Raw genomic sequence first — 72089 nt, 5'->3', positions numbered from 1 at the left:
TGGGTTTATAGGATCAAACGTAAAGCTGATGGCAGTCTGGAGCATTATAAGGCCAGGTTGGTTGCAAAGGGCTTTCATCAACAGGAGGGCATCGACTACTCCAAAACTTTCAGCCCTGTTGTGAAGCCCACAGCCATTCGGTCCATTCTTGCTCTTGCCGTATCACAGGGTTGGTCCCTTCGCCAGCTAGATGTACAAAATGCATTCCTACATGGTATGCTATCAGAGGATGTTTGCATGGCTCAACCCCCAGGTTTTGAAGACTCTGCTCACCCAGAATATGTCTTCAAGCTTCACCGTTTACTATATGGTCTCAAGCAAGCTCCCTGGGCATGGTTCCAATGCCTCTCCCAGTATTTGATTCATTTAGGTTTTGTAGCCTCCAAAACCGACCCCTCTCTATTCCTTTATCAGTCAGGTTTGGTGGTTATTTATTTGCTTATTTATGTGAATGATATTATTGCCTCCCAAGTCACAGCTTTGTTACATCAATTGGCAAGTGAGTTCTCTATCAAGGATCTGGGTCCTCTTCATTTTTTTCTTGGGATTGAGGCTATTCAGCATTCAAAGTGTCTTCTTCTCTCTCAATCACATTATGTCTGTGACTTACTTCATCGAGCGGGTATGACTGAGTGCAAACCAATTCTCACTCCTATGGCAGCCTCTTCCTCCTCTTCGGATTCAGGGGGTGCACTCTTTGATGACCCCAAATGCTATCGTTCAATTGTTGGGGCACTACAATACATTACACTCACAAACCTTGATGTGGCATTTGCGGTTAACAGGGTGTGTCAGTTTATGCACTCTCCCACTATGCATAATTGGTCATTGGTCAAACACATATTGTGTTATCTTTAGCACACTAGTACTCACGATTTGTTACTTGAGCGCTCTCCAAATCTCACTCTTTAGGCTTTCTCTGATGTCGATTGGGCAAGTAAAGATTCAGATCGCCGCTCCACTGGTGGTTATACTATTTTCTTGGTTCCAACTTAATATCATGGCAATCTTGCAAACAAAAAACCATTGCTCGCTCCTCTACTGAATCAGAGTACAAGGCTCTCGCAGATGCAACGGTTGAATTGACTTGGTTAGAATCCCTGTTTCGAGAATTGGGTTTCCCTCTCTGTAGTTCCCTTATTTTATGGTGTGATAATATTGGTGCTACCTATCTATCAGCAAATCTTGTGTTCCATGCTCGCACGAAACACATTGAGATTGACTTTCATTTTGTGCGGGAATTCGTTGCCAACCATCAACTTTAGGTTCAGTTTATCTCCACTGCAGATTAGATTGCAGATGTTCTTACCAAGGCCCTATCTACGGCCCGGTTTCAATTCATGCGTGACAAGCTAAAGGTCCACTCTGCTGGCCCTTCATCTTGAGGGGGTGTATTGGATATTATTGAGATCTTCTCAAACTAGGAAACCTTGTTCCATATTTTATGTAATCTTATGTAATCTTCTTCTATTAGGAAACTATATCACATGTGATATACCTTTCCTAATCTATTTGTAACTCTTAGCTAGGGCTGTGCATGTATATATTTACTCTCACATTGAAAGACCAAATTAATGAGAATCAATACTTCTAACAAAACCAAACAGAAAATTAAGATTAGTATCACAACCTGGATGACTATTTTTTTCTCTGTATGGCAGGGGAATAAAGAAAAAGAACCTAAAACCTTTTAAGGCCCAATCTGCAAGCCAAAGGCTATTTCTTCATAATTGTTGATGGATACTCTCCCTGAACATTCATCTCTTTTTAGGCTTTCTTAGTTCCCTCAGATGATTGAGGAACTGATGCTGTCGGTGCTCGCTCTACTAGGCCTCCTGGGCAAATTGCTCCTCCCTCCTGGCAAGCTTCCTTTTCCTGCTAGCCTTGTTCTTAGTCCTCTTTGCCTCAAACTGGTCAAACAGAGTCTTCTCTCTTGCCTTCTCAGCTTTGGACTTGTGAATACTTTCCATCAGCACCCTTTTGTTCTTAAAGACATTACCTATAACCTTCATATACATGTCGTGGTACATGTGCCTGTCAATTTTCTTTGATTCTCGATCTATATTTGTGCAACAAGTGCCTCAATACCCGCATCCTCCTCATCCAGAGAATATTGGTAGGAAGCCTTGCTTCTCTGGTACCCTTACATTTACCATATACAGAGTGGCATCCCTTCCTTAGCGTCCTTCATTCTTCGTGCACGAGATAGAGAGTGGGTCTTTGTTGGCTTCCTTATTATGAACCCATCTTTGACCAACTTTCTAATGTTTTGCCTGAAGTTGGCCATGGAAATCTCATTACCTTCATTGGGGTTGAGCCAAACCTTCCCTCTCTCACACTTGAGGATGCTCGCAGCAAGCCATTACTATAGCTTTAGTGACACCATTTTCCCTCACTCCCTTTCTCTTCCTGATGCCCGTGCCGCAGCGATATCCGAAAGAGGTCTCCGTGCCTGATTATTGTTTGTAGGCAGATCATGAATCTTAGAGGCAACATAATGGCGGATTGGTTAGGATACAAGAGGAGTCTTTGGTTCGAAAAGAACAAGCTAGACGTGCCCCAGAAGAATGGGTTTAGGGTTTAGGGTATCCAAGTCCAGCAATGGTAGACTGAAAAAGAGAGAGAACGAGAAACAATAAGAGTCAAGGCGATGGCTGAGGTTGAAGCTTGAGCCCATGAGGCTAAACCGACAGAAGACCATAACAAGAGAATGGTTGTAGAACGGATTAATGGTGAAAGAGAGAAGTGGCTTGCTGCCATCAATTTGGGGGAAGAAGACGCAAAGAACAGATTAATGGTAAAAGAGAGAAGTGGGGTGAAAGAGATCCCTAGTTCTGCAAGCATCCTCCGCCATCTCTCTCTCTCTCTCTCATTCTTCACATAGGAGTTTTTGCGGGAAGAAGACGCAAAAGGGGTTTTGGGGTTGGAATAAAATTATATTAAGGGTATTATGGGGTTTTAGAAAATTTATAAATGCCACATCATCCCCTAATGGCGCTTTTAACGATTAGGGTACGGTTTATAGAATCTTTCAAAAGTAGGGGAGAGCATTATCATTATTCAAAACTCAAGGGATGTGTTTCCATGGCATTGCGGTTTGATTGCAGCCCACGTCCATGGCGCCCTGGCTAGGGTTCTTGGTAGGACCCTAGAATTTTACCTTTTTGCCCTTGATTTTGGTTGAGCGGTGCCACATAACCCTCACATGTTTGATTTTGGTTGAGCGGTGTCACATCACCCTCACATGTTTTATTTTGGTCGAGCGGTGCCACATCACCCTCATATGTTTGATTTTGGTTGAGTGGTGCCACCCTCACATTTTTTATTTTGGTCGAGCAGTGTCACATCACCCTCACATATTTGAATTTGGTCAAGCGATGCCACATCACCCTCACATGTTTTATTTTGGTCGAGCGGTGCCGCATCACCCTCACATGTTTGATTTTGGTCAAGCAGTGCCACATCACCCTTACATATTTGACTTTGGTACAATAGTACCACAGTGCTCTCATATGGTTTTGACATGATCAGGTATATTGTATCACTTATGATTAATTGGCTTTTACCAAATTTATTTACAGTTTATCGAAAGATTTTCATCACGATTAACCGCTTATGATTTCGCTTTGCAACTATGCCGTTTCTGACAAAGCGTCAACAATACATGCTCTTGGTGACAAAATCAGTTGTTCTTTTGTCTTCTCCCTTCGGCTGGGGCATAGGCCTTAGCCATAGAGGGACAAACTGTAGACACTGAAATTTTGCCACCACCCTTGGTAATGATGACAAATGGGACACGAATGGAAGGAATCGCACCCATGACTCTAGAAAACCCTTAAGGATCCATGAAAACTACTAAAAAGCCCAAAAACTCATAAAAGCCCAAAATCTGGACGTTAGGGGAGCATTGGGAGTGCGACGCCATGTAATTTTTATGGCACCGCAGATGTGGGGTTCACCCCTATAAATAGGAGGGTTTCCCACCCTCCAAAACACGAAAAACTAAGGAGGAAGAGTGACTTTTGAGGGTCCTAGCCCCGTTTTCAAGGTTCCTCTTCCCCCCTTTTAGCCCTTTTCAAGCCATTTTTAAGTTCTTTCGAGCCAAGGGTAGATCTGTCGATTACCACGCTTGAAGAACGATACCCCTCAACCATGATTTGAGCCCTTGCACTAAGCCGTTATTCTGTGGGTATACGGATAATGAAAAATCCCTTTCACAGCCGTCACTCTGCTCAAGGAGTCAGCGACGATTCATCCATCCGTATCCACCTGAGTCCGGGGACTACCAACAGTCAGTAATCTCAGCACAAAGGTATACTCATTGCATTTTACAGCGGCATAATGTAGTCTTTTAAGCTTATTGTGCTCATGTACATAGCATTCTTTTATAAGTATTAATAAAATGCCTATTATGTAAGTGTTTGTCATTCTATGGATATATCATGAAGAGAGATCATTCGATATTTAAGCATCTATCATGGAAAGACCGGTTTAACCGGGCAAGGTAGGGTGCTGATACCTTTCCATGCTTGTAATCTGATCCCTTACTCATTCTCTGACCAGACCATATGGAATCACGTGAGTCTGTTTGATCATTTGAATGAGATCACACTCATTAGGTCCTAGGCCCTAACCCTAGGTGGCGGCTCCATTTTTTTTTTTTATGAAGCATGATCTCAATTTCCTATATTGATGTATCAAAATGATATGTCGTGATAAAACAAAAGACCAGCTGTCGCCATAAGGCCACAAAAACCTGACCCAGATGCCCTGCATTCGAGAAGGATCGCAGTACTTACGCTTAGCTTCATCAGCCTCAGGATTCTTTTTTTTCCTGATGCCTTTTAACCTGGTTCGGTCAGCTGGAGCAACTGCTGAATGTCTTTTGAGACGTTTCAGAGGTTGTTTCTATTTCTTCGTCTTTTCCAATAGGAATATCTTTTGTTTCTTTGCCCAAATTCAATTTTCGACGGGCATTTGAAGGATGTGGGGGCAAAGCCACTACAAAAATACGAAGGGATGAAGATCAGTTGTTTAAAGGTCAGCAGTTTGAGAAGAGTATGATACCTAAATATGGCCGATACTCAACTAAAGAAATGCATCTTTTGGCCAAAGCAAGTTGGTGTTTGAAGTCATGAAAGCCAGTATACGATACATCCTTGGCGTTTTCATAGGCTTCGGGGCGAACCACGTTGGCAATGGCAAATGAAGCATTCGGTCTTGGGGGTTGGTTCTTTAGGAATTCTTCAAATTCCTGTTCAAACAAGTTCATGTCCAGAGAGAGCCCAAAGGAACTTCTAGTAGTATTTTTTGGACAGGCTATAAAGTTAAGCTGGTGCATTTCTTTCAGACGAGCAACGGCTTCGATGTGGTTTTTCTTCGCATGTTTCAAGTCTGGGACATATTTCATTTTAAAGAATTTTTCATACTCTAAGATTGCCCAATATGAGGAGATGTCTTTACCTAAATATGAATCTTTTCACTTCTTCTTTTTCTGCGCCAATTGAGAAACTGTGTCAGAAACAGAACGAAAGTCTTGGCCAGAAGTAGTAGTTTGACAATCATTAGGTGTTGGTGACAGATCGGTCTGTTAATGAAAATAGTATTTCGACCACCAAGATGTGAAGTCTTCAGTGGTTGCTAGCTGAGGTCGAAAGAAATGTGGAACAAATCTTGAGAAAGCTAATTGACCAAGGAGATGTTCTCAATTTCTTTTGATTTTTTGATGATATACCGTTCGGTCAAGCCCTTGGCATGTGAGAAGTAGCAAGGGAAAGGGATTGCCTGGTATAGACCAAATTGTCGAGCCCAGTCCTGAGGATTGTAGGGCTCTACACTACACATTATTCTTGGATGGTTCTAGGTAAACTCCAAAATGTCTGAATGAGCTAGGGGTTCATGTAAAACAGCGGTCAACCAAACTAGAATACTTGAAAGATTATGGAATGGAGTAAAAAGAATATCAGAACGGTCTGCCAAAAGTTGGAAGAAGAGTAGGAAGCATTTAGATAATGGTCAAAAATTTTGGTTTTTAAGGAATTTTAGACCAGCAATGGGATAGTCTCGATTACAAGGAGGAGAGTTGAATTCTGAAAAATAGGCATGAAGCCACAATTGAAGAAGCCAGAAAGGTCCTGCTCCATTGGTGTAACCCAATTTAATGAGGTCATTACAACCTTGGTAAAGGGCTAACAAGACGACTGCAGCCAGGTTAATCAGTTGGTTATGGGCAAGCGCATTAACCAAACCAAGATAAGCCCTTGTGATCTTGTCGGCCTGAGTACAAATTAGGGACATGTAGACCCAAGTTAGCAGAAAGGCAACATACTCTTGGTGGCTAAATTTTTCTTTGGTTTTGCGTACTGCCTCATGTACGGAGAATAACTAGAGTGTTTTGTAAAGTCAAGACCCCATTCTTCTCGGTCTCCGGTAGAAGCCCCGTTAAATTCTTCCCCAACAGGTTTTAGCCCAATGAGGGCGGCCACATCAAGCAGAGTAGGGCTCATAAGCCCATAACTGAAATGGAAAGAATTGGTAGGCCAAGACCAAAAACTTAGAGCTGTTATGAGAAGGTTTTCGTTGCAGGGGATGTGTATAGTGGACATATGGATGGCATTGAAGATCCCTAGTTTGTGTCAGGTCTCTTCTTTAACTTCAGACATCCTACTTACTCAGGCCTCCCATTCATCAAATCGGGAAGGCAAATGGCGGAAGAATGGCTTGGTCTTTCCTTTTGGGGGAAGGGGGATATCCGTCTCGGAAGGGAAGATGTTCTTTCGAGTTGATTGAGAACTCTGGGATTGGTATAGAGGGTTCTCTGAGATTAGGGCTTAATGAAAAGTGAGAAAGATGGGGAATGAGTACCTCGACATTTGACAGAATCTTGGAATGCATCATGCTTCTCCTACACTTGCTCCATTGTCGTTTGTGCTTTATCAGTTGCTGGAATGTGGCTCATGGTTGGAGAAAGAAATTGAATTGCAAAGGAGTTCAAGAGAAAGATAGCGAAAGGGTTTTTCAAAGAGAGTTATAGCTCGATTGGGTTTTTAAAGATGGGGTTTTTGAAGAGATGTTTGATACGACTTCTTCACAATTTTTGGGAAATGCACGAATATATCTGCCAAAATTGAATTTTTGAACAGGCGGCAACATTGCTACGTAGACATCTCAGAAACAAACGTCATTTATTCTAAAAGGGTGATAAGGATTGACCATTTTTCTCGGTTTAAAGTGTCACAAACCTTGTTGAACTCTATACCTTCGATCTCATTCAACAGATTTTTGAGGGGCATTGTTTATACCTTAATTACGACTTAGGAAAAAAAGGAAAATGTATTTGGGCCGAGATGTCTTTAGAACCGGTTCTTTGTTGGAAGGGAAGATATTCTTTCGAGTTGATTGAGAATTTTGGGATTGGTACAGAGGGTTCTCTGAGATTAGGGCCTAATGAAAAGTGAGAAAGATGGGGAACGAGTACCTCGACATTGACAGAATCTTGAAGTGCATCACGCTTCTCCTGCACTTGTTCCATTGTCATTTGTGCTTTATCAGTTGCTGGAACGCGGATCATGGTTGGATAAAGAAATTGAATTGCCGAGGAGTTCAAGAGAAAGATAGCGAAAGGGTTTTTCAAAGAGAGCTATAACTCGATTGGGTTTTTAAAGATGGGTTTTTGAAGAGACATTTGATATGACTTCTTCGCAATTTTTGGGCAATGCACGAAAATATCTGCCGAAATTGAATTTTTGAACAGGCGGCAACATTGCCACGTAGACATCTCAGAAACACATCATTTATTAAAAGGTGATAAGGGTTGACCATTTTTCTCGGTTTAAAGTGTCACAAACCTTGTTGAACTCTAGACCTTCGATCTCATTCAATAGATTTGTGAGGGGCATTCTTTATGCCCTAATTTCGACTAGGAAGAAAAGGAAAATATATTTGGACCGAGATGTCTTTAGAACCAGTTATTTCTTGAAGGGTCCAGTAGAGCCTAGTTAGCAAATTCGGATTCGGAAATTATTTGGATAGAGAATTATTCAGAATAATTCGTTTTGTTAATCTAAGAATTCGGTCAAAAAGAGGACATAATAAAATTCGGATTTGGATTCGAGAATTATTTGTTTACAAAAAAAAAAATCGGACAAAAAATTCAGATGTTATTTTTAATATTTATAGTATCTATTTAGCATCATCTATCAATTAACATACTTGCATAAGATACAAGTAACATAAAAATTGGAATACATGCAATTTTTAGTTCATCTAATTCCATAATCCATAAAAGCATAACAAGAATTACAATGGTCTAACGCATAACAAAAATCAAAATCATAACATTTAGTTGTAGTTTGTCTCGTCTATTTCACAACTTGTCAAAATAATCTCTGTCCATCAATCAATGTTATCCAAGATTCGTATCCATCTTCTGTTTATGTTTCTATTAGACCATGTTTTGACTTTATGTATTTTTTTTCTTAATACCTAAAACCAGGTCTAGTGGAGTACTTGAGTTTCAAACAATGACTAATACTTTATAGGATAAAGTTGTGATGAGAGCTTGGAATAAAATATTCAAGAATCATTTCAGGTGGTCCATGATTACCCATACTTTAAGGGAGAGAGGGAGAAACAAGAAGAAAAAGGAGGGATCCATCTAGGATCGGTAAATGCAAAAAGTAAAAGTGTGAAACCCTACAAGCCCAAACCCCAAATACTTAACTTGATTTTGGATACAGTCTGGTTTTTAACATAGCAGAATTATTCACCAACAGTTGCCTAGCTCAATTGGTGAGCCGAGGTGCGTTTCATGCCCATGCTCAGAGTTCGAGTCCCTATTCTCCCCTCTAAAAAAAAAAACATAGTGTCCCTCGGATTGGACACTACGCTTTGGTGCGAGAGCAGCGCGAATTGGTTCTCAATTCCTAATTACATTGTATGGCCTGCTTGCGTCTCACATCATTGATTTTCGACCAGTAATTTAGAAATTACACTCTTCGGAATGCATCCCCAATTTGGCAGAATTTTAATTCTGTTTCAGGCAGTAAGAGGGCGCCACATGGCATCTAACCACTTAATTCTTTGGGAAAATTACATGATTAGCTACTTTTGGGTTTTCATTTGCAAAACTGTCCACCTTATGTTTGAGTTAACAAAAATAGACAAAAACAAGTTTAGTTTTACAAAACTAGACAAAACAGTGACTCTCCTTCCTTCCTCGGCAGTTCCCCTCTGAAAAAATCCCTTTTTTTTCCCTCTGTTACTTGGGGTAGTAGAGAATAGCGGTGGCTGGGACAAAGGTAGGGTTGCAGGGAACAGAGGATGCTTGGGCGAGAAGGCTATGACAAGGGTAAAAATATCTAAAAAAGTAAGTGTGGGAGGGAGAGACACTATTTTGTCCAGTTTTGTAAACCTTAACTTGTTTTTGTCTATTTTTGTTAACTCAAACATAGGGTGGACAATTTTGTAAATGAAAACCCAAAAATAGCTAATCATGTGATTTTCCCTAGTTTTTTTCTTTTTATATAGAGTAAATTACATGCACCCCCCAGTATTTTGAAATAATATCAAACCACCTCCCCTAGTTTTACTATTTAAAAAAACCCCCTAATGGCTCACGGTGTTAGTAAACTGTTAGTTTTATAAGTAAAAAGACCATTTCCCCCTTTTTCCATCAGTGACTTAATTCAATTACCATTTTACCCTTTTTACACCTTCTCCTCCAAACCAAAAATCCCTAAATCGATTTAAGGTTTTGCTCCACACCACCTCCGACGAAGGTTGCAGAAGACCAAACCATCGCCTGCGGACATCTCCTAGCCCAGACACCCTCCGGCGAAGGTTAGTCTCTCCACCACCGTGTACTCGCCCCTTTCATGGTTTATCAACTTTTCTGCACTGATGCACTCCATGGTTCCGTTAAGCATTTTACTCTCGCTCTCCCTCCCTGTTTGATCTCTTTTATCATCTATGCCCAGTTCTTAAACTCTTATTATCATTAGATTTTGACGTTGGAGAAGAACAAAAACAAAAGAAAGAAAGGGGAAAGTTGTTTGTTCTCTTTCTCTCTCTCCTCTGTTCTCTTCCCCTGCTTAACTCCACCTGTTTGTTCTCTTGCTTTATTCGGTAAGTAGATAGAGGTCAGAGAGACACAGAGAGAGTGATGGCAACTCAGTTCCCAGACGATTTCAAATGCCCGATTTCCTTGGAGATATGTCGGACCCGGTGATTCTATCGTTAGGCCACACCTTCGATCAACCTTCCATACAGTGGTGGTTGCCTGGTTGGATTCCAGCAAGGAATGAGAAATACGCACTCAGACTGCAAAAGGAACTCAAGAAGCATCTGGGTTCTCCGGACGAACCCAGACTCCACACAGTCTTCTACAGTGCAGAGCCTTGGCTTTACCCTATTCGTCTTTTTTTTCCCTTTCAGATTTCTTCCAAATCTATCTAATCTCAAGCTAGATTCCTTACTGATTCTTTCTTTCAATCATTAAATAGATCACGTTTTCGCTCAAGTTCTATCATCCTCTCCCGATTGATTCCAATTTCAGCTCTTAACCTTCCGTAATTCTGATTCTAGGGTTAGGGTTTCGAAAATTTTGGATCTCACTCTGTTCGCAGCCGAACTATCGCTGTCGTTTTTTTTTGTTCCCCTTTCTTACTTTTGTCGTTCGACCGGCTCTAATTTTTCAGATTATTTCAATCTTCTTGAATTTTGAGGGTTTCCCTAGAATCCAAGAAGCCGCTCTCTCGCTCCTTCTCAATCTCAGTCTAGATGACGATAACAAGGTGGGTTTGGTCGCTAAGGGTGCCATTCAGCGTGTGGTTGGAGTTTTGCAGAGTGAGGGTGGGACACCCAACTGCAGGGCTCTTGCAACCACCATGCTGAAGAGTCTGGCCGTGGTGGAAGTGAACAAAGCCACCATTGGTTCCTACCCTTTTCTGCACATTTTCAGTGGTGATTGTGCTCAGATCGCCGGAGAAGAAAGAGATGGGTGGAGGAAGATGACAACGGAAAGCTGGTTTTGGGAGAGATGGGTTTGGGCTATGGTTATCTCTCATAAGGGTAAAATGGTCAATGTCAATTACTGAAAGGTAAAATAGGATTTTAGAAAAGTTTAACTACAACTAACATTTTACACTTGACGGTAGGAGCTCATTTGTAAGTCGTTTAAATTCCAGGTGGGTGCACGTAAAAAGTGAAACTATTTCGGGTGCTTTGATATTGTTTCAAAATACTGGGGGTTGCATGTAATTTACTCTTTTATATAATATAACAAAATAAAACAAAAATATAACAAAACAAAAAAAAAAGGGGGGGGGGGTCCGAGACAATCGGCCGCGACTCCCTGAGCGGGGTAGAACCAGGGAACTGCTGCACCTCTTTCATTTCTTCTTCTTTTTCTTCCATTTTACTATTGTTTTACATTTTCTTTCTCCTTTATTCCAACTATGGCTGCCGACCTACATTTCTTCCCCAAAACCCATCAATTGAATCCCATAAAAAAAATCCAGCCGAGACTTCCACCTTCTCCTTTTCTTCCTTCCAACAACCGAAACCTTCAATAAAAACTCATTTCCATCACCCAAAACCCTCTCCATTTCCTTTCACTTCTAACCTAACCCACATCAAAACCACCACCGATGCCATTTAAACCCTTGCGACCCTGAGTTTCCTTTGCTGTTTTTCGGAATGATAGATTCAGAAGAGAAGATCAATTGTTGCTCAAGAATCATTCATATTGTGAATCGAACTGGGAAAGAATCGTGAATAGGTGAAATACTGAACGCAGGGAGAGCTCGTGAAGGGACCAGATTGCGGGCAGAATTGAGCGAGCTCTACTGTTCGTTGTATTCTTCTCACTGCAACCAAGCTTCGCCGGTGGCTTGGAGCTGGCAGCCATACTCCGTTAACTCCCTCAGGTAATCCTCTCCATCAGAATCCCTTTTCCTTGCTGCACTTATTTTATTTTGTTAATATTAGTTAGTTTAATATGGTAATTCCCTAATCCCCTTCCGTGTGGGCTGGTTTTGTTGGGTTTGATTTAGTACAGTTCTAATTAATCTTGAATGTTTTTGTGAATTAGACTTCAATTAAAGGGTTTTTGTTTTGGGCCCAGTGGGTCCCTGAATTTCAGGCATGGGTCATTGCGGATTCGGCATAAGCTTACCCGAATTTTAAAATTTTCTGGTTTTGGCTTTACGCATTGATCAGGGGGATCCTTTGGGTTCAAATGAAACTAATTGGTAGACATAGGTAAGTTATATTATTTTAATCAATTGAAGAATTGGATTTGACTAAATCATCACAAGGTTACGAACCAAACCATTAGATGCTTGCTGAGACTGAATTCAAATTGCACGGTCTCCTTTGGGTCCAATCAGAATCAAGAATGAGGTTTAATTTGTTATCAATTAGTTTCTTTGGTCTTACAGGCCTGGACTTGGATCAATCTATGATTTAGGCCCAGCCCTTTGGGCTTGGATAATTAGTCAGTGGCTTATTTGAGCTGCAATGGATAGGGTTGAAATTGAATCCTGATTTGGGTATTGGCTTTCGGATCGATACTGGTTTTAGCTATATGGGATCGACGGGGTTTTAACCATATTCTGATTCGGGGAATTGATTCAGTTTTGGATTCGAGTGGCAATGCGATTCGGTCATTAGCCTTTGTCGGTATTGGTTGGAACCATGTCATGTGTGGGGAGGACACACTTGGGCTTTGAGTGCAAAATCTACTAATTAAGTAACCCTGGTGTATGTGCTATTATTGTTCACATCAATTGAACTCCAATGGACTCACTTCCTGTAGATAAGATTCAATTAAATCTAATTCAAATCAGTGGAACTCAGTCCACTTCAAGGAGATCATTCCAAGTCAATTTAATTGGACCAATTTTGGGTTCTGGCTGGCCCACAAGTCAGTCTACACTTCTTATAACATAATTAGGATTTAATTCTAGATTAAAGTAATGTAATTCTTCATCATGTTTGCCATAAATATTTAGTTTGGTTGTCTTTGATTAAACTAGCATATTTTGCCATCTCATAATGTAAAGTTTATATAAATTGACATTATTAGTTTAGTTTTAAATTTATTGCATGCTTAGTGTAATTAGACTAATTTACATGCTTAATCTAGCTTTGTTAAATTCCATACATTCTAGTACGGTATAGAATTTAGATACATATACATACTTAATATATACTATAGATTAGTAAAATGTATCATGTTACTTAGTATATATATACTATAACCTTAAAACTCTTAGCACATTTAATGTAATTAGCACATACTTGGCTATCTAACATAGGATAATTAATTGATATAAGTTAGTTAAAAGCTTCAATAAAACATTAGATCAATTAGCATCTCATAATATGTTTAAACACCTAACCGAGGGCTAGTTTAAAGTAAATGTAATCAGCCTAATTAGGTTCCATAATACATTCAATCCATTAGGTTAGTTCCTAATCAAGGTAGGATTGAAGTTTAAGTAGAATAGTATTCTTTCTGCAAATCCTCTTAGGAGGTGTTTACAATGTTCATCGTTTAATGATAAGAGGAAAGCTTATTTGAATTTGAAATTTGTTTCAATCTTCCATCTTTGTTTCATCAATTTTGACTAAAGTCCTTGGATTACCAAGGCCGGAGTTGAATCTTCTTTGCCTGAAAGATATATACATTCCTGGATTTAGAACGGAAAACAGGGAAACACAAGTACAGTTTTTATTCCTTTTTTGTCCTAATCTATACAAAGATTAAAAAAAAATAAAAAATTAAAAAAAATAAATAAAAATAAAAAGATACAATGCAAAACAACAGGCTGTCAAGAATTCAGACAATGGCTTCTTGAGGGAACTCCAATTTTTTTCTGTGTCTTAAACCCCTCCACTTTTCATTGTTTCCCTAGGCAGTGTTAATGGCAGCCTGAATTTGCTCCAGCGTTCGTCCCTTTGTTTCGGGCACTAACTTGGCCACAAACAGGATAGCTATTACATTAACTGCTGCGAAGATGGAAAAAGTACCTGAAAACCATACAACCACACCAATAGGTAGCCCAAAATAAGGTTATTATGGTTGCTGTAACACATCAATTGAGGTCCTACCATAGAAAACACAAATAGACATGGCAAAAAGAAATATTTTGATATCCACAGGCAAACTTGACTTCCACTTTGAAATTCTCAACTAAAATTCTCTTTTCCTTAAACTGGAATAGATATCACTTCACCTTACCATAAGAGCTCCAACTCATTAGGAAGTTGAAGGAATAAGAAACTGCCCATGCCCCAATCCAGTTCATCAATGTCGCCAAGCTGCCAGCTGTTCCTTTAACATTTATTGGGAAAATCTGCAACCAAAAGCAATGGCATGATCCAATGCACAGAAATGTTGCAGGTAGGAATTATGGGTTTTGCAAATATTGAAGTACCTCAGACATTATAACCCAAGGGGTAACTCCCATTCCTGATGAGAAAGATCCTATATATACCTGCATTTATAAAGCAAGAATAGGCAAAATTGAAACCCAGATAACAAGGGGAAAAAACAAGAAAAATAAGTCTGTGCAACAAATAATCAGTATTTTCTAATAATTTTAATATTTGCACAGACTACTTTCATTACCATCATTCCAATTACAGCAAGTAGAGGGGCTACTGTAGGTGCCAATTCTTGGACCTGATTCACAAAAGCATCTCCAGGCTTTAGATTACTAGAAACCAAGGCCTTGAAAGTGATTAAGGTTGGTAGTTTGGCAATTACCGTCAGATAAAAGGAAGTCCCAACTAGTATGGAGCCTATGACCTGCCCCGAAGCAGAAACCTAAAATGACAAACGTAACAACTTATATCCGTGAAGGAATTCTGCAATAAGAATATCTACCCAGGTCATTTTATATCACGTCATACCAGTAGAAGGAGTCTTCTTCCAGCTTTATCCATCAGGATTGCACACAATATAGTTACTATAACCTGCAAAACAGGGTCATCTAAATCAATTCTATGGACAGAGGTCCAAATTTTAAGGAGCATTAAAGGAGAGAGAGTTGAGCACCTGAAGAATAGCATAAGATACAGTGCCAACATCAGCAGAAAATCCTGAGAGATTACAGATACAATGATAATCAGCATATCTAATTACTTGCAGACACAAAATAAATGAAATAAATACTGGTTACTTCACCCAAATACTGAGGAAAAGAAAAATCTCAAAGTTTGGTTCTTGATACATTCCCAGAAAAATGGGAAACCTTTCCAAGAAAACTTCTACAAATTGATTAGAGCTTCCCAATATAAAATTGGAATAAGTGTTCCAAAAGCTTTGAAGAGCATAAAGGTCTGACTTGAAACTATAGCTCAGCTCTATCGAAAGCAAAGCGGAGTGTCTATATGTGTTAAAATGATGCCAGCCTCTCTCTTCTCCAAGGTTAGTGTATCAGTGCAGATCACCCAATCCATACTGGTATATCAACTGCCACTAGTCCAATCTGAACAGTAGGGTTGGCCGGTCCGTGATCCATTGTACATTTTAATGATATTGTATTATTTTTATAGGCTTCCCTTTACCAGCACAAGCAGTATTTATAGGTGATATTGACTAAATTTAGACAGTACTAGCTGTATCTGAATCTCAGGAAGTGTTGGTTGAGTAGGATTGATCAATCCATGATCCATTTTAGCTGTGAGACCATTCTAGTCCCTAATACCGATACCTTAGTCCATGCTTCTAGAGAAATTATTTTAAGCTAGACCTTCTGTACCTGCAGTTACAAAAACCTCGCTCACGTAAAAGGAGACTCCTGTGATTCCCCCAAGTTGTTGAAAGAGCATTAGTCCAACTGCAATCTGATCATCGAAATTATTTATTTATCAAAATTTAAATTTCAGAAAAAGGAAGACAATTTAACATCAAAAGTTAGGAAATCAATTTATAATTCAACACAGGTTTTTGTAACTAGTATTTGAGTTAGAAATATATTTACAATGAGTGAGCGCAAGTATCTTCTTTGAAACAAATCCACCATTTTGGCTTTAGGGAGCTTTTGAATAGTTTCCACATAATCCTGCATAGAATTGTATAGCCCCTCATCACATTTATTTCTTATAGAAGTCATATTACAGTTCAAAAGTGTATTAGTATCTTAGAGTTGAAAAAAAACCATAATGTCCGCTGCTTCCTCATAGATATCAACATCCTTGCCACGAAGTTGTTGTAGAGCAGCAACAAAATCTTTCTGGCGTCCCATCTTTGCCTGCCACCAAGATATTCTATGCCCTTTTAACTCATTATTGTTTTTCATTGGATGTGTTGAAATAATGTTACTGAAATTGCATACCAGCCATCTGGGGGACTCTGGAATGAAAAAGATGCCCAAAAGCAGGATAAGACATGGGACAATTCCTGCAACAATACTACATGTCAATCCTTTGTCACTATGGCATTCCTTCCATGCTTCTTCAAGTTTATATTTCCGTGCTAAGATTTTGCAATATCTTAGAATCCTTAAGGTAATTGAATAGTGAAAGGATTAATTAGCTAGACTACATGAATATTACCAACTAGAGCCAAGGTCCGCCATGTCAGAACTATCCCTATAATGAAGTAGATGGAGATTCCACAGCAGACCATAACCTGCAAAATCAGGGCAAAGTAAAATTTTCATTGATCAGTGACACATGATATTAAAATAGAAACAGTATGCATGTTCTGATAATTTGAATCTTATCAAAATTTTGAGTGACAGGGTCTCTCAACCATATTGACTGCTGTTAGGCCTCCTCGAAGATCTCTGGGCGCAATTTCAGCAATGAACACTGGTACCTGTTCATCCATTTTACTATCACATTAAGTTTGTAACTGAAAGTACTATGTCATCCACACAAAATATCTATGTCCAAAAGCGAATTACTGAAATGGTTTGTCTAATGCATTAGACTGCTAAAATCTAAAAGAAGAAGTGTACCACATAAGAAAAGATTCCCATTCCATATCCCAAGGACATCCTGCCAATATTCAGTGACAAAGCTCCCTGTGGAAGAGTCAAGAGGTAGATTGCGGTCATGATATTAATAAAAGGCAAGGGGGAAATCCAGGTTTCAAAATTGCAAAAGGAGTGAAGAACTGGGAATTAGATAGACCTTGGCAAAGTAGATGGGAAGCCATCCTACAATGCAAAAAATGGCTGAAATTCTCATTGCCTGCTAACATGACATGAAACAAGCTCTCTTTAGAAAAGATGGGTTATACAGGCTAATGCTTGACACCACTAGATCTCATTAGAAATTCCTTTTGATTACCCCTTTCCGACCGATGAAATCTGCAATTAGGCCACTCATGATTGCACCAAACATTGCACCAAATGTCAAGATAGAGCCATACATTGAGTACTGCATTACCAACATTCCCAAAAAAAAAAAAAAACAGGAATTGGAGTCAATAAGTTGAACAGTTGATGTATTTAATTTCTTGTCTTGAAGTGCTTTTACAATCCACTTGCTTAGAATATAATTGATCAATTAAATTCAATCAAATGAAAAGAACCTCTGCCACTGATAGATTAAGCTCCTTCGTAATAGCAGACTGTGTTGGTGATGAATATCCCATCTGAACAATAAGGAAGATAATCAGAAATGCAACAAAATTCTACCAAAACTGGTCAGGTCCGGGATATAATACAGGGAACAAGTCTTGTTTTTGCCAAGTCTGTAACATATTTCAGAACTCTGTGAATGAAACTTTGATAGTTACCAACTCTTAAAGTTTGAAAGTTAATATACAAAGATTAACCTCCTCTGGTCACTGTTTTTATCACTACTAGTTCAGCCAATTTGAAACTCGGCTTGATTTCCAAATGGATTGTTATTCAGGGTTTCTTTTTTCGCCCAAATTCACAAGCAAGTTGTTATCAAAACCAAAGAAAGAGGTAAGGCTCAGCACTTACACATGCCCCATACTCAAAAGCACCACAAACAGCGACGAATGTGCTAAAGTAAAGCATCCAGTAACATTCCTTATTCCTTTTGCCGGAAGCTGCTTCATTTTCACAGGTTGATTCATCCTTGGAGTGTCCTTTAAGTGGCACTCTTAACTCTTCCAGCAACAATCTGTTGTCACCATGTTCCATGTCCTGTTCAGTGCTCATATTTGTTTACTATCTATCTCCTTAAAAAAATTGAAGAAGAATCAGATTTGGCAAAAACAAGTAAAGGGAAGCTTCCAAAGTTTCAAGAGAAAGGCTAAGCAAATAATCAAAGTCTGCAAGTTTTTTTTTGGTTTTTATGGGCAAAAGAGAAAAGTTATATTATTGTAGAACATAGAAAAGATTACATCTGTTTTTAAGAGACTGTAGGCTAGCTGTCTGGTAAGAAAGTTTGGTAAGAGAGTTTAGTAAGAGAACGGAGTCTATCATCTTTATCTCTAATTTTCTTTGGCGAGTAAGACATGTACTGGTTGTATTAAATGAATAAAGTGCATTCAGATATCAACCGTACATTTTAAAGTGGTATAAAGTGAAGGATGTGACCCAGTAAGGGCCAATGATAGGCAGCTCGAATGCCGATGGCTTTTCAGTCTTTGACTTGTTGGTGATAGAAGATTGGAGATACTTCTAGTGTACCTACCTTTTTTTTTTTTGATAATAATATCTACTGTACCTACCCGATACGATTGGACACAGTCTTTGACTTGTTGGTAGGGGTGTCAAAAAAACCCGTTTAGCTCGAGCCCGTCCTAATCAGCCCTGAGCCCGGACAGAGCCTGGGTTCGGTTTTTCAATCTGTAGGGCAGGTTTGGGTTTAATATTTTCATGATCTTGGCAGGGCCGGGTCTCGAGCCTGGGTTAAGGCCTCGGGCTGAGCCTGGCCCGGCCTAGTCCGGCCCTGTATTATAGCATTAATTAAAAAAAATATATATACAATGGTATTCCCTATCAAGCCATTGTGTAGAGCCAAATGCCCAAACCCTAAATCTGAATATCTCTAATCGCTAAAGGCTCAGCCGCAGATGCTTCCTTCGGTCTCCTACTCTCCTTTGAGCTTCGTTGAATACCTTTAAGCCTTCAGCTCTCTCTCTCTCACGCAACCACCCAACCTTTGTTTAAGCTTTGAACTAATAACAGAAATGGGAGGAACCCTACCTAGCAAATCCCTTTAGAATCCCCACCACAGAACCTTGGTTTTCAGGGAAGTTCTGCAAGCATGAAACCAGAGCTACTGTATTGAAATAGGTCTCGCTATGTTGTGCTAAACCCCTTTAGTTTTAATTATATTTTTTGTTCTGTGATTCTTTTTTTCCCTTTATCTCTTTGTAGATTTTACTTCTTTTCTGTCTCTTTCATTTTATTTTTTTTTCATTTTTCTTTCTATGAATACTTCCCAAAAAGACAACCTCCTAACTATAAATTGTTAAGACCTGCAGTCTCATACCTCCCAACCATCATCTAGCAAATGAAACTTATCTTCGAAAAGAAGTTTGTAAGTCTCTTTGTTCCTCCCCTCTCTCTCTTTTCTTGATCAATATTTGAGGGACGGAGGAGTCACCTAATTGCTAATGGCGGAAAGGTTTCACCATTGGGCAACCATGTGGTTTTCTCCAGCACCTAATTGAAGGGAGAAGGGAGGATAAGGGAAGGAATCTCTTTAATTGTGCTTGGTGAACTGTAAGGGTTTTTGGGATTTAAGATTAAAAAAAAAAAAAAAAAACAATAGGTTGTTCCTCTATTCCTTCAACTTGTCGTAAAGTAACATCAAAATTAACTAAACAGGAGAAACAAGACCATTTTTATGAGTTCTAATCCTTTTTGGTGTTCTGGAGTTGCTTTGGTCCAAGTTCTCTAGTGGGTATTTGATATTTCGTTTTGATTTTCATCATTTTCTACCAATTTTTATACAATAGGTCCAGAACAAATATATCTGAAATAGCTGCTAACTATCTGGGTAGTACTGACAAGATTAAAGAAACAAGTAGGACAAATACCATTCAGGGTGGTCAATCTTGCCCGGCCCTGTCCAATCAGGGTCAATCAGGGTCGGGCCGGGTTAGGGTATACCCTGGTAGGGCTGGGCCTGGGTTGAGAGATTGTAGGCCCTGGCAGGGCCGGGTTGGGTTTGGGCCGAGTTTATGATCCCTAGGGTTGGGCTAGGGTTTAGAGCAAGCCCGGCCCATTGACACCCGTACTTGTTGGTGATAGAACATTGGAGATACTTTCACTGTACTTACCGGATCAGGGTCGTCTCCAGGGAGCCCAACGCCTAGGGGCATCAAGTGGTTGAGCTGTGCCGCACATATCTTGGCACATGCCTAGGGATGTGTGCAACACAGCCCAACGGCTGGCAGCACCCTGGGCGTGCTGGGCTCCCCAGAGACTAGCTAAATTCGTACTTATCTAATAGGATTGGATTGGAAAAGAATTCTGTCCAGCCATGGCGGGAATTCTCGTTGGAGCGTCCAACCCCACCTTGCTAAATGACAGCAAAAACATGGGTGGGGTGGTTTCCAAGTAAGGGTGTCAATTTGGGACCGAAACAGGGAACCGTCCCAATACGGTCCCGCTAAAACCCGGTACCAGACTGTTCCATTAGTAAATGGGACGGTATTGGTATCTGATTTTGGTACCGAATGATAAATGGGACGGGACGGTTCTGGGACGGGATTTCCAACGGTACTAGTGCGGAAATACCAATTAGGTACCGGATGGTACCGAAACTACTAGTACCGCTTAAAAAGAAAGAGTATATAAGATCATTTTTAAAATAAATAAAAAAAGGGTATAAGAATTACGACTCATTAGGGTTTCACTAAGTGCCTTTTGAATACGAAGAGGAACAACAGGTCAATAGCCGTAGCTTGAAGTCTCTCCTCATAGAATCGGCTACAATGCTACTCCCTCCTCCCTCCTCCCTCGACCAACTGCATCTACCAGGTTCTTCCTTTTTGCACTTCGTAATTTGTACCAGACTACCATTTGACATGTGTGATAAATAAAGTTTTGTTTGGGAAAATCAAAGAGGAAACATAATGGGATTCTTCCATTTTGTAGGACTTCTCTAGATTTAAAAAAATGAGAAGCTTATTACATGTGATCTTAGGGAGTTTGAAGAAGTAAAACTATGATTTCATAATTAAAGTGGCTTTACAAAAAACAGTAGACAACTTAGATTTCATGATAGTGAAAAAATTCCACAACACTAATAAACCCGCATTGTTAGAAAAAATTAAATTTTTTCTCTCTTTTTCTACAGTGCCTAGAACCGTTTAAGAACCGGTACCGTCCCATCCCGCTAGTAATCGGGACTGGGATCTAGGTTTGGTCCAGTTAACTAAATGGGACGGTACTGAAATTGGCATTTTTGGTACCAGTACCGTCCCGTCCCATCCCAAATACCAGGAACCGTCCCAATTGACACCCTTATTTCCAAGTGGACTGTCCAACTCCCACCACAATTGGACAGGAGCTAGGTCCGATTGGATTCCACAACGCACAGGTTACAAGCTTTGAACCAACAATGAACAACCCCTTCCATTCCATTGCGGATTCATCAGTCAACTTTCAATGTCAACTATCTTTGTTTGATCTTTGCACAAGTTCTAACAAAAATGGAGGACACAAAAGGGTCTTTAGCTTTGTTATAGATTAGCCAAGGAAAGGAAAGGATGAACCCAACTCTTCAATTCAACACTTCAGGAAAAAATGTCGTAGTGCTAGCTATAAACACACAATTAAACGCAACGGTTAAATCTCAGCCGTTGAGATTTAAATGTAAATCTTAACCGTTGAATAAGTTAAGGGTAAACCGGCTAATCCACTACCCTTTACCGGATCGGATAGTAAAGTAACATATTGAAAATTTAAAAAAAAAAAAAAAAAAAACTTCTTTGGCATCGAGGAACGAAGGTTGAGATCTCTGGTTTTGGTTGGGAAAGAGCTGTTTTTCTGGCGATTCTTCTCCGTAGGTTAGATGTCTATCCCTTTACCGGTGATCCTTCTTCCTATATTGAAGTGTTTGTTAAGACATCCGATGTTTATACATATAGCGTTTTATATCTGTTTCTCTGTTTCTTTCTCACTTTCTTACTTTATGGTTTATAAATCTCAAGTTGAACAGTTCGATCTGTTTAGCCGGTGATCGAATTATGAAATTTCCTCTTGATATAAGAGGGAAGAGTAGCCGGTAGAGGGATTAATCATCATTTCTTAACGATTTTGGCCTTTCCATTTTGCCGAAGCCCTAGATTTGCATTCCCCCAGATCCTGATCGCAGCTATTTTGCCAGCAGGTGATTCCATTTTGCCGAAGCCCTGGTACATATGGCTGAATGAGGTATTTCATGTTGCTACTAACTAAGTGAATTCTTTGCCTGCTTTATCTTTAGTATGTCTAGAGTCTCGACATTTTGATATGATGCAATTTTTCTCTGAGCATATGATTGGCTTATCTTATTTCTGGTGCTTCTATTTCATGTTGCTATTTAGTGAATTCTTTGCCTGCTTTTTCCTATTTCTAGTGCATCTATTGGAAAAAATTTGTTAATAGCTACCTATGGTTGAAAATCCTGAAGTGGGATTTGTTTGATATCGACAGTTTTAGGTCTGGGATCCATTTCACTATTACCATATGTACTAGATTCTCTAGATGGAGTCAAATGACCAAGAAGATTTCAAAACTTTGAAAGTTTTGAAGAAAACTAGAAGAACAATAATGCCCAATCAGAATTGATTGAATTAGGAGAAAAGAAACTGGAACTCTACAGTTTCTCCTTGCTCATGTACCATCTTCCTCCCTTTCACAGTTCCTATCATCCATGGAAAAGAAAACAAAAGTTAAGCAAATAAAAAAACCAAAAGAAAGGAAGTTAAAAGGAAAAGGATTCCCCAACGCTTTAGTTCATAGCACAAGAAAGAAAGCAACACCGCAGAGGCAAAACGAAACCCGATTAACGTCACCAATAGGGACGACAGTAATTACATAGCAAAGAAAGCCGGAAAAAGAAGAACGGCACACAATAACACTCTAATTCAGAGCAAAAGAGAAAATACACAGTATAAACAAGAAGAAACAGATCAACGTTGCCAATAAGGACAGTAAAAAGAAAAGCAAAGAGCAAAGATAAGCACCAGAGGTATCTGCAGCTCGGCAAATAAGGCCACAATAAACCAAAAAGCAAAGGAGGAAGACAAGGGAAGCGGAAATGAAAAGGAGACAGAAGGGAATAAAGGAAGGCGTCCAAGAGGTTGAATTCAGAAGGGTACCCCAAATAAATACTGTCAGGCCCTGGGATATGCTAAATCCAATCTAGGGAAGAGGAAGGAAAAAAGGAAAGTGATGAGATGGGGGAGAATGTGTTGGGAAGAGCAAAAGAAAAGTCAGGAACGAAGTGGGAGGAGGGGGGAGGAAGGGGGATCGTTTCTAGTGAGCATCTCCATGATAGCCACTTAAACTTCTACTTTAGGTTGCTGCATTGCATTGTACAGTGGTTTGTTGATGCCGCTGATTCTAATGGTGCAACTTGTTATTAAAGAAAACAAGACTATCATGTTAATCACAAGCAAGTTCAAAATGGTGAAGTGTAGAAACTTCTTCTTTTTTTTTTAAACTTTTTCTTCATTGCCACTAGCCTCAACTCTTTCCAGGGACAGTTTTTTGTCCTTTTTTATCCTTCTATACAATCTATACAAAGATAAAAAAGGTACAATACAAAACAGCACGTTGTCAAGAATTCAGACAATGGCTTCTTGAGGGAACTCCAACTTTTTTCTGTGTCTTAAACCCCTCCACTTTTCATTGTTTCCCTAGGCAGTGTTAATGGCAGCCTGAATTTGCTCCAGCGTTCGTCCCTTTGTTTCGGGCACTAACTTGGCCACGAACAGGATAGCTATTACATTAATTGCTGCGAAGATGAAAAAAGTACCTGAAAACCACACAATCACACCAATAAGTAGCCAAAAATAAGTTTATTATGGTTGCTGTAACACATCAATTGAGGTCCTACCATAGAAAACACAAAAAGACATGGCAAAAAGAAATATTTTGATATCCACAGGCAAACTTGACTTCCACTTTGAAATTCTCAACTAAAATTCTCTTTTCCTTAAACTGGAAAAGATATCACTTCACATTACCATAGGAGCTCCAACTCATTAGAAAGTTGAAGGCATAAGAAACAGCCCATGCCCCAATCCAGTTCACCAATGTCGACAAGCTGCCAGCTGTTCCTTTAACATTTATTGGGAAAATCTGCAAACAAAAGCAATGGCATGATCCAATGCACAGAAATGGTGCAGGTAGGAATTATGGGTTTTGCAAATATCAAAGTACCTCAGACATTATAACCCAAGGAGTAACTCCCATTCCTGCTGAGAAAGATCCTATATATACCTGCATTTATATATCAAGCATAGGCAAAATTGAAACCCAGATAACAAGATGAAAAAAACAAGAAAAATAAGTTTCTGTGCAAGAAATAATAACAGTATTTTCTAATAATTTTAATATTTTCAGACTACTTTTCATTACCATCATTCCAATTACAGCAAGTAGAGGGGCTACTGTAGGTGCCGATTCTTGGACCTGATTCACAAAAGCATCTGCAGGCTTTAGATTACTAGAAACCAAGGCCTTGAAAGTGATTAAGGTTGGTAGTTGGCAATTACCTTTAGATAAAAGGAAGTCCCAACTAGTATGCAGCCTATCACCAGCCCCGCAGCAGAAACCTAAAATGACAAATAGAACAACTTATATCCATGAAAAGGAATTGTGCAATAAGAATATCCACCCAGGGCATTCTATATCAGTTCATACCAGTAGAAGGAATCTTCTTCCAGCTTTATCCATCAAGATTGCACACAATATAGTTATTATAATCTGCAAAACAGGGTCATCTAAATCAATTCTATGGACAGAGGTCCAAATTTCAAGGGGCATTAAAGGAGAGAGAGTTGAGCACCTGAAGACAAGCATAAGATACAGTGCCAACAGCGGCAGGAAATCCTGAGAGATTACAGATACAATGATAATCAGCATATCTAATTATTTGCACACACACAAACAAAAAAATGATATAAATACTGGTTACTTCACCCAAATACTGGGGAAAAGAAAAATCTCAAAGTGTTGGTTTTGATACATTCCCAGAAAAATGGGAAACTTTTACAAATTGATTTTGAGCTTCCCAAAATAAGATTGGAAGAGGTATTCCAAAAGATTTTAAGAGCATAAAGGTCTGACTTGAAACTATAACTCAGCTGTATCGAAAGCAAAGCAGAGTGTCTATATTTGTCAAAAGGCTGTCAGCCTCTCACTTCTCCAAGGTTCATGTATCAGTGTAGGATTGCGCAGATCACCCAATCCATACTGGTATCAACTGCCACTAGTTCAATCTGAACTGTAGGATTGGCTGGTCCATGATCCATTTTACATTTTAATGATATTATAGTATTTTTATAGGCTTCCTTTTACCAGCACAAGCAGTATTTATAGGTGATATTGACTAAATTTAGACAGTAATAGCTGTATCTGAATCTCAGGAAGTGTTGGTTGAGTTGGATTGATCAATCCATGATCCATTTTAGCTGTGAGACCATTCTAGTCCCTAATACCGATACCTTAATCCATGCTTCTAGAGAAATTATTTTAAGCTAGTCCTTCTGTACCTGCAGTTACAAAAACCTCGCTCACGTAAAAGGAGACTCCTGTGATTCCCCCAAGTTGTTGAAAGAGCATTAGTCCAACTGCAATCTGATCATCAAAATTTAAATTTCAGAAAAAGGAAGACAATATATCATCAAAAGTTAGGAAATCAATTTATAATTCAATACAGGTTTTTGTAACTAGTATTTGAGTTAGAAATATATTTACAATGAGTGAGCGCAAGTATCTTCTTTGAAACAAATCCACCATTTTGGGTTTAGGGAGCTTTCGAATAGTTTCCACATAATCCTGCATAGAATTGTATATAGCCCCTCATCACATTTATTTCTTATAGAAGTCATATTACAGTTCAAAAGTGTATTAGTATCTTAGAGTTGAAAAAAACCACAATGTCCGCTGCTTCCTCAGAGATATCAACATCCTTGCCACGAAGTTGTTGTAGTGCAGCAACAAAATCTTTCTGGTGTCCCATCTTTGCCTGCCACCAAGATATTCTATGCCCCTTTTAACTCATTATTGTTTTTCATTGGATGTGTAGAAATAATGTTACTCACTGAAATTGCATACCAGCCATCTGGGGGACTCTGGAATGAAAAAGAGGCCCAAAAGCAGGATAAGACATGGGACAAGTCCTGCAACAATACTACATGTCAATCCTTTGTCACTATCGCACGCATTCCTTCGATGCTTCTTCAAGTTTATATTTCCGTGCTAAGATTGTGCAATATCTCAGTGTCCTTAAGGTAATTGAATAGCGAAAGGAATAATTAGCTAGACTACATGAATATTACCAACTAGAGCCAAGGTCCGCCACGTCAGAACTGTCCCTATAATGAAGTAGATAGAGATTCCACAGCAGACCATAACCTGCAAAATCAGGGCAAAGTAATTTTTTCATTGATCTTGATCAGTGACACATGATAATTAAATAGAAACAGTATTCATGCATGCATGTTCTGATAACTTGAATCATCAAAATTGTGAGTGACAGGGTCTCTCAACCATATTGACTGATGTTAGGCCTCCTCGAAGATCTTTGGGCGCTATTTCAGCAATGAACACTGGTACCTGTTCATCCATTTTACTATCACATTAAGTTTGTGACTGAAAGTACTATGCCATCCACACAAAATATATATGTCCAAAAGCGAATTACTGATAAGGTTTGTCTAATGCATTAGACTGCTAAAATCTAAAAGAAGAAGTGTACCACATAAGAAAAGATTCCCATTCCATATCCCAAGGACATCCTGCCAATATCCAGTGACAAAGCTCCCTGTGAAAGAGGCAAGAGGTAGATTGCGGTCATGATATTAATAAAAGCCAAGGGCAAATCCAGGTTTCAAAATTACAAAAAGGAGTGAAGAACTGGGAATGAGATAGACCTTGGCAAAGTAGATGGGAAGCCATCCTGCAATGCAAAAAATGGCTGAAATTCTCATTGCCTGCTAACATGACATGAAACAAGCTCTCTTTAGAAAAGATGGGTTATACAGGCTAATGCTTGACACCACTAGATCTCATTAGAAATTCCATTTGATTACCCCTTTCCGACCGATGAGATCTGCAATTAGGCCACTCATGATTGCACCAATCATTGCACCAAATGTCAAGATAGAGCCAAACAGTGAGTACTGCATTACCAACATGCCAAAAAAAATTAAAGAATTGGAGTCAATAAGTTGGAACAGTTGATGTATTTAATTTCATGTCTTGAAGTACTTTTACAATCCACTTGCTTAGGATATAATTGATCAATTAAATTCAATCAAATGAAAAGAACCTCTGCCAGTGATAGATTAAGCTCCTTCCTAATAGCAGACTGTGTTGGTGATGAATATCCCATCTGAACAATAAGGAAGATAATCAGAAATGCAACAAAATTCTACCAAAACTGGTCAGGTCCGGGATATAATACAGGGAACAAGTCTTGTTTTTGCCACGTCTGTAACATATTTCAGAACTCTGTGAATGAAACTTTGATAGTTACCAACTCTTAAAGTTTGAAAGTCAATATACAAAGATTAACCCTCTCTGTTCACTGTATTTATCACTACTAGTTCATCCAATTAGAAACTCGGCTTGATTTCCAAGTGGGTTGTAATTAAAGGTGTCTGCTGTCGCCCAAATTCACAAGCAAGTTGTTATCAAAACCAAAGAAAGAGGCAAAGCTCAGCACTCACACAAGCCCCAAACTCAAAAGAACCACAAACAGCGACGAATGTGCTCAAGTAAAGCATCCAGCGACATTCCTTGCTCCTTTTGCCGGAAGCTGCTTCTTCTTCACCGGTTGATTCATCTTTGGAGTGTCCTGTAAGTGGCACTCTTAACTCTTCCAGCGACAGTCTGCTGTCACCATTTTCCATGTCGTGTTCAATGCCCATATCTGTTCACTATCTCCTCAAAATAGAAGAAGAATCAGATTTAGCAAAAACAAGTAAAGGGAAGTTTCCAAAGTTCTAAGAGAAGGATAAGCAAATAATCAAAGTCTGCAAGTTGTAATCATTTGGAAATGACCCTATTAATATGTATTGATGGGTACCCGTACAAATAAAACACTACCACCTACTTGAAAAAGTGAGGAAAACATTAAATAACTTAAATCTTTCTTTAAAACTTCCCTTCAAAGCAGCCATAAATTACTGTAATTATTAATTTGTGAAGACTGAGTATTTAGAAATTTTTTTTGTTTCCCTCCAATTTTCTTTGGCACGTTAGACTCGTAATGGTGTATTAAATTCAGAAAAAGCATTCAGACAGCTATCAGAGCGAGGCAACTACCGTAAATATCAGAGCGAGGCAACTACCGTAAATTTTAAAATGAAATAAAGTTGAAGGATGTGACCCAGTGAGGGCCAACGATAGGCAGCTCGAATGCGATGGCATTTCACAGTCTTTGATTTGTTGGAGATACTACTAGCTCCTTCTGTACCTACCCAGGGACAGAATTGGATTCCACAACGCGCAGGTTACAACCTTTGAACCAGCAATGAACAACCCCTTCCATTCCATTGAGGATTCATCAGTCAACTTTCAATTTCAACTATCTTTGATCTTTGCACACGTTCTAAAAATAAAAAATGGAGGAGACAAAAGGGTCTTCTTTAGCATTGTTATAGATTAATTAGCCAAGGGAAGGAAAGGATGAACCCAACTCTTCAATTCAACACTTTGTTGGTGTTAAAAGGTCATTTTGGATATCTATTCTGTGATTAGTGTTTCTGCTGCAATCAGTTACAGCAGCAGCTATCAGTTTGCGTGTTCAAACTGAAAATTATTTAGAGATGGATTTTAGTCTTACTGAAATATCCAAAGACTCACTTGTTCTAGTTTAGCTTGTGATGGATCTTCATGTAGAAACCAAGCCATGTTTCTTTATTTTATTTTAGGGAAAAAGAACGCTACTTGGTCGCGTGGCTAGCGTAGCTCATGCACTTAGACACAATAGTCTAGGGATGCAAAGTTTGTCCTTGATGATCCGAGCCTGCCTTGAGCCCGAACAGGGCCTGAGTTGAGATATATTAGCCTTGAGGGTGGGTCAAGGTTGGAAATTTCTGGCCTTAATTCTACGTCGGGCCGAGCCAAGGTTGAGGCCTCATGTTGAGCCCAGCCTAGCCCAACTCAATCTTGTTTCATTCCTACACAATATCGCCCTGTCCCCATGGAACAACGAAAATTCCGCCCAGATCGATGCTTGTGCGTGTACTCCCATTGGCCAACGTGCATGTGCAGACTCTAGAGGCCCAGACAACATTCTCTCGTCCTTTATTTTATTTTATGGGCAAGAGATTTTTACTTGGTCGCATTGGTTTCAACACAAGTGTCTGGGCCAATGGGGGATCACACCTAGGTATCTACTCAAAGAGTAGAGGCATCATTTCATGGTGCCATGTGAGAGGACATAGAAAACACTACCAAGTAGAGATCTTTTTACCTTTATTTTATTTATTTATTTTTTTATGAAAATGTAGTTTTGAGATGTAAACAATAGTATTTCTGGTAAGTAAAAGATGATTTTTAGAATGTACTATAAAAATAGGAAAAGAAGGGGTAGGACTAAGGAGAAAGAAGAATTAAAATAAGGGAATTAATATAATTTAGCTTAACATGTAACTTTTGTAACTGGGCATCTTTTTCTCTTCTCCTCCCCTAAATAAATTATTCTCCAAACACACACTCAAAAAAAAAAAAAAAAAAAAAGGTGGGGTGGGGGAGAAAAGAAAAGGGGAACATATTCGTATTTTGTATTCGTTCCTGTCTCGTGCCCTCAATAAAATAGTAATTTCAAAATTCAAACCAAAAAATAAAAAAATCTACAATTACCCATAATCCAAGGAGAAAAATGAAAAGATTTGAGGAAAACCAGAAACTGAGAAGTATATTTAATATTGTATATCTTTTTCATTTTCTTTTTTAATTTTTTGATGATTTTTTTTTTTCTTCTTAATTTTGCTATTATGTACCTTGGTATCCATTGTGGGGGGAGTGGTCACTAGTCATTAAAACAATTTTCTGTCATCGGCAATGGGTCTACACGTCGGCGTACATTCACATCTTACAATAGGCTCCTATGTTTAACGAGGAGAGAGAAGAAATAGACTCTCATAAGGTACGAGGGATCTTTATAAAAACAAAGTAGTCTCTCCTTGTATGCTCTTTGGATGCCATGTGTCCTTCAAAACAGAGGCAACTCTTTCTTCCGGTTTAGTCTCTGATTGTTAATTTTTTTTTAGATGTAATAAGTGAACCCACCCAACAGAACATAAATGAGACTCCACCTTCTCCACCGACCACACACGGGACCATTTCGGAACATCTCCAGCGACACAGCCCTCTGCATCTCCACACAAGGCTGTGTTTCACCTACCAGGCACAATAGTGTAGGTACAAACGTCGCGCTGCGGAATTGGGACCCTTTTGGGGGTCCGCACGGGCTTATCGGTGAAGTTGGTATCCCTTTATCTTTCAACTCAAATATTTGATTGAGTCGGATTGGTTTCCTAAACTGGTGATGGAAAAAATGCATATGCATAATAAAAGAATGGATTCACCACCTAGGTTGTGAAGGGCCTAGAACTCTGAAGATGTAGCCCAAATCTCAATTAAAAGATGGGGCTACGATTGATTCCAAATTATCTTGCCAAAGAATGGGTAAGAGATTAGGTTACAAACATGGGAAGGTTTTACGCACCCCACTTTGCCAGGAGGAGTCGATCCTTCATGTTAGATGCTTGGATTCTCTCAAAATATGCAAAGTTAACCTATGATTGATATACCATACATCATAAGAAACTAAATATATATGCAAACCAACATATTATGATAAATTACCAAAATGCCCCTGGAAGGTATAAATATAGAAATGTATGAAAATGCACATTTAAATATCATCATTGATAGGAATATGAATAAATATATTAAAAGCATAAATTTAAGGCATTCAAAATACCTAAAATACAGAATATCATGAATTGATAAAAATTACACAAACACCCCCTGGTGCGCATAATCAACATCTCATGTGAAGAAAACCATATTTAAACATCACCATTGATATTAAATATAACTAAGCATATTAAAACATGTATGTAAGACATTTCTAATGTCAAAAATGCAATCTAGCATAATAAGAGAACTTAAGATAAGTAATCATTAAATCAGAGACTGCACTCGATTTAAACGAGTTGCCCTTTGAAAGTGATTAGGTCTAACGTAGTTCCAAACCACTATTTGAATAAAGCCAATGATTTTAAAACATGATTAAAATCATTAATATCATATATGAGACATTCTTAATGTCAAAAATACAATCTAGCATAAAATGGAAATAATTACACACGCACCCCATGGTGGGCATAAATGCATAAAATACAAATAAAATCATGTTTGAACATCAACATTGATTTAAACATGACTAAATACATTATCAACATGCACATGAAATATTTCAAATACTAAAAGGGCAACTAGCCTAAAATGACAATAATTATCAAAATACCCCTAGAAGACTGAATTATAGAAAAATCACATTTAAGCATCACTACTGCTATTAAACATGATTAAATATGTTAACAAAAACATATATAAGATATTCCAAATATCTAAAGTGCAATCATCTCTAAATGACAATAATTACCAAAATGCCATTCAAGGGCAGAATTGGTATTTTATTTGAATAAAACCATATTCAATTATAATCTTTGATTAAAATATAGATATGTGAGACATTCTAATGTCGAAAACGAGATTTGACACAATTATCATTTTTAACAAAATACCCCTGAAAAGCATAATTGGTATTTTTATGTGAATAAAACCGTATTAAATTATAACGTCGAAAATGAGATTTGACACAAAATTGTCATATTTACCAAAATGCCCCTTAGAAGGCAAAATTGGCATTGTTATCTTAATAAAATCATATATAGTTACATTTACGTTCCAAGCCTGACAAAACGGGGTGAACATATTTTTCAGAAAACGGATATCGTGACGATGCAGGGATCGACAGGTTTTCTTTTAAGGAAAATGTGACGGCGTAAAAGTCGAAAAGTTAAAATCTCAAAAAAGCAAACAATGACCGATGATAGGCAAAAACCTATTTCTATCGATCAGATCGACAACTGAGGGTAGACATAGTCAGTCGGATCATAATTTTATGTAATAAATTTAGAATGAATATGTCATGCAAAACAACATAAAAAATATTAATTTACACTAAAGCATGTACTTTAATGATTTACATTAAACCCAATGTAAAGTTAAAAAATACCTGAATTGCGACGGCGTTTCCACACTACTACGGGATTCACCGATGAGATGCGGGTAGAACTCCAGCCTATCAACTGGACCTTCGATGGTGGCGCTCGGATAGAGCTTCGGCTAAGGAGTGCTAATTAACAAAGCTTAGAACAAAAAAAAGATAAGAACCTCTCTTAAAGAAGTTCGACCAAGGTGTGCAAGCAAGCAAGGGTTCGACCAAGGTGTACAAGCAAACAATAGGAGGTTTGGCCAAAGTGTGCAAGCAAGAAAGGGGAGAGAGGGGAGAGTTTTTTCTTTTAGAAATGAAATTCTCAAAGTAATTCTGGATCTAAGAGAGGTGAGACCCCCCTTGCCTCCCCTCCTATTTATAGTTGAATTAAGGAGGTGGGAGAAGAGATGAGAGGAGCAAGGGAGGAGAGAGATATTTATTATTTTATCCTGCGTAAAGAAAATAAAGGAGATGGTAAGGGAAAAGAGGAAAAGAGGAAAAGAGGAAAAGAGGAAAAGAAGAAAAGAAGGGGAAGGAAGATCTTTGAAAAGAAGATTAGGGGAAGAGTTTGCTTTGACCTCCGCCGGTTCCTTGTTTCTTTTTTCTCTCTCTCTCTCTTCTCCTGTTTTCTAGAGGAGATGACAGGATGAACTGATCCGTTTTCATGAACAGGGTTCTTTCTGGCTCCTTTTCCATCAAGCTTGCTCTCCCGTGAGTGTTACAGCCTGGTGGTGTTAAGTGAGTCAAAAGGGTTGATTAAAAAGATTGTCTATTTACTGAATTGGTAGGGGTGAAGATGAAGAGATGTGGGGTGAGTAAAAAGCTAACGGACAAATGGGTGGAGAGATGTGATTTGGGTGAAGAGATGTGATGAGAGTAGAGAGAAGGAGAGAGGTACCTCCCTCTCACGTATGAATTAAGAAGGAGATGACTCACCCTCCCCATAAAGGCCGAGAAGGACTCTCGGCCTTTATGGCTTGGTGGGCCTGGATCGGTTCGGATCGGTTCGAAAATGCATATTTTTCCATTTTTGAAATAATTTCGTATAGAGTATCGAAAATTGACGAGTAATATATCGTTGAAATTTTTTTTCCGAGTCTTATCCAATGGTGCAAGGGAGTGCAATTTAAGTGAATAGAATATTAAAAAGGTGAGGGTTAATAAAGAACTAAAAAAAAAGATTTTTTTTGAGTGTAAAATTAATTAAAATTAAGATAAAAGAATAAAAAAGAAGGAGAAATAGACATAGATGGAAGATCCGAGTTCAGATCTGCTACTCACACCCCCATGGAGGGTTCAGATTTGTCCCCACCCATCCCAATGTGGATAGCTGATCCGGATTCGGAAGATCCACCCTATATTTAATAAGGATAGAGAAGAGAGACTATTAAAGGAAAGTTTGGCTTATATTCACATCTTACAAGGGATTCATATATATAATGAGGAGAGAGAAGAGAGATGTGATAAGGATGAATACCCTCCTGTCAATACGTGTATTTCTTTTAATGTTTTTTTTATTAGCTGCTTACAATTTTTCCTCCATTTCCTTTTAAGTCCCAAACCCAACCACCCCAAGATGAAGGTGGGAATCAACTGATGAAGACATTACCAACTACATGATAGGGTCCCTTACCAACACATTAGACTGTCATCTTCAAAGTTTACAATTGTAGTACCAATCAGTGTTCCAAGAATCGGAATAGCATCAGTTGAATCGGTTGAGCATGATCCTGCAGATTCTGATTCTCTATTGTGTTTTATATGATCCTGCAGATTCTGATTCTCAATTGTTTTTGATTGACTAGGAGTGGAATAGATCCTATTCGATTTTCAAGTCATTTGGTTTGTGCATTTCTTGGGCATTGGGTTTGCTCGAGAAGAGCCGGATCCATATAGGAGAGTCGATCCCTTGATCTCCCGAGAGTCATGAATCGTTATCCCCTCTAATTCGTTGCCCCTCCAATTTCTCTAATTCCTCACATGGGGATGAAAATGACCACCTACCCCTGCCCAAAAACACTACCCAAGGTGGGGTCCATTCCCTCCCTATTAGAGGAATTGGAGGTGCCTACGAATTGGAGGTTATAATTATTCTAGGGGTGATGCACTCAACTAACAAGCCACCAACCAATTGAGCCAGCAGTTGTTTGCAACTTCACATTTTCTTTCAATTGCTCATTTTATAAGTTGAAAGTGACATATCATTGTGTCATTATTATTATTATTATTTTTTTTTTGGTAGAAAGAAGACTTATTTATTTATATTGCGAGAAGAACGCCTGGAATCTGAGAGACAGAGCTCAGTCAATCAAAGAGTGGAAATTGGCCAGCTTGTCTCGCCTTCGCAAGCTAGAGCCTTCTTGGCCGGGGAGTCAGCCACGCTGTTAGTCTCCCTGGTGTACTAAAAGAGAACGAAACTTCCCTAAAGACAGATTTTGCCAAATGTCAAATATCTTTTACAATATGGATGGAATCCAAAGGGGGAACAGATACTGATGGGGAAGAGATAGGAGATTAATTCCTTGCTGTCATACTCCATTTCCATAGCTTCAAATCCCTCTGCAATTCCCATAAGAATCCCTGAGCGAAGAGCAAGAGCTTCGTCCTGTAGGATTGAAGAGAACTTTGCTGGAACAGAAACAACAACCACCGGTGATGAGCACATTTATGTGTGAAATCTTAGGGCATAAAGCATACATTTTACCATATTGGACAGAGTTACTCGGTGCTTTCTTATGCTTTTCAGGTTTTATGTGAATTCTTGTGAAAATGGAGGAGATGATGCTAAGGAAATGTTTTTAAGGTGTTTAAAGGTGTTAATGGCTTGGATGTATAGCCCATCGAGTCGGCTTTGCAACGGTTCAAACGGCACATGATTCCGAGTTGAAACAAAGAAGTTACGGATGTTTCCGTAACGAAGAAAATGGTCTATAGGGGTTTATTTGTAATTATTGACAGTCGGCTGGGGATAAAGTGAAACGAAAGTTCAGATTGCAGGGGCCTTAACGCAATTATTAGAAGTTATATTTCTTGTACCCGAAAGATTCCATTTGGAGGGCTCTGGACAGTCCAACTTCAACTTGAGATATCTTGGGCTCCCGAACTCCAAATTGGACGAAATTTGGGTCTATTTTGGGTGATTCTTCGCAAGGAACACAATGGTGAGGCCTATATAAGCACCCCATGCTCCACGTTTCCTGAAGGACAGAATGGGTATTTTATTTATTCTTGAAGGAATCCTAGTCATCACCCTTATTCTCTCTCTCCTCCAACTTCTCAAGGGCACTTCTGAAATTCTACTTGGGATAGATTTATTTTTGAAAGATATTATCTCACCTATGGAAAGTTGAAAAATCAAAGATGTTTTGATTTTATTGCTTGGAGAAGATATCTACAAAGAAAAGGAAGACTTGTTAGAATTGGAAGTTTACTTTTCTGAAATAGAAGGCCTATGTAAACAATATTCTCTTCTTCTTCTTTCTATTTTTTTCTTTTTTCTTAGGATTCAAGGCATTGTAAAAGAGGAAGGAGAAGAGAATATTCTCTTTTCTTAGGGAATATTTCTCCTACACTTCCCTCTTCTCTCTTCTCTTCTCTTCCCCCTATAAATACCCCTTGCCCTTTGGGTTGTAAGAAGTTAGTTTTTTAGTTCAGTTTTTTAGTTCAATTTTAATTCAGTTTTTTAGTGTAATTTTTACTTCATTCACTTAGTGAAATTTTCTCTTCTTTTCCTATTTTTGGCTTAAGTTCTTAGTTTTGATTTCAAGTTCTTAGTTTTGATTTCATAAGTCTAGTTTAATGGTTGTAATAGTTTTAGTTTAAAGCTTCCTAGTCTAAGTTCCTATGTTGATGACAAGACATGGAGATTTAGAAGAGGAAGCCATGGTGAGTTTATTCAAGTATTCAAGCACATCAAGGTATCTCATTCTCTAAACCCTTAATCTCATTCTCCCTTTCCTCTATCTCTCTCTATCTTCTTCTTCTTCTCCCTCTATTTCTTTTATTTTTTTTATATGGTTGTGGTATGTGGATGCACTTTTATTCCCTTATTTCTTTTTATGTGATTATGAAGTGTGGCTGCGTTTTTATTATTCCTTTCAATTTGCGTTAGTCTGATAGGTTAGATGCTCATGTGTTAGGATGCCAATTTAATCCCTTAATTTTGTTAGATGCTTATGAGTTAGGACGCATTAATTTTCATTAATTTAATTAGTTTAATTTAACACTTTAATTTGGTTCACTTTGCATTACTTTTAAGTTAGTTAAATAAAGTGGCGTATATCTCCTCGTGTTCGACCCGTAGCTACGATTGACCCGTACGCTTGCGGTATTATTTTAACTCAAACAAGTTTTTGGCGCCGTTGCCGGGGAGATTATTGACCACTTTATTTTTTTGATTTTTAAGTAATTCGAAGTGCTTTAGTTTCTTCTCTTTCTCCTCTTTTTTTTTTTTTTTTAAAAAAAAAAGTTTTTGAAAACCTCTTCTTGTTACTCTTCTGTTTCAAATAGTGTGCGCCCAATCTAAAGTCCTTCATATGCCCAAACCTAGCCAATCTTGGTGCCCCTTGATTCGTTGGGTGGTTTGGATTGGCATGTGACTTATCTTTGGAGGTGACCACTCTTGATAACTGGAAAGCAACATGGTGAGAGTTTTGGAAACATAAACGTATAGTAGTCCTCCACCCTACATCAGAATCCATTTGGAGTCGCCCGTAGGTGGCTCGTGAAGACTATACGGGTTCCCTTGTTGTCAACCTATACGGCAACCTTACACTTTGGAACCATTGTTTCGATTTCGAGGGATAGATGCATTATCTACCTTGGGCTCCCTCTTGTTTTTAGTATTTTTTTTTTCTAGTCTTTTATTTTTCTTTAAACTTTTTTTTTATGGGAGACCTCAATTTGGGATAGGTGGTTAATTTAGAATAATGGGAGATACACTTTCATATAAGACTTTGGGGGAAAGATGGACCTATGCTAAGGCAACCATTATTTTGGAGGAAATGTTTAAACAAGTTAGGGAAGCCAAAAATAGTGAGATAGAGAACAATTTTGCATCACCCCAATATAATTTTGCTCCCCAACCCAACTATGGGCTTTCGGAAAATTTTGATTGGTCACTTCCCCAGACAATCCATGTTATGGAAGGATGCCCTAATCTTTATGGGGGTAGCTATGGTGATGAGAATGTGAGTCCTCAATTTCAATACAATTCTTTTGGCACTTACAATCAGGGGTGGAGTGATCATCCCAATTTTTTGTGGGATCAATGGAATAACCAAGCTGGACCACCCAATTTTCAATATCATGGTCAGTTTGGTCCTCCAATGCCCAACCCTCCATTAAATCTCAATGGGCCACCTCTCCTTAAACCATATCACCAACCCCTTGAGTTTCAAAACATGGGTGAGGAGGCCAGACTGAATGAGCTTGAGAAATACATAGACCTTCTCACAACAAGTCAAAATACCATGGAGAAGCAACTCTCTCAACTGATAACCATGGTGCAAGAGGAGGAAACGGGTACATTACCTAGTCAGCCTGAACCGCCCCATCCCCAGTTTAATGATATTGAAAGTCCACCACCCCAATTTGAGGTTAATGAGAGTCACTCCCAACAAAATGCTTTTCATGACAATTTATTTGTTGAGATTGAGTCTCCTAAAGATATTAGTGAAGCGAGGTTTGATGAGCTACCTGGGGAAGTCCAACTTTTTCCTAAAATTTCTGATTTTAGTGAGCCTAGTGTTTTTATTGATTTAGAATCAGATTTTCATGATAACATAAAAACCCAGGAAATTCGATCTCCCCCTCTCTCTTTGGAAAACTTAGATAATTGTCATTTTGAGGATTTCATTGTCTCACATGTTGATTTGTCCAAACCTCCTAGGTTTGATGATTTTATTGAGGAGGACAATGTTAGTCATAATGCCTTTCAAGCATATTTCCATGATCCTTATTTGGCAAACCAAGTTATGCAAAGAGCGGATAGTTGTATTGCCAGGATTGATTTAAGTAAACCTCCAATTTTTTATGATTATTTAGATGAGGTTATTCATAATCCTTTTTATGCTTATTGTGATCCGTTTTTGATTGGTTTTTCAAAGAATGATAGGTGTTCTACATTGCAAACGGGAGAGGAGGGACGAATTTATGGCCTGAGTTTTAATGCCTTCATTTTCCACTGTCCCATGAGGATAGATTTTTCTATTGAATATTTCTCAATTGTGCTTAACTTCCATATTATTTCTCGCTTTACTAAAATTCATGGTCGAGTGTTTTCTGGGTCTGAAGCTATTTCTCCATTTACTGGCCATGGATTGAGATTTCTGTTGCTACTCCTAGCACTTTTTGTAGAGCTCATGACTCTTCATGATCCACTTTGTTGATTATATCCGGTAAGCCCCTTCATCTCCTCCCTTGTCCTTATTCTTTCTGTTATGCATGCATTGAGGACACTGCATGAATTAAGTGTGGGGGGGATGTTGGGCTTAATTGGTAAATTTTGATTGTGACAATAGTTTGGTTTTATGCATATGTCTCTTTGATTGCAAAGCGAGAGAAAGAGGGAATTAAGTATCCTAGCATGCGAAATAATAAAAAATCCCTTTTCAAGAACGGTAATTGGTTTGTATCCGGTGAGAGGGATTGAATTGAAAAATATGAGCGTTATTTCATTTGATGGCTAGATTCCTCTATGTGTTTTATGGACCCTTTGATCTTTTGGCTAGTAGTTGAGACCAATTTGTTTGTGGCAAGGCAAGGCATGAAAGTGGAAGTGAATGAAAAAAAGAAAAAAAGAAAAAAACAAGGAATAGAAAAGAAAGTGGAATTCCTTGGGACTAGACAGGGCACTGTGCCTCATGAAGCAGGGTGACTTGATCGAAATTCCTTGGAAGGAAACTCAAAAAAAAAAAAAAAAACTCTTGCATCAATGTCTCAATGTCTTATGGATATATGCAAAAAGCGAAGCTACCAAGTATTTGGGTGTTTGGTGTATGCTCCACCATGTCATTCAGAGAATAGTAGTGGAGTAGAAATAGAGTTTGTGGTTGAGAAAGAAAAAAACTTTTGCCTTAAAGCCTGAAAAAAAAAAGTATGGTCAACAATACTCAATGCCTAAGTCTTTGGTTCCATCGATGCTATGGGGGGTTTACTTGAAGGTGAGTAGTGTTCAGAAAATATGAGGAGATCCCTTGAACTTGATGCATACTTGTTACTTGAATTGATGTGGGGTGATAAAATTCAAGTGTGGGGGAACCTTTGGCTCCTTGATCTTTAGTTGAACACTTTTTGGGATTATGTACACTGTCCTACTTATGCTATGATTAAAATTTACAGCATTCATTTACAATTGAATTTTGGGTGTATATTCACTGCAAACACCCACGAGACACAACTCATCCACTAGGGGTAACCTAGGGGTTCAAAGGCTTGTTGCACATGCTAAATGCAACTGTGATTCCTACGAAAGTGAGTTAGGATTTTCTGCATTCTAGATTAGTTTTTCTTTTGCTTTACTTGAGGACAAGTAACGTTCAAGTGTGGGGGAATCTGATGAGTACATTTATGTGTGAAATCTTAGGGCATAAAGCATACATTTTACCATATTGGACAGAGTTACTCGGTGCTTTCTTATGCTTTTCAGGTTTTATGTGAATTCTTGTGAAAATGGAGGAGATGATGCTAAGGAAATGTTTTTAAGGTGTTTAAAGGTGTTAATGGCTTGGATGTATAGCCCATCGAGTCGGCTTTGCAACGGTTCAAACGGCACATGATTCCGAGTTGAAACAAAGAAGTTACGGATGTTTCCGTAACGAAGAAAATGGTCTATAGGGGTTTATTTGTAATTATTGACAGTCGGTTGGGGATAAAGTGAAACGAAAGTTCAGATTGCAGGGGCCTTAACGGAATTATTAGAAGTTATATTTCTTGTACCCGAAAGATTCCATTTGGAGGGCTCTGGACAGTCCAACTTCAACTTGAGATATCTTGGGCTCCCGAACTCCAAATTGGACGAAATTTGGGTCTATTTTGGGTGATTCTTCGCAAGGAACACAATGGTGAGGCCTATATAAGCACCCCATGCTCCACGTTTCCTGAAGGACAGAATGGGTATTTTATTTATTCTTGAAGGAATCCTAGTCATCACCCTTATTCTCTCTCTCCTCCAACTTCTCAAGGGCACTTCTGAAATTCTACTTGGGATAGATTTATTTTTGAAAGATATTATCTCACCTATGGAAAGTTGAAAAATCAAAGATGTTTTGATTTTATTGCTTGGAGAAGATATCTACAAAGAAAAGGAAGCACTTGTTAGAATTGGAAGTTTACTTTTCTAGAAATAGAAGGCCTATGTAAACAATATTCTCTTCTTCTTCTTTCTATTTTTTCTTTTTCTTAGGATTCAAGGCATTGTAAAAGAGGAAGGAGAAGAGAATATTCTCTTTTCTTAGGAATATTTCTCCTACACTTCCCTCTTCTCTCTTCTCTTCTCTTCCCCCTATAAATACCCCTTGCCCTTTGGGTTGTAAGAAGTTAGTTTTTTAGTTCAGTTTTTTAGTTCAATTTTAATTCAGTTTTTTAGTGTAATTTTTACTTCATTCACTTAGTGAAATTTTCTCTTCTTTTCCTATTTTTGGCTTAAGTTCTTAGTTTTGATTTCAAGTTCTTAGTTTTGATTTCATAAGTCTAGTTTAATGGTTGTAATAGTTTTAGTTTAAAGCTTCCTAGTCTAAGTTCCTATGTTGATGACAAGACATGGAGATTTAAAAGAGGAAGCCATGGTGAGTTTATTCAAGTATTCAAGCACATCAAGGTATCTCATTCTCTAAACCCTTAATCTCATTCTCCCTTTCCTCTATCTCTCTCTATCTTCTTCTTCTTCTCCCTCTATTTCTTTTATTTTTTTTATATGGTTGTGGTATGTGGATGCACTTTTATTCCCTTATTTCTTTTTATGTGATTATGAAGTGTGGCTGCGTTTTTATTATTCCTTTCAATTTGCGTTAGTCTGATAGGTTAGATGCTCATGTGTTAGGATGCCAATTTAATCCCTTAATTTTGTTAGATGCTTATGAGTTAGGACGCATTAATTTTCATTAATTTAATTAGTTTAATTTAACACTTTAATTTGGTTCACTTTGCATTACTTTTAAGTTAGTTAAATAAAGTGGCGTATATCTCCTCGTGTTCGACCCGTAGCTACGATTGACCCGTACGCTTGCGGTATTATTTTAACTCAAACAACCGGCTCACCTCTTTCTTTTCGAACCACATATCCAAGGCCACCCTTCTTCCTTACTAAGGAGGCATCAAAATTTGGTTTGTAGAAACTAGGCTTTGGAGGTGACCATGTCGTCTGCCTTACCTCATTAAGAGGCTACTTGTTGGATTTTTTAATTCAAATGATTCAAAATCACATACTTTTGTACTACTTTTTGTTTCCCTCATTTTTGTTTCCCTTCTATTCATTGTTTTGAATTTTCACTTGTTATGTTGGAGATACAAGCAAGCAATGGATATGAGAATCTACTTCTTTTTAGTCCCACATTGCTTAGCTTCAAAGAGGTGAACTTTTATATAAGTATTCATGAGTCCTTAAGGGACATAAGGTTTCAAGAGAAGTCTCCCTTCTCTCATGTGTGAGGTTGGGGTCCAGGGTGCTTTTCACACACGAGCGTGTCGAGGTCGGGTGTGGATGTGGTTGAGGTCTTACATATATATTTTTATTTAAGTTTTTATCCTCCAAATAGACACACACCTTAACGTAGAGGCACCAACTGGATACATGTACAGACACATGTGGATACAATCAAATTTGTACGTATTCAGGGATGCCTGTATCTGTATAGTCACTTCCACAGTTATGTCTCCAGAAGCACAAAAGCTAGATACCCTCCTTCTGTTCGCTCTAAGGGGTGAGTCTGTATGTATACAGGCATCCTTGTATATATATGGGTGTAGCTTTTGGACCCCTTTTGTAATCACTTTGGGAGTGCTGCCTTTAGTGATTAGTGGATCGTTTCATCTTGGAGGTATAATCGCACAGTACCCGGTCTGTACTAATAAGGGGCGATTAAAAATCTTAAGGAGAGTGTCATGTAGATACAATTCGATCCAATTTTTGTCTCCTTGGACGATATTCTGCAAGTTACAAGTAAGTATATTTGTTTGGTTATTTGCATTTATATTTCGCACTGTTGCTTATACTTTTATATTGTTCAACCCATAATCCGGTTATAACACTTCTTGCTAGGAATTTTACTTGTGGCTTCCTTGAATTCTTTAAAATGATGTTCAGCAAGCTTTATGACTTCCACAGGAGAGCACTTGATACCATCAAACTGCACTTCGTTTTTGGATCTCTAGAGAGCCCGACAGATGAAGGAGGCTAAACCAGAAACCTCTTTGCCTAACTGTTTGTTGTGAGAAAAGAAGGTACCCCAATGTTGAATAAAATCTGAAATTTGTGGAGACTGTGGGGGAGTAAAAGCTAGTGAAGATCCATACCACACTGCTCGCGTGACAGGGCAGTCCAAAAGGATATGACTTGTTGTCTCCACTTCAGCTCCACACTGGCAACACATTGGATCAAGAGGGATATTACATCGAACAAGACCAGCCCCCGTAGGTAATCCGTTAGCACAAGCCCTCCAAAGATAATTTCTGATCTTAGGTAGGGTGTCACATTTCTAGATTCTTTTCCATATGTCATCAGGGATTGTAGAAGGTCTTGTCGTTGAAGCTAGACTCTCTTCATTGCTCTAAGTCTGATCCACTTGATTGCACAAGTAAGTGGTAGCCTGCTTTGGCAGTATAAACTCCATTCTTTGAACCTCTCCACACTTTGATGTCTGGCTGAGAGAAGATACTTAATTTTATGTTGAGGATGACAGAGGAGTCATTAGGATGAAATGACGAGGAGATAAGGTCCCTTTTCCAAACCCGATTATGAGAATCAATAAGGTGTGAGACCCAAACCAGATTCTGATTTTGGAATTCCCTATGCTGAATTTTGAAATCATGATTTGCTTGAAGCCAGCAGTCCTCCCAGATATTTATGCTCTCTACATCTCCTACGCTCCAAACCAAACCATCTAGGATGATCTTCCTTCCCTCAATTATGCTTCGCCACACCCAGGAAGGACTGGAACCTAGGCTAGCATTTAAAAACTCTGTGTAGGGATAGTAGAACTGTTTCATAAACACCGCTAAAGGTGAATGAGGAAATTGCCACAGCTTCCAAGCAAGCTTCCCTAACAACGCCTTGTTTTAAATTGCAGGTCCCGGAAGCCAAGACCTCCCTTCTCCTTTGATTTACAAAGTCATTGCCAAGACACCCATCATATGTTCTTCCCTTCCTTATTCCCTCAGTAGAATTGAGTTGTTGCCTTCCTTAGCTTAGAATGGTGAGAGATGGTAGTTTGAAATGAGACTCTGCATATGTGTTCATTGACACTGCAATCGATTTAAGAAGAACTTCCTTGCCGGCGTGAGATAGAAGCCTTTGTTTCTAGCCTTTCATTATATTCAAAGTCTGTCATTTATCTATCATTATATCATTATCAAAATGTAACATTGTCAAGTATATTTTTAGGATTATACATATGAAATGACACTATTATTTTCATTGAAAAAAAAATATCTCATACTAAAAGGACAAAAAAATAAGGGGTATTACAAACTATTTGACACCTTGAGATAGGGATGCCAATCGGTCAGTTCAGGGTAGTTTTGTTTCAGGTTGAGTCGGTTTTGGTGTGAGAATGGTGAATCTAAAACCAAACCAATTAAAAAAAGTTCGGTTTCAGGGTCGGCTTCGGTTTTAGCCTAGTTTAGATTCGGTTTAACATACATATTTATTCAAAACTATGGAAAATTCTGATTTTTTTAATGGGCTTCAGAGTGTTATCAATTTGTTATCAGGGTAGATCGATTTGGCTTTGGTTTCGGTCTGGGTTTTGAGCCGATTTTGTTTTAGTTTCGAGTTCTTTCAGTTTTCAATGTGGTTCGATTCTGTTTTAGGATCGTAATACCCCAATCTGAAACCTGTCCAAGAAGTCGGTGTAATTCGATCTGGGCCATTTCGGTTCAATTCGGGCTGGTTTACCCAATTCGATTTCAATTTTGACACCCCTAACGTGAGGGATGTCAAATTGTCAATATGAACCTTTTTTAATTACCATTTGTGGATCATTAACGGCTCCATTTCACAGGCAGCTCCATTTCCCCAAGTTCCTCAAATAGGAGGTAGAAATGACCATCCTACCCCCTGCCCAACCACACTGCCCGGGTGGGGTCTACCCCCCCTCTATTAGAGGCACTTGGGGAAATGGAGCGGACAGGAAATGGAGCAGATAATTTTGCCACAAATGAGCGGGGCCTCAAAAAGGTCCTTTGTCGATGGCTAAACCATATTATCAGCTTTGTTTTTACAGTATTGCAATGCAACAGCTTATCTCACCGGTCCAGTCTCTATCGCACCTATTCTTATATCTTCTTCAGATTGTTAGGTGAAAATATTCTGTAAATATTTCTAGGGGAAAAGGTTTTGTGTCTGGTCATGTTTTTAACCATTGGATGGGTATCACCGTGTACAATATACAATCCTTCAATCTTATTCGATGATTGAAGGTATGACAGTGCACAAAACCTTTTCCTATTTTTTATAGTTCTCTATTTCTTTCGTTTAATGTATTGAGTTTTTTGTTTAGATTAACCACAATAGATGGCACTTTTGTGTATTTATACCCATCAATGTAACAAAATATCTATACATTTTTTTTTTATGAATGTAAAATTATATTAAAAGAAAAACGGAAAAACAAATACAACATAAGAGCCACAAAGACTAACCAAAGGGAAAAGCCCAAGCTAAAGAAGAAGAAAAAAACAACTATCAAGAGAACGATATATCTAAAATAAATGAAGGTTTCCATGAAAAAACTGTACCTATCAAAAAAAAGAGAGGGGAGGGGGGGGGGGGGGACAACTATAAAAAAGGAGGGATACATCAAAACACCAGAAACAAATATTTTAAGGATGATATGTCAAAAAAACTGGGGGGGGGGGGGGGGGAGAAGGGGCTGAGCGTTTAGCTCAGATGGCACTGCCAGCTGTTGGTCTGATTGTAAGACGCCAGAGGTCATGTGTTCGACTCTCTGAATTTCCTCTTTCTTCCCACCAAAAAAAAACTAGGAGGAGAAATAAGCAAAAGATTCCAAGAATCGTATACAGAACAATTGGGGAGAATTCTATTTCTATTAATGGCTTCCAAATCCAGAAACGTGACGATGACGACTATTTGCTTTTATTTATTTTTCACCATAAATGATGAATGACAACACCGAAAACCAACTTATCAAAAATATCACAAGATGATTTGCCATTAAAAGTTTTCAAAACCCATCTCCTTGTCTGTTTAAAGGAAGTATAAATCTAAGGGTGGGCCAGCACTATCTAAAAATATATATATCTAAACAAATTGGAGAAAGGGCAAAAAAAGAAACCCAGATCGTTCAGAGAACCCTAAACCATCTCTTCTCAATCACCCCCACCCCGCCTTGAGCTCCATCACCCAACCCCAACCCATCGTTGCGATCCTACCCTCCCCTTTGTGACTCATCTAAAACCAAGCCCCCGTTGTTATACACCATACCCAAAAAAATGATTAATTTAGTATTGTTTATGATTAATAGGTACTACACGGTTGCTTTTGATCAAATCTAACTTGCGTTGGGTTGACAATTAGAGATCGGTTCATGTGCACGTACATGTGAGAGGCAACCGCTTGTTCTATTTTTGCCATTTACAAGGGAATGAAGGATAATTATGAAAACAAAATAAACATGTGATTGGCTCTGAGATATACGTTCACCTGCCCGTACGTGCAGATGATCCATGTTTTGACAATTGTAGGTCAATATGGACCTTGTTGTTATTGTGTTGGAAAATGTGAATTAATGAGATTGTTGATGATAAATGGCTTAGAGGACCTAATGCATTTACGAAAGACCTAAAGTGAGTTATTTGGAACCTACTAATGGTCCACAATAAAATGTTTTTTTTGTTTTTTCTGGTGAAACAATAGAGTGTTGGAACTGTCAGTTATATAGTTTGGGGTGAAACAACAATTTCACGTGGTTTTTAGATAATATTCTAGTTAGAATTTTGGAAAGCACGAAATATGAAAAGTGAAGATAATTGAATTACCTTTCTAACGGAAAAAGAATTGGGACAATCAGAGTTCGAACAAGAGAAATACGGGACGTTGAGAAAGCAAAGATCGAAGGACTAGATCATGAAAACAAGATTCGGTCAACCGGATCATGATGGTAGTAGACCGGATGACCATCAAACTAATGAATTGGAATTGTGAGGGATCTTGCCTATTAGGTTTGGGCCACCTGAAGAAGTGTTTAATGTGTATGAATTGTCATGTAAGGGTCTATTTGATCAAGTGACTCCAAAAGTTGGAGATTTTAGTTGTCAAACATAGTAGAGACACAATGTGAATGGAATTCTGTCATTTCGCCATTTTTTTTAATAATGGCATTTCATGTTTAGTCCATTATGTATGTTTTAAAATTGATTCAACTCCTCGCGTTATATATTTTAAACAAAATGGATTATATGATATGTTAGCATGATTGAAGTATTATGAACATAATTCTAGTTTGATGTGATCCAATGTTAAATTAAGATTGAATGACAAATAATGAATGAACTTGAAAGTAAATTAAGGTCCACCCCATCAGAGGGTTTGTGGCGTCCATCAAAGGGCTTGGAAGGGAAGACAGAATATGATTTGAACCGCATAAATTCAAGTTATCCCCCCCAAAAAATATGATTTGAAAGACTCATTTTAAACGTGAAGGTGGCGCCTATTTCATCTCTTCCTTTATTCTCACGTAGACTGACTTTTTCCATTAAGAATTAATTGACTTTTTTTTTTTCATTAAAAACTAATTGATTTTTCCATTAAAAATATAAATTTGACTTTTTGTTTATACAATACTAAACAATACATATTGGTAACAATAAAAGTTCATTATTTTCTTGTGATGCCAAAGCACTCTCTTGTATCCACTTCTTCATTCGTTGTGAACCTCAACTTCTATTAGAGCTCCTTAATTAGAAACATCATTTTGAAGTTTGACTGTTCCATTAAGGATGTTGACTTTTGTTTTAAAGAATAGAGGCCCCTACAATATGTCATGGGTCATCAAAATTTTATCTTGAAACAAAAAATGTAGTGAGAAATGTGAGTATAGAGTTTCATGAGATTAGAATATCATTTTCATGGAATGGAGAACAAGTATAATTTTGATATTCCTTTGAAAAAAGTTTTTCTTCATCATCGGTGGAGATAATCTAGTTAGTGGGGTGTCCTTATTCCCTCTATTTCTATTATATTATACGAAATTTAAAATATCTTTTTTATACTATTCCAGAAGTCCCACCCAACTACTAGAACCCATGATTAAGAGATTCTTTTTCCACGACGTGAAGAAAAACTGTCCTTTTATCATTGTGATGTTTGAACTCAATTTTATAACACTTCTAAACTAATTTTATGGAACTTTATGTGAAGCTGAGGTTCTCTTCATGTAGACTAATTCATCATTACCACAAGGCAAGTTGTCATAGAAAACAAAGTTTACAAACTCTTATAACATTTATTAGGGAAAAGGTTGAGTATGCTAGTGGTATATCGAATGTTGGCAGCCTATGTGTCTATCTCTCTCTTCCCCCCTTTATAGGGTAAAGGAGTCATTCAAAGGGGGGGGGGGACTTTATAGGGTAAGGAAGTCATTTCAAAGGAGGGAGAGAACTTTATCCTTTGGTCTGGTTTTAGGCCTTTCCGTGGTTACCCCTCCAAAATTGGGCCAGGTTATTTGGTTTTGAGGTTGGATTTGGGTTGATAGATCAAATAGCTAAGAGGTCTCACAGGCTGAATTCAAGTTGTCCTCAAAAAACAAAAAAACTTTTTAACTTGTCTCAAACTTTTTTCTGATGGGGGGGAAGTACACGATTGGCAACAATATTGAGGGTTGATGTCTTGTGTATTCTGTAGTTTAAGTTGTGGGCTGTCTCCGAAGGGCCCTTAAAACTTAAAAGCCCGTGGGGCTTTAGGGTAGTTTTGGAAATTGAATCACCTTATTTTCCCTATAATTTATTAGCGATGGGGGTTATTATGGTTACGATAATTTTTTGTAAACACAAAGAGGCGTGAAGAAGAGAGCATATACCCATTCTTCACTGCCTCATCTCTCCGTAGACGTGGGCAACTTGTTGAACCACATATATTCTTGCATCGTGATTGCTTGATCGTTTTTCTTTTTGTTACGTTGTATTTTCTGCATCGTGCATAGGATTCATTTCTATAGACATAAACATCTTGCATTGAATGACAGAGGAGGGAGTATTGGCTTTCTGGATTGAACTGGCTAATACAGCCTTTTGAAATGGCAAAAACAGAGTTCTTGCAGATGAGAAAGTATGCTGGAAATGAAATGCTGAAGCTTTATAGTTAGATGATTATTTGAGGTCGCCCTCATCTTTATCTGAAGGGCTAAATCTTTGAAAATTCCTTCTTTCTTGTTATTCTCATCTTTTGCAGTGGCCCAAATCTTTAAAATGGAAAATATGTTGCTTGAGTTGGGTTCTGGTTGTAATATAAAACTGAGGTCCAGCTAGGTGGCATTGGGCTTGGCCACTAGACTTTGAATTGGGCCTAGGTAACACCCCTGGTCCATCCAAGCATCTCGGTCTCAAGGAGATCGGATCTACTACTTGTATGTGTACGCTACACCCACGGTTAGGTGATGAGTTCTATCGCATCTGCAGCCAGTAAGAATGCATGAAAGAGCATTTTTGGAAGAAAAATGGACGGATGAAAAGAATTTAAGGCAATCTTTGGGTTTACTTCAGGAAACCCAAGAACTGAACCGGTTCACCAATGTGACCATTGTTTTCTCCAAATTTCTTCTTCGGTCTGGAGACCGTTATTGGTTGAGGAAACTATTATAATTGTGCTTCAGGTGAAGATAGATTCTACCAATGTCTTGGTAATCCAAAGAGTTTTAAAAATGCAAAAATTGCAATGCCAAGAAGTAGAAGGAGAAATCGAATTACTTACTTTAACATAGAAATGAATTTGTTGAAGTCTTCACAACTCTCCCAGTCGGAAACTGTTGAAGCTTGCAACTTGATGTAATGGATGTCTTTTGACGCAAGCCAAAAGACATATAAATGGATGAAAATCTACATTACACTACTTCTAGAAAAGAAAAATAAAGATTTGTTTGATTGATTTGTTGGATGCCTTGCTGTGGTTTGGATTTCTCTATTTATAGGCATCCTTGACAGTTTTGGTGATTTCTATAGTCATCAGGTACTTTCACAACTTTTATTAACAAAAAAAAAGTAATTTCACAACTCCCATTTATTTGAAATTGGTTATAACCACCCTGGTGATTGTTTACCGATCATTGACCGTTAATCGGTCACTGCTAATCGGTCAATCTTTGACCGTTTTCAGTCATTAACCATTTTTGGTCATTGGCCGTTTTCGATCATTGGCCATTTTTTGTCATTGACTGTTTTCGATCATTGACCGTTTTCTAACTGTTTTGTTAGTCACTGGCTGTTTTTGGTCACTGACCCTTTTTCAATCACTAACTAACAAGTCAGTCTTGACTGAAATAGATTTCGATCTATTTCTTTATTGACCGAAAATAGAGTATAAACGACCATTACCAAGCTTCCCACTGCTCCCTTCACCTCAATAAGGAATATCTACAAACGGAAAGGGAGCAAAATGGAATAATTGAAAGTCCATTCTCAGATGTGGGAAATTTTCTAAGCGTAACACATTTTAGTTGAAGATGCTAGCCCATAGGAGAATGTTTTCTTGCACCATTAGGTGCAGGAAAAGTACACCCATCTAACATTGTAAATGTCCATCCCTGCACACCATCCGAACACGTCTGTCAAAGGAATCTCCCTTGATCGTGGCTGAAGGAAAACAAAAAAATCATCCCCTTGACTGTGGCTTAGGGAAAACCAAAAAATCATCCCCTTGACCGTGGTTGAAGGAAAACTAGAAAATCATCCCCTAGCCCTTATGTCATTCATAAGCCAGTGCAAAATGATGAAAAATGTAGAAACAAATTTTATCTCCTATCTAGAGAGATCAGAAAATAAATTAAGGATTGCCTTAATAGTCAGGAGATCCTCAGGCAAAGCTCTGCAAAAATGAGAATATTATCAACAAATAACAGATGAGAAATCTCAGGAGCACTTCAAGCAACCCTAATCTCTTGGAACAAGTTCAACTTCCTATAAGCAGTCATGAAGCGCGAAAGCATTTCCATGCCGGAGATAAAAAGGTAGGGGCTAAGAGGACATCCCTGTTGAATACCCCTAGAACCATTGAAGAACCCAAAGTGGGATCCATTTTAGTAGAAATATTTCTACATCTGGTCGGACTCGGCGTCGCTCTATTTTGGGCATTTATGATATGAAAAAAGAGACTGCCTACCTTGGAACTAATTTATTTCCCCTTAGATCAAGATCTAAAAGTCTCTCCCCTCTTGGTACTAGAATTGATAATAGACTTTCTTCATGGAAATCTAACTTTTTCTCTTTTGTAGGGTGTTCTTATTAATTCTGTGCTTGGCTCTCTGCCTGCTTATCTTATGAACTGCTTTTATTTTCTTAATAACATCTGTAGAAAAATTGATTCTATTTGTCATAATTTTTTAAATGGGGGTTCTGAGAATCAGAGGAAAATCTATCTTATCTCTTGGAAAAAATTTTATCGCTCTTTTTCCGCAGGAGGGCTTGGGTTTAGAAGAGCCAGGACTCGAAATAGTGCTTTTCTTTTAAAACTTGGGTGAAGACTTTTGACTAATGAAAATGCCTTATGGGCCCAAGTGCTTAAAGCCTACCATTTCCCTTACACTTCTCTTTTTAACCCCAAAACTGTCTCTGAAAAGGATTCTTGGACCTGGAATAGTATTACTAAAATTATTGGTTTTTTAAAGTTCTTTAGCCTTAGGAAAATTGGAAATGGTAGGGATACCTATTTCTGGACTGATCCCTGGATCCCGTCCATCTTCAGGTACACTATCCATGTGGACTCCTCCCATCGACTTTACCCAGAAAAAGTGTGTCTATTTTTTTCTAACAACCTCAATTGGGATTGTGATCGGCTCAAACATTCTGTCCCTGCCCTTGCACAGACCATTTCACTCATTCCTACCTCTGATTCTCATGACTCTTGGTGGTGTACTCTAGCTAAGGATGGCCGGTTCAGTACTAAAAGAGCAGCTAACTTTCTTAACTCTATTTCCACTACACGTGATTTTGCTACTTTCAGTTAGTGGAATTTTTTTTTGGAAACTTAATTGGAATCCCTGCATTTAATACACACCAAAAAACATTTTAAACTTAGGATGTAGATGCAGGGATTCCAGTTAAGGATATTGTTTCGAAGTGGATTCAGATCGATCCCACTTGTGCTCTCTGTGACATTTGTAATAAGACCCTCTGGCATATCATTTTCTCATGTGATTGGGTTAAACATATCTGGGCAGCTGGTCCTTTGGGTTTGTGAACTGAGTTTCTCACCCACCCTTCAATGGAATGGTTCCGCATATCCACTCTTCTCTTTTGAAGGCTTGACAAATCCACCCTCTATTAGTTTTTTTTTGTGCTCATTTTAACTTACTACTTTATTTGAGATACTAGAAACAATTTATGTTTTAAATCTATTAAACCTAACCCTCTCATCTTATTGCGAAAGGTTACTAAATGGTTACAGGATCTTCATATCTCCCCTACTCCAATTTCATCCCTTTGTGTAAATGACTCTAATGAGGAAGATTTACTTCTATCTTCTATGCATGATTTACCTACTTTAGAATTTCCTGTTTTGTTATGGGCAGGGGTTGACTCCAAAGACCTAAACGCTTTTGGTTGGGCCTTTGGCATTTGGTGAAAGAAGTTTGGGTTTCAGATAACCCTCTGACTGGACTTCTTCTAACTCCATGCCATTCTCCTTGGCCATATGAGCTTCTAACCCTTTTTTTGCAGATTTCGAACATGACAAAGGATATCCAATTACGACATATCACTAATGACAGAATTGTAACCTGGTTGAGATCAAAAGGTAAGGAAGCTGCTAGACAGTCTCTTCCTTGTATATATGAACAATGTACCAATTTGCCATCTTCCTAGTAATATAACTTTCTTGTTCTTCACCCAAAAAAAAAAATGTAGAAACAAATTCTTTCCTCTTTTCTCCTTGCAGTAACATTACATGTTTTCAATTGCATTTTAGCTCTCTTTTATTTATAGATAGAGAAGATTCCAAAACTAAAACACTAAACTCCCAACTCTCTTTCTTTCAATGGTTGTTCCTGTCCCTAAGAACTGTTAATGGCAGCTTGAATTTGTTCCAGGGTTCGCCCCTTTGTTTCAGGTATAAACAAAGCTATAAACAGGACACCTAGAACATTAATTGCTGCATAGAGGTAGAAGGTACCTGAAAATCACAGAGCCACAGAAACATGTAAATCCAACTGCTGTTACAAGTAATCAACAAAGCAATCTCCCCTAACACTAGAAATATAAACTCATGACTTCTCTTTACCATAAGAGCTCCAGCTCATAAGAAAGTTAAAAGTATAAGAAACTGCCCATGCTCCAAACCAGTTCACCAGTGTTGCTAGGCTTCCTGCCACTCCTTTAATATTTATAGGAAATATCTGCAACAAAAGCAGTTGTCTGATTGAGGAGGCATGATCCAATGCAAAGAAAAAAATTGTAGCCAAGAATAATGTTTTATGTAAATGTTAAATTACCTCAGACATAATAACCCAAGGGGTTCCTCCCATTCCTATGGAGAAAAATCCTATGTACACCTAAGCTCATTGAACAAGCATGAGTGAAATTAAAACTCAAGAAAGAAAAAGATAAAAAGAGTTCAGTTTTTATGATGCAAGAAATAATATGAGTCTTTTCTAACTAGAGTAGTATGTGGATATAGCTAGTTTCTCTCTTCTTACCAGTATTCCTGCCACAGCAAGTAGAGGAGATACTGTGGAAGCCAATTCATGGGCCTAATTCACAAAAGCATCCCCAAGCATAAGACAATATATTGGAAACCAGAGAGACAGTAAAGTTACCAAGAATGACAGGTGACAAAACTACCTTTAGATAGAAGGAAGTCCCAGTAAGTATACAGCCCAAGACCATCCCTGAAGCAGAAATCTAAAATGAAAGAAACAACACCTCACATCCATTAAAAGGACTTGTGCAATAAAAGAAGTTTTCCCAAGACAATTTCTATTACTTCTTACCAATAGAAGAGGTCTTCTTCCAGCTCTATCCATTAAGAGTGCACCCAATGCAGTTACTATAACCTGAAAAATAGGATTGTCCAAATCAATAATCCCATAGAGAAAGATGTCAAATTTCAAGGACATCGAGAGAAAGAGAGCTGAACACCTGAAGAATACCATAAGTTATAGTTCCAATATTGCCTGAAAATCCTGAAAGATTACAGATTCAATTGCAATTAGCATATATTTATTCAATCTTTATACCTGGAAATTTTAAAGAAAATTGCTTTAATAAACTTCCTTTATGAAACATCTCTAAAAATGGTAATGGACAGTTTTCCATGGATCCAGTGTTGCTTCCCATAATCAGGTTGGAAAAGGTACGTACTCCAGAAGGATGGAAGAGTATGGAGGTTAATTTGAAGCTGTAGTTCAGGTCTACCAACAAGCACCATTGGGTGCCTATGTGCATGAAATGCAGAAATCTTTCTCTTCTTACCCTGGCCATGTTAGCCACTTACATCTCTTATCCAGAAAGAATAATTTCAAAGAAGCCCTCTTACCTGCAGATTCAAAAGTTTGGCTCGTGTAAAAGCAAACTCCATTGATTCCGCCAAATTGTTGAGCGACCATTAGTCCGAATCCAATCTAATCATCCAGAGAGAAGAGAGTTGAACATCCAAACTTATGAAATCAATGATCACTTTCATCAAATAACTGATTACAGATAGTAGTACAAAACAGTCAGACAGAAGAACCATATACCATGACCGAACACAAGTATCTTCTTTGGAACAAGTCCAGCATTGTGGCTTTAGGGAGATTTTCAAGAGTTTCTATATATTCCTGCAAAGCAAACATATGGTACCTCATCACATTTATTTGCTGTAAATGTTACTTTACATTCTCAAAGTATTAATATATTGGGGTTCATAAGTACTTTGATTTCAGCTGCTTCTTTAGAAATGTCGGCATCCTTGCCACGAAGTTTCTGTAGAGCAGCAACAAATTCTTCATGGCGTCCCCTCTTTTCCTGCCATCAAGATCAAGTATGTACTGGGGTACATCATTTTCTTTATTGTTTTTATTAGAATGTGTAAAAGTAATTTTACAAACTGAAGTTACTTACAAGCCATCTTGGAGACTCTGGAATGAAGAAAAGACCCAAAAGCAGGATAAAACAAGGGATAAGTCCTGCAACAATACAACCTGTCAGTCCTTCCAGAAAATAGGTCCATTTGAGGTTCTTTAGTTTTACATTTTTGCACGAATATGTATATCTCCATGTCATTAAATGTAACTGAATAATAGGATACATAATTAAGCTAAAGTGATGAATTTTACCAGTTAGAGCCAAGGTTCGCCATGATAGAACTGTCCCTATAATGAAGGAAAGAGACACTCCACTGCAGATCAAAAGCTGCAGATTCGGTATAAAGTAAGTTCATATGATCCTTGATTTTTCCTAAATCAGTGAAAGACACATATTTGAGGATTGAAATCAGTGAAATAAACACATTTGAGGATTGAAGAAGATTAGACATAAATAAATGTTTTGAAACAATGTGTTTCTTGCAACATTGCATGTAGGTGTATGTATCTATATAATATGAGCTAGCAAAACTGTGCCAGGGTTCTGTTAACCTGATTGGCTGTTGTCAAGCCTCCTCGAAGATTTTTAGGTGCTATTTCAGATATGAACACTGGTACCTGTACATCCATTTTGAGTTAAAAACTTCTGTAAATATGCAGCAACTATTGACTGTGCTTAATGCATCATTAGCTAAAGGTTAAGCAAGTATACCACATAGGAAAAGACTCCCATTCCATATCCCATTGACAATCTTCCAATATCAAGTGACACAGGTCCCTTTATAAGAATCAAGAAATGCAGGGGAGGAAAAGCATAGTTATATTTTTGGGAAATGATATTTAAGACTTCAAAAGTAAAAGGATTGGAGAACTTGAAATGAGACTAACCTTGGCAAAGTAGATGGCAAGCCAACCTGCAACGCAAAAAGCGTCTGACACTCTCATTGCCTGCTTAAACAAAACCATAGTTTCTAAGAATAGGATGGGATATGTTTGTTGATTACACTATTGACCTATACAGGGTTATGCTTGTTGCGATAAATGTTATCGAAATTTCCATCTGATTACCCCTTTCCGGCCGATCGAATCAGCAATTACCCCACTTGTGATTGCACCAATCATTGCGCCAAAAGTCAAGATAGAACCAAACAATGCGTACTGAATAGCAACATACAAAAATGGAGTTGGAAAATTGGAGTTAGTGACTTCAAAATTTTTTTGTTCACAGTGTAATCAAAGGGTACAGTGGAATTCGGTAGTGTGTTGCAGAAAGGAAGGGTCTTCCCAATTCTTTAAGTGCTCTTGTAATCAAATATTTTTGGAACATAAGTGCTTAAATTTAGATGATTAAATATGTAAAAGAACCTCTGCTATCGATAGATCCAGATCTTCCGTGATGGCTGCTTGAGTTGGAGATGAAAAACCAATCTGAAGAAAAAGAACATGTATCAGTAAAGCAACACAATTTTACCCAAAAAGTTTTCAATTGATGAATATGATAGGGAACAAGCCTTGTTTTAACTAAGTATTGCCCTTTGCATCTGTATAGTCATTACATCACCCAATGATAGAGTTCAGAAATCAATAAACAAAGACCAAAGCCTGTGATTGCTCCAAGTTCACTGAATGACATCTCAAAGCAAGGAGGCTAAGGAGTTCTTTATCTTAGCCCTCTGCAAGACAGATTTGGAAAGTAGAGAGCAAAGGATCAGCACTTACACAAGACCCGAATTCGAAAGCGCCACAAACAGCAACAAAAGTGCTGAAGTAAACCATCCACAAATCTTCCTTGGTGCTTTTGCTAGTTCCATTTGCTCCATTCTGTAAAAGAGGCTCTGTTATCTTTCCCTGCAATTTGTTCTCACAAGCTTCCATATCCTGGTCAATGGCCATATCTATCTACTCAAAAGAGAGAAGACGAATCTGAATCAGAGAGATCAATCGAAACAGAGGAGGTTGAAAAAGAAGAAACAGACCCTCCTCTTCACACAGATTTTAGTAGCATAATCAAATATGCATCAGGCAGATAGCCTCCATAAATAAATAGAAAAACTAAAGAGAAGTATTGGAATTTTCTCAATAATTGTGTAGACGGTTTTAGGTCATCTTTAAAAAGACATATTCATTTGTATAGGTGCATTCGTAGTACTTGGATTGAAATCTTTTAATCTAATCCATTGATCCAAAAGACACACCTACACCATGTCACCATGGGGTATCTTCAAGAGACACTTACATATAAGTGCTTGGATTAGAATCTTTTAATCATATCCACTCATGTCAATGGACACACCCATTCCATGAGGTGTCTTGAAAGGATACATCCACCACTATAAACAGAGGTGAAATGGACAGCCCAAATCATTCAATTTTTGTTGGACTCTTTCAGTCAGTCAAGCATTAACGAATTCTCAATTCTCTAATAGTTTCAAGTGATTACTATCTCTACAAATCAGTAATCAGTCCAGCTTGTTTTATCTTGGGAGGCAAATTTGCTGTAACCCAGTGTAGTAATAGGGTGTAAATACTGTCTTAAAGATAGAGAGTTCTCGTTCGACTCGAGCTATCTCTTTGTCCTCTTCTTTTGCTATCAGTGTTTTACTAACAATAAGAAATGCCCTTAAAACCATATTTGAATATGGTTGCTTTAGTTTAGGCTTGCACCAAAAAGCCCATGAGGCTGTTTCTTTAATTTTTTAGGTTGACTTAAATGTCTTTGGTTGATCCAATTGGATTACTAAAAAATTTACTGATGCAATCTGAGGAGGGGCAGAACAATGTTTAAGGAATCAGAGCATGTAGCATATCAAGACTAAGTACAAAAAAGATTTTCATTCTCCATGATCCATGCCAGCAAGTAAACAACTCACCCCACCAACTCTATCAGGTGCAGATTGAAATCTCTCCTACCCCACCACTTGAATACTGAGGTCATAATCATACTTCTGGAGATCATAAATTACAGCTTCAAAGGGACCCGGAAATGGCAGATTTAAATTTTTTTTTTCTTGTTTCTGATCTGATTCCATCTCGATGAAATCACATGCGATTTGCATCAATTAAGCTGTCTCTGTCAGGAACCTGTGTCCCATTAAAGATTGATTACCTGTCACATGTGGCTTCAAGCTTCCGACTCAATAATGGTAAGGAAGAGGGAACAAATAGAGAAGAAAGAACAGAGAGTACTAATGTCTGTAACGAGAAGGTGGGGAGTCGTGAAGTGTAAATTTCAATTCTGGGCAATAAAAAGTTATTGGAACCAATCATTATCAATCCTTACTCCTTAACAGACAACCCCTTCTTCTTGTCTATGGTTGATCAAGACTTCACCTTCAACTTGATGGATTCTGAATTTGGGCAAAATTATCTAAGCAATCATCCACTCTCTTTCTATAAATGATTTAGAAGAGTTTAATAGAGAGTTTTATGGAGTGAGAGATGCAATTCGAACAATTACAGCACCCCATGTGTCTGAACGTAATCTGAACCCGGCATAGAAAATATTCTTTCATTTTTTAATTATTAATTAATTTGCATCAGTCATATGCCTGATCCATACCATGGATTTTGAAAAATAGAGCTGTCGGAATGGAAATCTAGTCTGGCAGTCTGTATAATCCTCTTGTATTTTTCAATACAAAATTAATTAAGATCCAATTTTTTCTTAACCCATCTTATGGTGAAGTGAGAATCTCTTCAACCACGGGATCTGACCTTCTTACCAGAAATTCATCTGTGGTGAATTAAAAAAACAAGCCAAAGATAAATGTTGGAGAGAGCTCAAGCCCTCTATCGTTGATTTTACCATATCGTCAAACGAAACACCTTCTCAAATGGCTGCTAACTTACGTTCACGTCTTCTACCAAAAAAAAAAAAAAAAAAAAACCCCTTACGTTCACGTTATTTCTATTATCAATTTCCACGTGCTTTGTACCACCGTTTTCAATCAATTTGTCATATTTTGTAGATCTTCATCAACTCATTTTGACCTTCTTTATCATTCAACTTTCAAACCCCCACGGCATGTTAATTTTCCGTAAACGGTTCTTCATGTCATGTTGTGGTCATCATTATTTTTTGATTTTGAATATTTTTATTAGATCTAACAAACAATAGAATATATAGATAGTGAGTGAGATCATGTCTTACAACAGCCGGGACAATATTCCCTTTTTTTAATATATTTTTTTTTTGCACAGAATGGTGAAAATAAACAAAAGGTGAAATTGACAAGCATTCCATCCATTTCTTTTCTCTTTTGTTTTTTTTTCTTTAAGATGTCTTATACACACCAAATTGGTCCACTGTGTTTTCTCCTTTCCTTGAGGTATGAAATTCTTGTTTTTAGGGATTGAAATATCTTTTGTGTTAACTTTCTTGTTTTATTAAGAGGAATTAAGTAGGAGATTGAGGTTTTTTTGGGTTAAATACACATACCCCCTAAAATGCACCCAATATTCGTCATGCTCCTGGGGCGGGTTCTGACAAGTCCACACGCACCCCCTGAAAATTCAACGTACCACCTCTATTTTATCCCCCTAAAGTCATTTAAGTCAACACCATTAATTTTAGGCGTTAAATGCTAAAATTTGACTAACTACCCTTTCTTCTATCTTTTTTTAAAATTTGAAAAGACCTAATTGCCCTGTCCTATTTGTTCATTACTTGGAAAGATATTTTTGTCCTAACCTAATTTGAAAATACCCTTTTATCCCACTATTTGTTCTTAAGAGCCTAACCCCAACCTACCCATATTACCATGGGTAATGTACAGTTAATTATACCCTTGCTAGGACATAATTACCAAAATGCCCTTATGAGTAGATATACCCATTCTCTTCCATTTTACGCAAAGCAAGAACGAGGAAAGACCAAAATGCCCCCATCTTCCCCAATACTACCACTACCACCACCACTGCCATTGCCACCGCCACCCACCATCAACCTCCATCACCACCCTCTGCCTCTTCCTAATCTTCTTCTATTTTTTTTGCTCCACTTTTCTTTGCACCACAGCCAACATCACCTCCCTTTCTCCTTCCATTTCTGAAACCTAATCTAATTAAAACCCTCAACACAAAGAACTCACCCCAAAGTAATCTTCTTCCCAAATGGCAAATGGACAAACTCCAGCGCTAGTCCCAATCTATAGAAACCCTAACCTTAAGAGAAACCTCCAAATCAGGAATACTGGAAGCCTATATCCGGGTGCATCAACGTCCCATTCCATCTACTATCCGGGTGCCAGCACGGCACGACGCATATAGGGCATGATGACAATCAATAAATCTCATAACATTTCTGGGGTTCCGTCACTGGCACACCCGACACCGTAAACCAATTCAATAATGTAAAGTAAACATAACCACATCACATCAATTCGTAATCAATATATTTTATATGCAAGAATGCAGCATGTTCATAATGATGCAAGTCTCATAGCAATTGTATAATTTATATTAAATAAGCCCAAACATCACCCAAAACCCACTCACAAGTTGTTTGATCGTTGCTTGGGGTGTTTAGTAGGATTTGCCTCCATACACGTTCTCCTGTACAGGTTATGAAATCTGGGGATGCGTGAGAATATTGTTAGAAGAGTATAGGTAGGTCCCATGATGGATCCCAACAGTTAATTTGAGGTTTTAGTCAAGACAGCACAGACGGAGGCAACCAGATGAGTCCGTTCTTGGCTCCGTCCAGGCATACAGTGAAAATAAGAGGGACGGATTCATGGACGGAACCTCTCAGTGAATCCGTTCCTGCATCTGTTCGAACCCTAAGACACATCCGAGAGGGAACAGAACCATGAATGGAACCACTAGATAAATTCATTCTTGGCTCCATCCCAGCTAGTCAATAGATTGTACAGAACGGACCTACGAATGGAACCATAATGTTGGATCCGTCGAGTCTCTGTTCGAGTTTGTGAAGGATTTTCACCTCCAGCCTCCCATCCTTGAGACTACATGACTCCTAGGGTCAGGGAGGAGAATCCCAATCTTTGCTAGGGTCAATAGCACCCAGTCCAATTATGGGCCTTAGAGGATTAGAAGGATTTGGAACCACCTCTAGGGTTTCTCCACTTATAGGTTTAAGTCTTAAGACTTGGAACAACAGTTCAGGGTGTAAGGGTTATGGATAGCATTACGGAAGGGGTAGGGCTCCATCTAGGAGGTCAATGGAAAACACTGGGGGTCACTGAAGAATATTGGCTGTATTTTAAGGGAGTACGTTTTTAACCCTTTGTTTAGTTTAATTTTTTTTTTTTTTTTTGGTAAAATTTGTTTAGTTTAATGATGATAGAAGGCTTGAGCTACCATCTCTCTCCAATACAAGTTTTTTTCCCCTTTGCTTTCAAATGTTCCTTCTCCTTCAAAAATGATAACAAACAAGTCTGACTTCTTACTCAAATTTCAAACTATTACATTAATGGGAAGGGCCCAGTGGGACCCACACCAACATTTTTATCTTTTCTATTTTGGCCATATGAGCTCATGTCGATATCATTTTCCAACCCTCATTAATTATTTTATTCAGACTCCACGTTACTACATTATTTGAGCCACAGTCCCACAGCAATCTTCCTTCCTTGCTTGCTTGCTTCAATTATTGATTTCCATTTCCTGTTTTCGACCTTTATGGTCTCACTTTCAATCAACAATATTATATGAATTTATTTGGGTCGAACTCCAAGTAATAGATGTATACAATATATCTTTCTTTTTTTTTTATTATATCTTTCACTCCTACTGTGTTTGTATTGGTTAGTAGCTATTTCAATGATGTTGTGTTTCAGATGTCATAAAATATCTTCATCATTTTCATGGATATATATATATATATATATTTTCATGTAAATAGATCTGAAAAATGTTGTTCACTCTATTTTCAAATAAAAAGTGAGTTATTCCATCTTATCAAAGTCTTTGAAAGTCCTTTCCGAACGAAATTCTAATGCTTTAAATCACTTTTTGCTTTAGGTTAATTAAGTTCCTCTTTTATGGGGGGCCGGGTTTGCACTAAACCAAAAAAAGGCAACTATATGATAGAATAGACCAAGAGATATTACATTCGAGGTATATATATATATATATATAGATATATAAAGAAATTGTTTTAGTTTTATCAATCATATATTATGATAAATTAAAATGGACACTGAGAGAGGCAACTGAAATAATTAAATAAAGGGGTGTCGTTCTCTGTGTCATAGCGTAGTCTGTGCACAGGCACGTGAGGGTGGACGCAATGACCACCCTGCACCTTGCACAGGCTATCCATGTGTCTGGGCGCAGGCTGCATTGCGGTACAGAGAATATTTTTCCTTAAATAAAAGATTAGTCTCTCTAACTAAGCAATATAGTCTGCGCTGCCTCACATGGTTTAATTTATTAATTCTTTTGAACACACAGAAAAAATGAATAGAAAAATTTATGTGAGAGGCGTAGGCTACCCTGCTTGCTCAGATAACCCTCTCTCTTAAGGGTGGAATCAAAGGTCCATTGTAGATAGTGTCAAACAATCAATCCGGTCAAATTTTGGTAAGTTTTTTTTATTTCTTGTATATTCCAGGTCCGATATGATTGAAATCATATTGATAAAGTATCTAGTTCATTTCGAACCATTATCAGTTTCTTTTAACACTCTCTTATGGGTCTTGTCTTTTCTTTTTTCATAAATGAAAGAAGGAAAATTTGTAAAAAACAAAAAAAAGAACATTGAACATTTTGTTTTTTTATCAATTTTTTTTGGATTCGTAATCCAAACAGTCAATTTCAGTTGGTCCAATCGATTTCAATCTTTAATAATTTTCATAAATCAAAATCAATACAATAACAATAAACTCAGCCTTATCCCAACTTAATGGGATCGACTAGAAAACAAAAAACTAATAACAAATCAATAAGGATTTCAATCGATCGATTTTAGTTGGTTCAATGTCACAGTCTGATATTTGACACACACTAACCATTGAATATTTTGATATATAATGTTCCATTCTAAGTTTTGTATGTGATCCTAACAGGTATGAGTAAGTATTTAAAATTTGAAAGTATCTAAATATACCCATCTTCATCCAAGATATGTACCTTAAAGTTCATTTGTTGAGACTTGAGTACCTCATCCCTTAATACCACTTGGGTGTAGCATACTTTTTAATCCTTCCAATAATAAATATGAGGGTTCAATGATTCAGATAAATGACACTTAAGATACCTAACGTTTCATGAAATTACAATTAAAATATCCAATGTTTCACATATTGCGTTTTAGATACCTAAACCAAGATAATGTTCACACATCAAAAAATGGGAATCAGTCACACACTCTCATCACTTACTCCCCCGGTCCCGCCCCCATCACCATCATCTATCTCCCAAGTCCCACCTCTCCCCTACCATTTACCCTTGTCCTCCACCAGCCCAACTCCCACTGACACCTGTCCCGTACTCTCCCGCATCCGTGCCCTGAAACAGAATTATCAAACTGCATAATTCCTTTCTAATTTACCAAAAAAGGAAATTCCATTATAGTACAACAAAGGTTCAGTACGTGGGAAAGATGATAGGTGGGAGTTTGGTGACCGGTGATTTTATTACTTGGACGTATTGGGGGTTTTTATTATAACTTAAAATCCGACGTGTCAATGAATTATAAGGTCTAAAATTGTATTTTCGTAAGGACTCCCCCAAAAAGAAGCTGACAAACATGTGATGTGACGGTGGTATTTGTGGGGACCCATTCTCCTTCGTGAAGCAGATCTGTTTTAGCTTTCTCTGCAACTTCTGTTCGAACTTTGTTGTTCGTAATTCCCAGTAGCATGAAAGTTCGAGCAAATTTGAACGATGAGTGAATTAAAACAAAGACGGAGAGTGAAAGGCAGAAAGGCCAGTTATCTGTATTTTCACCCAAAACATACTTTTCCGTCATCTTCTTCTTCACCTTCTATTTATTTATTTTCCAAACCTAAACCCTCCAACGTCTCTCTCACCCTAAAAGTCTCCGTCACAATCTCTTTCATCCCCTCCCAAAAAATTCAATCGTCCAACTTGTGTTCTCCAAAAACCCTAACAAATTATCAATCACAAGAAAGCATATGTCATGAAACCCATTTCACTTTCACAAGAGGCAGGGGATGATCTTATGTTTTAGATGACAATCCAGATCGGAAAATTATCACCTCAATTTATCTGCTCTTTAATTTCTTTAATTCTATCTAATAGGGGGTAGAAATGACCATCCTACCTCTTGCCTGAATAAACTGCCTGGTGATGTCCATCTCCTTCTATTAGAGGGAATTGAGGAAATTGACAGGCAGACAAATTGAGGGGACAAAAATTCATTCAGATCCTTTAAGACGCTCTAATCGTAACGGTTCGAGCGATGCACAAACAGGGCATGACGCAATGACCACCTTACCCCCGCTCGAGCAAAACACTCGGGCAGGGATAAGGCAATCATTCCCCTGAACTTATACTATATTTACAGTTTTACCTCTGCTTCCCTCAAAAAAAAAATAAAAAAATAAAAAAGAAAGATGAACTCTTACGTTCCCTTCTCCCTTACTATTTTACAATTGGCAAAATTATCCCTTCTTTTCCCAAAGTTAACCGGTTATCAATTTATCATCGTCTCTTCCCCACCCCGGCTCCCTTCCTCCCCAACCCTTGACCCTTGACCCTTGACCCCTGACCCCGACGCCCTCACCCACCTACACCCTACCCTGCAACTCCTCCGCCACCCCCACCCTCTCTCCAGCGACGAATCCGTGGAGATGATGGTGCTCGACTTTGTGCACGAGTTCTTCCAATTAAAAAAAAATGACAGCAAGTGAGAAAACCACCATCACAGAAACTGAAATAATCAGAACAATTGATATTTATAGTCCTCTTAAAAGGTGAAACTCTTCAAAGCAGGCAAATTTCACCAATCCCAAAAAATAAAAAGAGATCACTTTTTTGGTGGTTAATTTGTTCCGGCCGAGTCCAATAGCTTGACCACAAACAAACGAAAAACCATTAAACAACTTGAAGAGTACTCATGAAGCATCACGCCATTTGTCCTCGCCTCCCAACACTGTTCAACCATAGAATCTCCTAATCTAATATATGATCTGATTCAATATAAATTGATACCTCATCCCTACGACCCTACCACTTCCCTTCTTTCAATTGTGATTTTTTTTTAATTAATTATTTCCCCCCCCCCCCTTCTCATTCATACAAAATAAAAAAAAATTTTATTCTCCGGCCGACACATGTACCGCTGATAATACTTCCGCTAATATTGGAATCGAGATCGCTGGCGTTATAGCTCGGCATAAGCGGAGTGCCTCCATGACGAGTACGGTGCTGATTAATTGGGTGATATGGCCGGAGAGCTTGAGATCGAGTCACCGACAGAGGATCTCTATGTAGGGGGGGGGGGGGTACTTACTTGTGGTTAAAATTTAAGATCCGCCATTCTCGACGAGAGAGGGATGGGTACGTAGCACAAGTGTCAAATAGATTTAGAGATATTTTTAAATATTATATTAAACTTAATTAATTAATTATACTCTGAAAATAAATATCCACCGACGACATTCGATCATTGTCCAAGATTTTCAATCACCAATCAAAATAGTCACAACGCATGGTATAGCAAGATTATCTTAAATCCTTAGAAAGTAAAAAATTCTTGATAAAAGAGAATCATCCTTACTGTATTGTATTTATTTTGCATCGCAATTGTAATAGTTTCATAGCGCAATAGAACTTTCTTGTTTCCTAGATATCATGTTATCTTTTCAATAAGAGAGAGTTAAACTTTCTTCTCCACAACTCTACAAATCTAAGTAATCAAAGCCAAGTTAATTGGCCTTCTCCTCTTCTGTCAGACCTTCGTTGTATATTCTGTAATTACTGCTTGTCTCGGAAGCAACAAGCTTCAGCTCTAGTTTCCCTAATTTTCTTTTTCTTAGCTCTTTCACCACTCTTCTTTCTCCTTCAATATGATGTTAACCAAATCTTTTTTTTTTTTTTTTACTCAAAATTTCAAAATATTATACTAATTGGAATTTGGGAGAAGGACCCAGTGGGACCCACAGTTACAATATTTTATATCTTTTCTATTGATTTTGCCCAATTTGTAACGTTCAAAATTCTTCTTATATTTGACCTTTATAAAAAATTAAAAAATATGACTTAGATGATGATGATGATGATATAGACAAAAATATATACATATATAACAGAAGTTTGAGGTCCGTAAGTAATAATTTGCTATTTTATTATTTTTTTTAAAAAGAAAAATTTAATATGCAAAGTGAGGGGGATCACACCAAACTCCTTTGGATATATTTAAAGAGAAGAGGAGGGGCTGTCAAATTCCCTAATAGGATTGCTCTCTATCATCTCTCATTATTTTATTCAGACTCCACGTACCACACCAATCTTGCTTGCTTCAATTATTGATTTCCAGGGCTCCACTTTGATATTCTTACTCTCACCCAATAATATTAATTTATTTATTTGGGTCCAAGTAATAGATGTATGAAATATCTTTTTTTTTTTTTTTTTTTTTTTTTTTTTTTAATCTTTCACTCTTACTGTGTTTGTATTGATTAGTAGCTATTTTTTTTTGATAAACTTAGTAGCTATTTCAATGATGTTGTGTTTCAGCTGTCATAAAATATCTTCATCATTTTCATGGATATATATATATATATATATATATATATTTTTCATGTAAATAGGTCTGAGAATGTGATTGTCCAGTCTATTTTCAAATAAAATGTGAGTTACTAGATCTTATCAAAGTCTTTGAAAGTCCTTTCCTAACGAAATTCTAAAGCTTTTAAATCGTTTTTGGTTGAGGTTAATTTATATAAAGAAATTGTTTTTATATTATCAATCATATATTATGATAAATTAAAATGTAACTGAAATAATTAAAGCAAGGGGTAATTACTATCACTTCCCTACATTTAGCCTATATTTATTAAAACTATTTTACCTTAAACTTTTTTTCTGATACTACCCTGTTTTAAACTTTTGTATCTCCTTCAACCCTCATGTTTTTAAATACCTACATTGCCCTTCCTTTTCACCTAGTAACCTGCTAATCTATTTAACCTACCTCATTTATCTTCTACGTTTTACTAATTTTGTCATTAAAATAGTAAAAAATAAAAACACTCACCCGCTTCTTCTCTCTCCCATTTCTTATTCCATTCGTCTTTTTTTTTTCTTCAATTTTCTATTTACTTGATTTTTTTATTCAACATTTCGTCCTTCTTCTTCGAACAGATCATGGTTCTAAGTATCGGTATCGTATTGTCCATATCAGGCGATACGTATAGGAGTTGTTAGTCACCGATACCGATACCGACACCGATACCGTGCCAATGCCGTATCAATAGCACAGTACAGACAAGGGGTAAAATGATCAAAAAAACGCATTTTTTAAGGAGTTCAGGTGTAATTTTAACCGATGCAATCGATCCAGACCGACACCATATCGGTATCGTATCGGTTTTGCAAGTTACCGATACCTATTCCAATACCATGCACTAAAACCGTGTAACAGATCGACTCTCTTAAAAAATAGTAAAAAGTAAATTGAATAAAAAGAGGAAGAGAGAGAAGAAGTGGGGTGCTTTGAAGAGAGTCGATCTATTCCATGCTTTTAGTGCATGGTATCGGAATCGGTATCGGTAACTTGCAAAACTGATACGGTATCGACCTAGATCAGGCAAAATTACCCCTGAATCTCCTTATAAATGAGTTTTCTGACAATTTTACCCCTTATCCGTATTGTGCTATCGATACGATATTAGCATAGTATCGATATCAGTGACTAGCAAAACCGGTACGTATCACCCATATCGGATGATACGATACCGATACTTAGAATCATGAACTATTCGAAGAAGAACAATGAGGACGAAATGTTGAATACAAATTTAGTTAAATAGACAATTGAGGAAAAAAAAAAACAAATGGACTAAAAAACGGGAGAGAAGAAGCGGGTGGGTGCTTTCATTTTTTACTATTTTAATGACAAAATTAGTAAAAAGTAGAAGATGAATGGTAGGTTAAATAGATTAGCAAGTTAATAGGTGAAAAGGAAGGGTAATCTGGGTATTTAAAAACAAGAGGGTAGAAGGAGATGTAAAAGTTTAAAAACAGGGTAGTATCAGAAAAGAAATTTACGGTAGGGTAGTTTTAATAAATATAGGCTAAGTGTAGGGTAGTGATAGTAAATGCCCCTTCAAACAAAAGATAAGTCTCTCTAACCAAGCAATGTATAGTTTACAGCCGCCTCACATGGTTTAATTTATTAATTCTTCTAAATACAGAGAAAAAACGAATTGAAAAACTTAGGAAAAATTACACTATGACCCCCTGAGATTTGTCTTAAATACAGAACGAACCCTTATGTTTTTAAATTATACAACCACACCCCCTGAGTATGGACGATATTAAATAATACAATGTAAAATGCCAACTTTGCCCTCTTCTAAGATCCTGTTAAATAATATAATGTAAAATGCCAACTTTACCCTCTTCTAAGATGATAAACCATCTATGTCCTCTCTCCCTCATCTCAACTACTCATCTCTTCTCTCTCTCTTCTCTCTCTGATTTTTTATGATTCTTAAACACCTATTCAACTCTACCGATTGAAACCCACATCTCCATCTCTGGTTTCACTAACAACCGAACCATACAAAACCCATTTTCCCATCCGAACCATAAAAAACCCATTTTCCCATCTCTGTTCTCCATTCCCACTAACCAAAACCCCAACTGTGATTGTCGATCTCACCCTTTTCTTTCTCTGTTTTCTCAAATTAATTTTGAATTTTTGAAATAACCCATGCTGCATTAGATTGAACTGAAATTGTAACCATGAATAGTGATTTTGAAGAACATGTATATCAATTTTGGGGCAGTGCAAGCGTGAGGAATTGCGTTACCCAGTTTACAATCCCCAACCCCGCCAAGTGCTAAATGAGAAAAGTAACTTTCGTTCTCTCCAAAGGAAGAGGTGTCTATTCATCTTCCTGTTGGACAAGTGTGTGTCCATCAAACCCGGTTCGGTTCGGTTCAACTCGGTTCACCTTTGTATTGAACTTTTATACATTTTAGTTTGATATTGTCACATGCGATATACACTTTTTAAGCTTTATGTGTCTGTAAGTTTTACTTAAAATGGTAGTCACGACTACGGTTTGGGTTGGGCACCCTTATCATATGGTCGTCACATTGGGTATGCCTAGACATGTGATGTCAGGGTACGAATGCGAGTGCTCACATGTTTGATGTGTGCATTGGCGAAGAATCTATTTTGTCGATTCCCTCATGTATTACTGTCAGATGCAGGAAGGGATAGACATGAGTCACCGACACCCTATACCTGAGGGAACCCTGTCACTGCAAAGTGTGATCGCATTCTTTGGTTCATCAATGAATGAGACCCAAGCGAGTCAAAGCCGATGTTCTGGGAATGTGTGAACACTTTGTGAGTGAAGGAGTTATCCAACACTGTCACCACTGCCCGATTGGGGAATACCAAGATAGAGACTGTCTGTGCATGGTCAGATCAGAATCTGGATCCAGTACCTTTTTGGAAATGGTTTTGCAAAAATCTATTTTACATAAAATGATACATTATTTATAATTATTTGAACAAAGTGTTTTATCGAGTTTTGCGGGACCCGATCAGATGCACAGATGCTCTTATATGGACATGTACTATGGATTGGGGTTTGGCAGTACGTGTGTACATGCCCTAGATTCCATAATGATGGTGTTGATTAGTGGGGGGGTTGTATATGATAAATAGTTATCATATAGGGAGTTATTTGGAATTTGCTAATTTAATTAGTACTTTATTTAATTAATGGATATGGTGCTAATTGTAATTATCCATTTGTAGACGCTGATTTTTTGTCACCCCCTAATTGGCGATGATGACAACGGGACATGGACGATGGACGACGCACTCTCCCTCTTTTTAGACCCAAAGATACCTGACCCATAAGACCAAGAACTATGCTGAGCACAAAATGGCCCATTTTAGGCCTCAAAACAAGGAAAAATGGCACTGCGCTCCCACGGCACCGTGGGGATGTGTACCAGATTTCTACGGTGCCATGAGGGGGTGTGACATCAGCCTGCTAATGTCACCCACGGCGCTGTGGAGGACTTATCCGGCCAGGAGAGAGAAGGGGTCCCTCCCTATAAATAGGAGGGTCCCCTCCCACATTTCCCAAGGAAGATTGGGTGGAGAGACCCTCCCCAAGTGATTCCTAGCCTATTTTCCTCCCTTTTCACCCTCATTTCTCCTCCTTCTCTCATGAGAGTGTGAGTGCTTGAAGTTTTCTTGTGGCGGACAGATCCTTCGATTGTCCCTCTGAGTATAGAGCGCTTTGGCTCCTTGGCATTGTTATCCCGTCTGTGCACGGATAACCATCAAAACTCCTTTATTACAGACGTTATTCTGTCTGTTTACCTCTCTCCAAATCACTTGAAAGAGCCGTTACTCTGCCAAGAAAGAATCGACGTCAGTCCATTCGTCTATCTCCCCTGAGCCAGGGGAATACAATCATGCAAGTATAATTACTGCATTTTTGTTGATTCAATGTAGTCCTTTCATATTTCATCGTTTTAGTCCGTATTTTTCAGATATGTAATGTAGTTTATTATGCTTTCGTTCAATTCATAGCATCTAAATGTAGTTTATAATGTCCCCCATCCCCGTAATAAAAGAGAGAGAACATTCGTCCTTATGTAGCATCTAACACAGAGAGACTGGTCTCGGTCGGGCAAGGTGGGTGCCTAACACCTTCCCACACTCGTAACCTGACCCCTTACCCGAACCTTTGGTCTGACCATATGGAGTCACGTAGCCCGATTCCGCTCACAACGGATAGGGCTACACTTAATGGGTCATAGGCCCTAACCCTAGGTGGCGACTTCACATTATATTAGCATATTTTAATGCATGATCCCAATCCTCTATTTATCAATATTATCCATATCCATATACACACACACATACATCTCCCCAAACCCTATGTCGCCATATACCATAAGGGCTGAGGAAACCCTCATCCCGAGGGACCACGGTACTTACAGTGGCGACTTCACTGGGGACTTGGTGGACACATGTCCACCCGAGGTAAAACTCTCTAAATAGGTGCTATCAATAAATGACAGAATGTTCTCTCTAAACTTTTATAAAAAAAATAATAATAATAATAAAAAGAAAATGTACAAAACAAAAAAAAAATACCATAATATGTTTGTTTGGCTAACCCTTGTGTGTACTAACCGCATCATGCATAGTACTCGAAGTGAAATCAAATGGCGAGGGTACTCCCTGTCGTGCCTTTACCCCCGGGGAGGTGAGGCACATCATACTAAGTACTCTGAGATCGGATGATAGTCGCTTCCTGTATCACTTTCTTACACACATACACTACATGAGAACCCCTCTTACCCCCGTAGTTAGTCGTTGGACCCCATGAGTAGTCATGGGTAATTCGCGGCAAAGCTACAGCCCTTGATATTTACTGTACGAGTTTAGAATCACCAGCGAGGGTATTCACTAGTGTGCTGTGGAGTGCTTTGCCACTCAAAAAAGGCACTAGCTCGATTACTCTGAGTTTGTGTGACCTATTCTCCAGGTATATCAAAAGAACCACGTGCCTACAATTAGCGACCACGAGCGATAGGAATATCGGTTCTGTCAAGGGTGACCTTGTTCTGTCCTATGGAAGCCTACCCATTACATGCATCATGTAGGAAAATAGACCGCATATGATTAGGGTACGACATAAACTAACCTTTGTTAGCTGTAAGAAAGACCGAGTTTAGGGTCATTTGACGATTAACCTGGTTTTGATATGAGATGCCACCAAAGATAAGGAATTCCATAGTCCCACGATGGTCCCTCAAAGAAAAATGGAAGTCCACTTCCATATAATGGAACCTTATATGTCCCTCGAAAAAAAATAAAAAATAAGGCATCTCATCTTGACTCCAGACATAATCATCAATAACCCGGTAACTAGGATCTTTCTTTTGTTTGTTTGTTTTTTTTTTTTTGATTGTGTTCGAAAATGCTTCGGCAATGACGGCATTTGAAGTCTGGTCTCAGAAGGAGTTTGCTGAAACTCTGATGACCACTTTGATTACTTGAGTCGAATAAAATAATAAAATGATATGAAACAAATGTTATAA

General features: G+C 38.1%; 1 protein-coding gene and 1 pseudogene across 12 annotated transcripts; both read right to left on the bottom strand.

Annotated features, from left to right (window-relative positions):
• Positions 1–1600: 1600 nt before the first annotated feature.
• LOC122667038 lies at positions 1601–2386 on the bottom strand (annotated as a pseudogene).
• An 11430-nt stretch (positions 2387–13816) lies between these two features.
• Positions 13817–56869, bottom strand: LOC122667035 (sugar transporter ERD6-like 7). Of its 12 annotated transcripts, XM_043863205.1 has the most exons (19): positions 56571–56869; positions 56217–56279; positions 55920–56009; positions 55740–55799; positions 55564–55629; positions 55404–55469; positions 55104–55179; positions 54889–54953; positions 54700–54792; positions 54572–54605; positions 25863–25909; positions 25658–25742; positions 24952–24995; positions 24807–24869; positions 24659–24718; positions 24522–24575; positions 24324–24383; positions 24128–24242; positions 23656–23916 (listed from the first exon to the last, which is right to left on the bottom strand). In XM_043863205.1, the coding sequence occupies exons 1-19, from the start codon at positions 56742–56744 to the stop codon at positions 23798–23800; spliced, it is 1434 nt and encodes a 477-aa protein (XP_043719140.1). In that variant the 5' UTR covers positions 56745–56869; the 3' UTR covers positions 23656–23797. The 12 variants fall into 12 exon arrangements, with proteins under 12 accessions (XP_043719137.1, XP_043719136.1, XP_043719134.1 ...); XM_043863202.1 differs by lacking the exons at positions 23656–23916; positions 24128–24242; positions 24324–24383; ... (14 more) ...; positions 56217–56279; positions 56571–56869 and adding exons at positions 13817–14034; positions 14246–14360; positions 14442–14501; ... (13 more) ...; positions 27439–27501; positions 27839–28167; XM_043863201.1 differs by lacking the exons at positions 23656–23916; positions 24128–24242; positions 24324–24383; ... (14 more) ...; positions 56217–56279; positions 56571–56869 and adding exons at positions 13817–14034; positions 14246–14360; positions 14442–14501; ... (13 more) ...; positions 27439–27501; positions 27839–28166.
• Between the last annotated feature and the right edge of the window lie 15220 nt (positions 56870–72089).

The sequence above is a fragment of the Telopea speciosissima genome, chromosome 7, assembly GCF_018873765.1.
Source record: "Telopea speciosissima isolate NSW1024214 ecotype Mountain lineage chromosome 7, Tspe_v1, whole genome shotgun sequence".
In the NCBI taxonomy this organism is placed as follows: domain Eukaryota; kingdom Viridiplantae; phylum Streptophyta; class Magnoliopsida; order Proteales; family Proteaceae; genus Telopea; species Telopea speciosissima.
This window is presented reverse-complemented; position numbering and strand designations above follow the sequence as displayed.

Excerpts from the sequence above, each read along its gene's own strand:
- LOC122667035 (XM_043863202.1), bottom strand. The coding sequence starts at position 28,039 with ATGGGCATTGAACACGACATGGAAAATGGTGACAGCAGACTGTCGCTG. Across the intron at positions 26,288-26,446 it reads GCGGACCTTGGCTCTAGTTG|GACTTGTCCCATGTCTTATC; the intron begins GTAATATTCATG and ends GTATTGTTGCAG. Across the intron at positions 14,502-14,635 it reads TTGCTGTAATTGGAATGATG|GTATATATAGGATCTTTCTC; the intron begins GTAATGAAAGTA and ends TTATAAATGCAG.